This window comes from Tenrec ecaudatus, chromosome 11, assembly GCF_050624435.1.
Source record: "Tenrec ecaudatus isolate mTenEca1 chromosome 11, mTenEca1.hap1, whole genome shotgun sequence".
NCBI lineage: Eukaryota > Metazoa > Chordata > Mammalia > Afrosoricida > Tenrecidae > Tenrec > Tenrec ecaudatus.
The window spans coordinates 119,622,467-119,688,738 of NC_134540.1; positions in this window are offsets into that span (position 1 = coordinate 119,622,467).

The window sequence follows — 66,272 nt, forward strand, 5'->3', positions numbered from 1 at the left end:
GCCTAAAGACAGGGGTGCCCTAGGCCTGGGGCTCCCAAAGTCTAAGGGCTGGGGCTACCAAAAACTAAGGGCTGGGGCACCCTAGGCCTGGGGCTCCCTAAGCCTAAGGGCTGGGGCGACCCATTTGGGGCTCCCTAAGACTAAGGGCTGGGGGGCCCCAGGCCTGGGGCGCCCTAAGCCTAAATGCTGGGGTGCCCCAGGCCTGGGGCGCCCTAAGACTAAATGCTGGGTCGCCCCAGGTCTGGGTCTCCCTAAACCTAAGGGCTGGGGAGCCCCAGGACTGGGGTTCCCTAAGCCTAAGGGTTAGGGCGCCCCAGACCTAAGATCTGAGGCACCCCAGGCATGGGGCTCCCTAAGCCTAAGGGCTGGGGCGCCCCAGGCCTGTGACTCCCAAAGCATAAGGGCTGGGGCGCCGCAGGCCTGGGCCTCCCTAAGCCTAAGGGCTGGGGCGCCCGAGGCCTGGGGCTCCCTAAGCCTAAGGTATGTGGGACCCCAGGCCGGGAGCGCCCTAAGCCTGAGGGCTGGGGTACACCAGGTCTGGGGCTCCCTAAGCCTAAGGGCTGGGGTGCCCCAGACCTGGGGCTCCCAAACCTAAGGGCTGGGGCGACCCAGGGCTGAGGCTACCAAAGCCTAAGGCCTCGAGCGCCCCAGGCCTGGGGCTCGCTATGCCTAAGTGTTCTGGCGCCCCATGTCTGGGGCTCCCTAAGCCTAAGGGCTAGCGGGCCCCAGGCCTGGGGCTCCCAAAGCCTAAAGTCTGTGAGCACCAGGCCTGGGGCTCCCAAAGCCTAAGGGCTGCGGCACCCCAGACCTGGGTCTCCCAAAGCCTAAGGGCTGGGGCGCCCCAAGCCTGGGGCTCCCAAAGCCTAAGGGCTGGGCGCCCCGGGCCTGGGGCTCCCAAAGCCTAAGGGGTGGGGCTCCCAAAGACTGTGGGTCCCAAAGCCTAACGGCTGGGGTGCCCCAGGCCTGGGGCTCCCTAAGCCCAACGTATGTGGGACCCCAGGCCGGGAGCGCCCTAAGCATAAGGGCTGGGGCGCCCCAGGCCTGGGGCACCCTATGCCTAAGTGTTGGGGCGCCATAGGCCTGGGGCTCCCTAAGCCTAAGGGCTGGGGCGACCTAGTTGGGGCTCCCTAAGACTAAGGGTTGGGGGGCCCCAGGCTGTGGCGCCCTAAGACTAAACGCTGGGGTGCCCTAGGCCTGGGGCTCCCAAAGCCTAAGGGCTGGGCCTCCCAAAGCCTAAGAGCTGGGGCACCCCAGGACTGGGGCTTCCTAAGCCTAAAGCCTGGGGCGCCCCAGGTCTGGGTCTGCCTAAACCTAAGGGCTGGGGCGCCACAGGCCTGGGGCTCCCTAAGCCTAAGGGCTGGGGCGCCCCAGACCTGGTTCTCCCAAAGTCTAAGGGCTGTGGTGCCCCTGGCCTGTGGCACCCTATGCCTAAGGGCTCTGGCACCCCTGGTCTGGGGCTCCCTAAGCCTAAAGGCTGGGGCAACCCAGGCCTGGGGCTACCTAAAACTAAGGGTGTGGTGCCACAGACCTGGTTCTCCCTAAACATAAGGGCTGGGGCGACCCAGTACTGGGGCTCCCTAAGCTTAATGGCTAGGGGGTCCCAGGCCTGGGGATCCCAAAACCTAAGGACTGTGGCGCCCCAGGCCTAGGGCTCCCAAAGCCTAAGGGCTGGGGCACCCCAGGATTGGAACTTCCTAAGCCTATGTGCTGGGGCGCCCCAGACCAGGGGAACCCAAAGCCTAAGGGCTCGGGCGCCCCAGGCCAGGGGCTCCCAATGCCTAAGGGCTGGGGCGGCTCAGGTCTGGTGCTCCCTAAGACTAAGGTCTGGGGCGCCCCAGGCCTGGGGCTCCCAAAGCCTAAGGGCTGGGGCGCCCTAGGCCTGGGGCTCCCTAAGCCTAAGGACTGGGGCGACTCATTTGGGGCTCCCTAAAACTAAGGGCTGGGGCGCCCCAGGCCTGGGGCGCCCTAAGCTTAAATGCTGGGGTTCCCCAGGCCTGGGGCGCCCTAATTCTAAATGCTGGGTCGCCCCAGGTCTGGGTCTCCCTAAACCTAAGGGCTGGGGCGCCGCAGGCCTGGGGTTCCCTGAGCCTAAGGTTTAGGGCGCCCCAGACCTAAGATCTGAGGCACCCCAGGCATGGGGCTCCCTAAGCCTAAGGGCTGGGGCGCCCCAAGTTTGGGGCTCCCAAAGCGTAAGGGCTAGGGCGTCCCAGGCCTGTGACTCCCAAAGCATAAGGGCTGGGGCGCCGCAGGCCTGGTCCTCCCTAAGCCTAAGGGCTGGGGCGCCCCAAGACTGTGGGTCCCAAAGCCTAACGGCTGGGGTGCCCCAGGCCTGGGGCTCCCTAAGCCTAAGGTATGTGGGACCCCAGGCCAGGAGCTCCCTAAGGCTAAGGGCTGGGGCGCCCCAGGCCTGGGGCCCCCTATGCCTAAGGGCTGGGGCACCCTAGGCCTGGGGCTCCCTAAGCCTAAGGGCTAGGGCGACCCAGGTGGGGCTCCCTAAGACTAAGGGTTGGGGGTCCCCAGGCCTGGGGCGCCCTAAGCCTAAACGCTGGGGTGCCCTAGGCCTGGGGCTCCCAAAGCATATGGGCTGGGGCTCCCAAAGCCTAAGGGCTGGGGCGCCCCAGGCCTGGGGCTCCCTAAGCCTAAAGCCTGGGGCGCCCCAGGTCTGGGTCTCCCTAAACTTAAGGGCTGGGGCGACCCAGGCCTGGGGCTCCCTAAGCCTAAGGTCTGGGGCGCCCCAAGTCTGGGTCTCCCTAAACCTAAGGGCTGGGGCGCACCAGGCCTGGGGCTATCTAAGCCTAAGGGTTAGGGCTCCCAAGACCTAAGATCAGAGGCGCCCCAGGCCTGGGGCTCCCTAAGCCTAAGGGCTGGGGCGCCCCAGGTTTGGGGCTCCCAAAGCCTAAGGGCTAGGGCGTCCCAGGCCTGTGACTCCCAAAGCATAAGGGCTGGGGGGCCGCACGCCTGGGCCTCCCTAAGCCTAAGGGCTGGGGCGCCCCAGGCCTGAGGCTACCAATGCCTAAGGCCTCGAGCGCCCCAGGCCTGGGGCTCCCTATGCCTAAGAGTCCTGGCGCCCCAGGTCTGGGGCTCCCTAAGCCTAAAGGCTAGCGGGCCCCAGGCCTGGGGCTCCCAAAGCCTAAGGGCTGTGCGCACCAGGCCTGGGGCTCCTAAAGCCTAAGGGCTGCGGTACCCCAGACCTGGGTCTCCCAAAACCTAAGGGCTGGGCGCCCCAGGCCTGGGGCTCCCAAAGCCTAAGGGGTGGGGCTCCCAAAGCCTAAGGACTGGGGCGCCCCAAGACTGTGGGTCCCAAAGACTAACGGCTGGGGTGCCCCAGGCCTGGGGCTCCCTATGACTAAGGACTGGGTGCCCCAGGCCTCGGGCTCCAAAAGCCTAAGGGCTGGGGAGCCCCAAAAATGTGGGTCCCAGCCTAACGCCTGGGGTGCCCCAGGCCTGGGGCACCTTAAGTCTAAGGTATGTGGACCCCAGGCCGGAAGCGCCCTTAGCCTAAGGGTTGGGGTACCCCAGGTATGGGGCTCCCTAAGCCTAAGGGCTGGGTTGCCCCAGGCATGGGGCTCCCAAAGCCTAAGGGCTGTGGGCACCAGGCCTGGGGCTCCCAAAGCCTAAGGGCTGCGGCACCCCAGACCTGGGTCTCCCAAAGCCTAAGGGCTGGGGCGGCCCAAGCCTGGGGCTCCCAAAGCCTAAGGGCTGGGTAGCCCAGGCCTGTGGCTCCCAAAGCCTAATGGGTGGGGCTCCCAAAGCGTAAGGGCTGGGGCGCCCCAAGACTGTGGGTCCCAAAGCCTAACGGCTGGGGTGCCCCTGGCCTGGGGCTCCCTATGACTAAGGGCTGGGTGCCCAAGGCCTGGGGCTCCCAAAGCTTAAGGGCTGGGGCGCTCCAAGACTGTGGGTTCCAAAGCCTAACGGCTGGGGTGTCCCAGTACTGGGGCTCCGTAAGCATAAGGGCTGGGTGCCCCAGGCCTTGGGCTCCAAAAGCCTAAGGGCTCGGGCGCCCCAGGTCTGTGGCTCCCTAAGAATAAGGGCTAGGGGGCCACAGGCCTGGCGCTCCCAAAGGCTAACGACTGGGCGTCCCTGGCCTGGGGCTCCCAAAGCCTAAGGGCTGGGGTTCCCAAAGCTTAAAGGCTGGGGAGCCCTAGGCCTGGGGCTCCCAAAGCCTAAGGGCTGGGGCGCCCCAGGACTGGGGCTTCCTAAGCCTAAGGGCTGGGGCGCCCCAGGCCAGGGGCTCCCAAAGCCTAAGGTCTGTGGCGCCCCAGGCCAGGGGCTCCCAAAGCCTAAGGGCTGGAGTTCCCAAAGCTTAACGGCTGTGATGCCCCAGGCTATTGGATCCCAAAGCCTAAGGGCTGGGGCGCCCCAGTCCTGGGGCTCCCAAAGCCTAAGGGCTGGGGCGCCCCAAGTCTGCGGTTCCCTAAGCCTAAGGGCTGTGGCGCCCCAGACCTAAGATCTGGCGTGCCCCCGTCCTGGGGCTCCTTAAGGCTAAGGGTTGGGGCGCACCAGGTCTGGGGCTCCCAAAGCCTAATGGCTAGGGCGCCCAAGGCGTGTGTCTCCCAAAACCTAAGGGCTGGGGTGCCCCAGGCCTGGGGCTTCAAAAGCCTAAGGGCTGGGGCGCACCAAGCCTGGTTCTCCCTAAGCCTAACGGCTGAGGGCACCGCAGGCCTGGGGCTCCCTATGCCTAAGGGGTCTGGCGCCCCAGGTCTGGGGCTCCCTAAGCCTAAGGGCTGGGCGCCCCAGGCTTTGGGCTCCCAATGCCTAAGGGCTGGGGTTCCCAAAGCTTAAGGGCTGTGATGCCCCAGGCTAGGGCCTCCCAAAGCGTAAGGGCTGGGGCGCCCCAGACCTGGGGCTCCGTATGCCTAAGGGCCCTGGCGCCCCATGTCTGGGGCTCCCTAAGCCTAAAGGCTGGGGCAACCCAGGCTTGGGGCTCCCTAAAACTAAGGGCTGGGGCGCCCCAGGTCTGGGTCTCCCTAAACCTAAGGGCTGGGGCGCCCTGATCATGGGCTCCCTAAGCCTAAGGGTTAGGGGGCCCGAGATCTGGGGCTCCCAAAGCCTAAGGGCTGGGGCGACCTAGTTGGGGCTCCCTAAGACTAAGGGTTGGGGGGCCCCAGGCTGGGGCGCCCTAAGCCTAAACGCTGGGGTGCCCTAGGCCTGGGGCTCCCAAAGCCTAAGGGCTGGGGCTACCAAAGCCTAAGAGCTGGGGCGCCCCAGGACTGGGGCTCCCTAAGCCTAAAGCCTGGGGCGCCCCAGGTCTGGGTCTGCCTAAACCTAAGGGCTGGGGCGCCACAGGCCTGGGGCTCCCTAAGCCTAAGGGCTGGGGCGCCCCAGGCCTGGTTCTCCCAAAGCCTAAGGGCTGGGGTGCCCCAGGCCTGTGGTTCCCTATGCCTAAGAGCTCTGGCGCCCCTGGTCTGGGGCTCCCTAAGCCTAAAGGCTGGGGCAACCCAAGCCTGGGGCTACCTAAAACTAAGGGTTTGGTGCCACAGGCCTGGTTCTCCGTAAACATAAGGGCTGGGGCGCCCCAGGACTGGGGCTCCCTAAGCTTAATGGCTAGGGGGGCCCAGGCCTGGGGATCCCAAAGCCTAAGGGCTGTGGCGCCCCAGGCCTAGGGCTCCCAAAGCCTAAGGGCTGGGGCACCCCAGGATTGGAACTTCCTAAGCCTATGTGCTGGGGCGCCCCAGACCAGGGGATCCCAAAGCCTAAGTGCTGGGGTTCCCAAAGTTTAAGGGCTGTGATGCCCCAGGCTAGGGATTCCCAAAGCCGAAGGGCTGGGACGCCCCAGGCCTGGGGCTCCCAAAGCCTAAGGGCTACGGGACCCCAGGCCTGGGGCTCCCAAAGCCTAAGGGTTGGGCGCCCCAGGCCTGGGGCTCCCAAAGCCTAAGGGCTGGGGTTCCCAAAGCTTAAGGGCTGGGGAGCCCCAGGCCAGGGGCTCCCAAAGCCTAAGGGATGGGCGCCCCAGGCCTGGAGCTCCCAAAGCCTAAGGGCTGGGGTTCCCAAAGCTTAAGGGCTGGGGAGCCCCAAGCCTGGGCCTCCCAAAGCCTAAGGGCTGGGGCGCCCCAAGTCTGGGGCGCCCTAAGCCTAAGGGCTCGGGCGCCCCAGGCCAGGGGCTCACAATGCCTAAGGGCTGGGGTGACCTTGTTCTTGTGCTCCCAAGTCTAAGGACTGGGGCGCCCCAGGCCTGCTGCGCCCTAAGCCTAATGGCTGGGGTGCCCCAGGCCTGGGGCTCCCAAAGCCTAAGAGCAGGGGCGCCCCAGGCCGGTGGCTCCCAAAGTCTAAGGGCTGGGGCGCCCCAGGCCAGGGGCTCTCAAACACTAATGTCTGGGGCGCCCCAGGCCTGGGGCTCCTTAAACCTAAATGTGGGACGCCCCAGGTCTGGGTCTCCCTAAACCTAAGGGCTGTGGCGCCCCAGGCCTGGGGCTCCCTTTGCCTAAGTGCTGGGGCGAACCAGGCTTGGGGCTCCCTAATTCCAAGGGCTGGGGCACACCAGGCCTGGGGCTCCAATAACCTAAGGGCTGGGGCGCACCACTTGGGGCTCCTTAAGCCTAAGGGCGGGGGAGCCCCAGGCCGGGGCAACCTAAGCCTAAAGACAGGGGTGCCCTAGGTCTGGGGCTCCCAAAGTCTAAGGGCTAGGGCTACCAAAAACAAAGGGCTGGGGCGCCCCAGGTCTGGGTCTCGCTAAACCTATGGGCTGTGGCGCCCCAGGCCTGGGGCTCCCTATGCCTAAGGGTTGGGACGCCCTAGGCCTGGGGCTCCCTAAGCCTAAGGGCTGGGGCGACCCATTTGGGGCTCCCTAAGGCTAAGGCCTGGGGGGCCCCTGGCCTGGGGCGCCCTAAGCCTAAATGCTGGGGTGCCCCAGGCCTGGGGCGCCCAAAGCCTAAATGCTGGGTCGCCCCAGGTCTGGGTCTCCCTAAACCTAAGGGCTGGGGAGCCCCAGGCCTGGGGTTCCCTAAGCCTAAGGGTTAGGGCGCCCCAGACCTAAGATCTGAGGCAACCCAGGCCTGGGGCTCCCTAAGCCTAAGGGCTAGGGCGCCCCAGGTTTGGGGCTCCCAAAGCCTAAGGGCTAGGGCTTCCCAGGCCTGTGACTCCCAAAGCATAAGGGCTGGGGCGCCGCACGCCTGGGCCTCCCTAAGCCTAAGGGCTGGGGCGCCCGAGGCCTGGGGCTCCCTAAGCCTAAGGTATGTGGGACCCCAGGCCGGGAGCGCCCTAAGCCTGAGGGCTGGGGCACACCAGGTCTGGGGCTCCCTAAGCCTAAGGGCTGGGGTGCCCCAGGCCTGGGGCTCCCAAAGCCTAAGGGCTGGGGCGCCCCAGGCCTGAGGCTACCAAAGCCTAAGGGCTCGAGCGCCCCAGGCCTGGGGCTCCCTATGCCTAAGTGTTCTGGCGCCCCAGGTCTGGGGCTCCCTAAACCTAAGGGCTAGCGGGCCCCAGGCCTGGGGCTCCCAAAGCCTAAAGTCTGTGCGCACCAGGCCTGGGGCTCCCAAAGCCTAAGGGCTGCGGCACCCCAGACATGGGTCTCCCAAAGCCTAAGGGCTGGGGCGCCCCAAGCCTGGGGCTCCCAAAGCCTAAGGGCTGGGCGCCCCGGGCCTGGGGCTCCCAAAGCCTAAGGGGTGGGGCTCCCAAAGACTGTGGGTCCCAAAGCCTAACGGCTGGGGTGCCCCAGGCCTGGGGCTCCCTAAGCCTAAGGTATGTGGGACCCCAGGCCGGGAGCGCCCAAAGCATAAGGGCTGGGGCGCCCCAGGCCTGGGCCCCCCTATGCCTAAGGGCTGGGGCGCCCTAGGCCTGGGGCTCCCTAAGCCTAACGGCTGGGGCGACCTAGTTGGGGCTCCCTAAGACTAAGGGTTGGGGGGGCCCAGGCTGGGGCGCCCTAAGCCTAAACGCTGGGGTGCCCTAGGCCTGGGGCTCCCAAAGCCTAAGGGCTGGGGCTACCAAAGCCTAAGAGCTGGGGCGCCCCAGGACTGGGGCTCCCTAAGCCTAAAGCCTGGGGCGCCCCAGGTCTGGGTCTTCCTAAACCTAAGGGCTGGGGCGCCACAGGCCTGGGGCTCCCTAAGCCAAGGGCTGGGGCGCCCCAGGCCTGGTTCTCCCAAAGCCTAAGGGCTGGGGTGCCCCAGGCCTGTGGCTCCCTATGCCTAAGAGCTCTGGCGCCCCTGGCCTGGGGCTCCCTAAGCCTAAAGGCTGGGGCAACCCAGGCCTGGGGCCACCAAAAACTAAGGGTGTGGTGCCACAGGCCTGGTTCTCCCTAAACATAAGGGCTGGGGCGCCCCAGGACTGGGGCTCCCTAAGCTTAATTGCTCGGGGGCCCCAGGCCTGGGGATCCCAAAGCCTAAGGGCTGTGGCGCCCCAGGCCTAGGGCTCCCAAAGCCTAAGGGCTGGGGCACCCCATGATTGGAAATTCCTAAGCCTATGTGCTGGGGCGCCCCAGACCAGGGGATCCCAAATTCTAAGGGCTCGGGCGCCCCAGGACAGGGGCTCCCAATGCCTAAGGGCTGGGGCGCCCTAGGCCTGGGCTCTCAAATCCTAATGTCTGTGGCGCCCCAGGCCTGGGGCTCCCAAAGCCTAAGGGCTGGGGCGCCCTAGGCCTGGGGCTCCCTAAGCCTAAGGCCTAGGGCGACTCATTTGGGGCTCCATAAGAGTAAGGGCTGGGGGGCCCCAGGCCTGGGGCGCCCTAAGCCTAAATGCTGGGGTGCCCCAGGCCTGGGGCGCCCTAAGCCGAAATGCTGGGTCGCCCCAGGTCTGGGTCTCCCTAAACCTAAGGGCTGGGGCGCCCCAGGCCTGGGGTCCCTAAGCCTAAGGGTTAGGGCGCCCCAGACCTAAGATCTGAGGCACCCCAGGCATGGGGCTCCCTAAGCCTAAGGGCTGGGGCGCCCCATGTTTGGGGCTCCCAAAGCCTAAGGGCTAGGGCGTCCCAGGCCTGTGACTCCCAAAGCATAAGGGCTGGGGCGACGCAGGCCTGGTCCTCCCTAAGCCTAAGGGCTGGGGCGCCCCAGGCCTGGGGCTCCCTAAGCCTAAGGTATGTGGGACACCAGGCCGGGAGCGGCCTAAGCCTGAGGGCTGGGGTGCACCAGGTCTGGGGCTCCCTAAGCCTAAGGCCTGGGGTGCCCCAGGCCTGGGGCTCCCAAAGCCTAAGGGCTGGGGCGCCCCAGGCCTGAGGCTACCAAAGCTTAAGGGCTCGAGCGCCCCAGGCCTGGGGCTCCCTATGCCTAAGTGTTCTGGCGCCCCAGGTCTGGGGCTTCCTAAGCCTAAGGGCTAGCGGGCCCCCGGCCTGGGGCTCCCAAAGCCTAAAGTCTGTGCGCACCAGGCCTTGGGCTCCCAAAGCCTAAGGGCTGCGGCACCCCAGACCTGGGTCTCCCAAAGCCTAAGGGTTGGGGCGCCCCAAGCCTGGGGCTCCCAAAGCCTAAGGGTTGGGCTCCCCGGGCCTGGGGCTCCCAAAGCCTAAGTGGTGGGGCTCCCCAAGCCTAAGGGCTGGGGCGCCCCAAGACTGTGGGTCCCAAAGCCTAACGGCTTGGGTGCCCTGGCATGGGGCTCCCTATGAATAAGGGCTGGGTGCCCCAGGCCTGGGGCTCCCAGAGCCTAAGGGCTGGGGGGCCCCACGACGGTGGGTCCCAAAGCCTAACGGCTGGGGTGCCCCATGCCTGGGGCTCCCTAAGCCTAAGGTATGTGGGACCCCAGTTCGGGAGCGCCCTAAGCCTAAGGGCTGGGCGCCACAAGCCTGGGGCCCCCTATGCCTAAGGGCTGGGGCGCCCTAGGCCTGGGGCTCCCTAAGCCTAAGGGCTGGGGCGACCCAGTTGGGGCTCCCTAAGACTAAGGGTTGGGGGGCCCCAGGCCTGGGACGCCCTAAGCCTAAACGCTGGGGTGCCCTAGGCCTGGGGCTCCCAAAGCCTAAGGTCTGGGGCTCCCAAAGCCTAAGAGCTGGGGCGCCCCAGGCCTGGGTGGCTCCCTAAGCCTAAAGCCTGGGGCGCTCCAGGTCTGGGTCTCCCTAAACCTAAGGCCTGGGGCTCCCTAACCTAAGGGTTAGGGCGCCCAAGACCTCAGATCTGAGGCGCCCCAGGCCTGGGGCTCCCTAAGCCTAAGGGCTGGGGGCCCCCAGGCCTGGGTCTCCCTAAACCTAAGGGCTGGCGCGCCCCAGCTCTGGGTCTCCCTAAACCTAAGGGCTGGGGTGCCCCAGGACTGGGCCTCCAAAAGCCTAAGGGCTGGGCGCCCCGAGCTTGGGGATCCCAAAGCATAAGGGGTGGGGCTCCCAAAGCCTAAGGGCTGGGGCACCCCAAGACTGTGGGTCCCAAAGCCTAACGGCTTGGGTGCCCCAGACCAGGGGATTCCAAAGCCTAAGGGCTCGGGCGCCCCAGGCCAGGGGCTCCCAATGCCTAAGGGCTGGGGCACCGCAGGCCTGGGCCTCCCTAAGCCTAAAGGCTGGGGCACCGCAGGCCTGGGCCTCCCTAAGTCTAAGGGCTGGGGCGCCCCAGGCCTGAGGCTACCAAAGCCTAAGGGCTCGAGCGCCCCAGGCCTGGGGCTCCCTATGCCTAAGGGTTCTGGCGACCCAGGTCTGGGGCTCCCTAAGCCAAAGGGCTAGCAGGCCCCAGGCCTGGGGCTCCCAGAGCCTAAAGTCTGTGCGCACCAGGCCTGAGGCTCCCAAAGCCTAAGGGCTGCGGCACCCCAGACCTGGGTCTCCCAAAACCTCAGGGCTGGGGCGCCTCAAGCCTGGGGCTCCCAAAGCCTAACGGTTTGGGTGCCCCAGTCATGGGGCTCCCTATGACTAAGGGCTGGGTGCCCCAGGCCTGGGGCTCCCAAAGCCTAAGGGCTGGGCGACCCGGGCCTGGGCTCCCAAAGCCTAAGGGGTGGGGCTCCCAAAGCCTAAGGGCTGGGGAGCCCCAAGACTGTGGGTCCCAAAGCCTAACGGCTTGGGTGCCCCAGGCATGGGGCTCCCTATGACTAAGGGCTGGGTGTCCCCGGCCTGAGGCTCCCAAAGCCTAAGGGCTGGGGCGCTCCAAGACTGTGGGTCCCAAAGCCTAACGGCTGGGGTGCCCCAGGCCTGGGGCTCCCTAAGCCTAAGGTATGTGGGACCCCAGGCCGGGAGCGCCCTAAGGCTAAAGGCTGGGGCGCCCCAGGCCTGGGGCCACCAATGCCTAAGGGCTGGGTCGCCCTAGGCCTGGGGCTCCCTAAGCCTAAGGGCTGGGGCGACCCAGTTGGGGCTCCCTAAGACTAAGGGTTGGGGGGCCCCAGGCCTGGGGCGCCCTAAGCCTAAACGCAGGGGTGCCCTAGGCCTGGGGCTCCCAAAGCCTAAGGGCTGGGGCTACCAAAGCCTAAGAGCTGGGGCGCCCCAGGCCTGGGGATCCCTAAACCTGAAGCCTGTTGCGCCCCAGGTCTGGGTCTCCCTAAACCTAAGGAATGGGGCGCCCCAGGCCTGGGGCTCCCTAAGCCAAAGGGCTGGGGTGCCCCAGGCCTGGTTCTCCCAAAGCCTAAGGGCTGGGGTGCCCCAGGCCTGTGGCTCCCTATGCCTAAGGGCTCTGGCGCCCCTGATCTGGGACTCCCTAAGCCTAAAGGCTGGGGCAACCCAGGCCTGGGGCTACCTAAAACTAAGGGTGTGGTGCCACAGGCCTGGGTCTCCCTAAACATAAGGGCTGGGGTGTCCCAGGACTGGGGCTCCCTAAGCTTAAGGGCTAGGGGGCCCCAGCCTGGGGATCCCAAAGCCTAAGGGCTGTGGCGCCCCAGGCCTAGGGCTCCCAAAGCCTAAGGGCTGGGGCACCCCAGGATTGGAACTTCCTAAGCCTATGTGCTGGGGCGCCCCAGACTAGGGGATCCCAAAGCCTAAGGGCTCGGGCGCCCCAGGACAGGGGATCCTAATGCCTAACGGCTGGGGCGGCTCAGTTCTGGTTCTCCCTAAGACTAAGAATTGGGGCGCCCAAGGCCTGGGGCTCCCAAAGCCTAAGGGCTGGGGCGCCCCAGGCCTGGGGCTCTCAAAGCCTAATGTCTGGGGCGCCCCAGGCCTGGGGCTCCCAAAGCCTAAGGGCTGGGTCGCCCTAGGCCTGGGGCTCCCTAAGCCTAAGGGCTGGGGCGACCCATTAGGGGCTCCCTAAGCCTAAGGGCTGGGGGGCCCATGGCCTGGGCGCCCTAAGCCTAAATGCTGGGGTGCCCCAGGTCTGGGTCTCCCTAAACCTAAGGGCTGGGGCACCCCAGGCCTGGGGCTCCCTAAGCCTAAGGGTTAGGCGCCCCATACCTAAGATCTGAGGCACCCCAGACCTGGGGCTCCCTAAGCCTAAGGGCTGGGGCGCCCCAAGTTTGGGGCTCCCAAAGACTAAGGGCTATGGCGTCCCAAGCCTGGGGCTCCCAAAGCCTAAGGGCTGGGGTTCCCAAACCTTAAGGCCTGGGGAGCCCCAGGCCATGGGCTTCCAAAGCCTAAGGGCTGGGAGCCCCAGGCCTGGGACTCCCAAAGCCTAAGGGCTGGGGTTCCCAAAGCTTAAGGCCTGGGGACCCCCAAGCCTGGGCCTCCCAAAGCCTAAGGGCTGGGGCGCACCAAGTCTGGGCGACCTAAGCCTAAGGGCTCGGGTGCCCCAGGCCAGGGGCTCCCAATGCCTAAGGGCTGGGGTGCCCCAGTTCTTGTGCTCCCTAAGCCTAAGGACTGGGGCGCCCCAGGCCTGGGGCTCCCAAAGCCTAAGGGCTGGGGCGCCCCAAACCTGGGGCTCCCAAAGCCTAAGGGGTGGGGCTTCCAAAGTCTAAGGGCTGGGGCGCCCCAAGACTGTGAGTCCCTAAGCCTAACGGCTGGGGTGCCCCAGGCCTGTGGCTCCCTATGACTAAGGGCTGGGTGCCCCAGGCCTGGGGCTCCAAAAGCCTAAGGGCTAGGGCGTCCAAGACCTGTGACTCCCAAAGCATAAGGGCTGGGGCGACGCAGGCCTGGGCCTCCCTAAGCCTAAGGGCTGGGGCGCCCCAGGCCTGGGGCTCCCTAAGCCTAAGGTATGTGGGACCACAGGCCGGGAGCGCCCTAAGCCTAAGGGCTGGGGCGCACCAGGTCTGGGGCTTCAAAAGCCTAAGAGCTGGGGCGCACCAAGCCTGGTTCTCCCTAAGCCTAACGGCTGAGGGCGCCCCAGGCCTGGGGCTCCCTATGCCTAAGGGCCCTGGCGCCCCAGGTCTGGGTCTCCCTAAGCCTAAAGACTGGGGCAACCCAGGCTTGGGGCTCCCTAAAACTAAGGGCTGGGGCGCCCCAGGTCTGGGTCTCCCTAAACCTAAGGGCTGGGGCGCCCTGATCAGGGGCTCCCTAAGCCTAAGGGTTAGGGGGCCCCAGATGGGGCTCCCAAAGCCTAAGGGCTGGGCGCCCCAGGCCTGTGGCTCCCAAAGCCTAAGGGCTGGGGTTCCCAAAGTTTAAGGGCTGTGATGCCCCAGGCTAGGGATTCCCAAAGCCTAAGGGCTGGGACGCCCCAGGCCTGGGGCTCCCAAAGCCTAAGGGCTACGGGGCCCCAGGCCTGGGGCTACCAAAGCCTAAGGGTTGGGCGCCCCAGGCCTGGGGCTCCCAAAGCCTAAGGGCTGGGGTTCCCAAACCTTAAGGTCTGGGGAGCCCCAGGCCAGGGGCTCCCAAAGCCTAAGGGATGGGCGCCCCAGGCCTGGAGCTCCCAAAGCCTAAGGGCTGGTGTTCCCAAAGCTTAAGGGCTGGGGAGCCCCAAGCCTGGGCCTCCCAAGCCTAAGGGCTGGGGCGCCCCAAGTCTGTGGGTCCCAAAGCCTAACGGCTGGGGCGCCCCAGGCCTGTGGCTCCCTATGCCTAAGGGCTCTGGCGCCCCTGGTCTGGGGCTCCCTAAGCCTAAAGGCTGGGGCAACCCAGGCCTGGGGCTACCTAAAATTAAGGGTGTGGTGCCACAGGCCTGGTTCTCCCTAAACATAAGGGCTGGGGCGCGCCAGGACTGGGGCTCCCTAAGCTTAATGGCTAGGTGGCCCCAGGCCTGGGGATCCCAAAGCCTAAAGGCTGTGGCGCCCCAGGCCTAGGGCTCCCAAAGCCTAAGGTCTGGGGCACCCCAGGATTGGAACTTCCTAAGCCTATGTGCTTGGGCGCCCCAGACCAGGGGATCCCAAAGCCTAACGGCTCGGGCGCCCCAGGCCAGGGGCTCCCAATGCCTAAGGGCTGGGGCGGCTCAGGTCTGGTGCTCCCTAAGACTAAGGACTGGGGCGCCCCAGGCCTGGGGCTCCCAAAGCCTAAGGGCTGGGGCGACCCAGGCCTGGGGCTCTCAAAGCCTAATGTCTGTGGCGCCCCAGGCCTGGGGCTCCCAAAGCCAAAGGGCTGGGGCGCCCTAGGCCTGGGGCTCCCTAAGCCTAAGGCCTGGGGCGACTCATTTGGGGCTCCCTAAGACTAAGGGCTGGGGGGCCCCAGGCCTGGGGCGCCCTAAGCCTAAATGCTGCGGTTCCCCAGGCCTGGGGCACCCTAAGCCTAAATGCTGGGTCGCCCCAGGTCTGGGTCTCCCTAAACCTAAGGGCTGGGGCGCCCCAGGCCTGGGGCTCCCTAAGCCTAAGGGTTAGGGCGCCCCAGACCTACGATCTGAGGCACCCCAAGCATGGGGCTCCCTAAGCCTAAGGGTTAGGGCGCCCCAGACCTACGATCTGAGGCACCCCAAGCATGGGGCTCCCTAAGCCTAAGGGCTGGGGCGCCCCAGGTTTGGGGCTCCCAAAGCCTAAGGGCTAGGGCGTCCCAGGCCTGTGACTCCCAAAGCATAAGGGCTGGGGCGCCGCAGGCCTGGTCCTCCCTAAGCCTAAGGGCTGGGGCGCCCCAGGCCTGGGGCTCCCTAAGCCTAAGGTATGTGGGACACCAGGCCGGGAGCGGCCTAAGCCTGAGGGCTGGGGCGCACCAAGTCTGGGGCTCCCTAAGCCTAAGGCCTGGGGTACCCCAGGCCTGGGGCTCCCAAAGCCTAAGGGCTGGGGCGCCCCAGGCCTGAGGCTACCAAAGCTTAAGGGCTCGAGCGCCTCAGACCTAGGGCTCCCTATGCGTAAGTGTTCTGGCGCCCCAGGTCTGGGGCTCCCTAAGCCTAAGGGCTAGAGGGCCCCCGGACTGGGGCTCCCAAAGCCTAAAGTCTGTGCGCACCAAGCCTGGTGCTCCTAAAGCCTAAGGGCTGCGGCACCCCAGACCTGGGTCTCCCAAAGCCTAAGGGCTGGGGCGCCCCAAGCCTGGGGCTCCCAAAGCCTAAGGGCTGGGCTCCCCGGGCCTGGGGCTCCCAAAGCCTAAGTGGTGGGGCTCCCAAAGCCTAAGGGCTGGGGCGCCCCAAGACTGTGGGTCCCAAAGCCTAACGGCTTGGGTGCCCAGGCATGGGGCTCCCTATGACTAAGGGCTGGGTGCCCGAGGCCTGGGGCTCCCAAAGCCTAAGGGCTGAGGCGCCCCAAGACTGTGGGTCCCAAAGCCTAACGGCTGGGGTGCCCCAGGCCTGGGGCTCCCTAAGCCTAAGGTATGTGGGACCCCAGGCCGGGAGCGCCCTAAGCCTAAGGGCTGGGGCGCCCCAGGCCTGTGGCCCCCTATGCCTAAGGGCTGGGGCGCCCTAGGCCTGGGGCTCCATAAGCCTAAGGGCTGGGGCGACCCAGTTGGGGCTCCCTAAGACTAAGGGTTGGGGGGCCCCAGGCCTGGGGCGCCCTAAGCCTAAACGCTGGGGTTCCCTAGGCCTGGGGCTCCCAAACCTAAGGGCTGGGGCTCCCAAAGCCTAAGAGCTGGGGCACCCCAGGCCTGGGTGGCTCCCTAAGCCTAAAGCCTGGGGCGCCCCAGGTCTGGCTCTCCCTAAACCTAAGGCCTGGGACTCCCTAACCTAAGGGTTAGGGTGCCCCAGAACAAAGATCTGAGGCGCCCCAGGCCTGGGGCTCCCTAAGCCTAAGGGCTGGGGCGCCCCAGACCTACGATCTGAGGCACCCCAAGCATGGGGCTCCCTAAGCCTAAGGGCTGGGGCGCCCCAGGTTTGGGGCTCCCAAAGCCTAAGGGCTAGGGCGTCCCAGGCCTGTGACTCCCAAAGCATAAGGGCTGGGGCGCCGCAGGCCTGGTCCTCCCTAAGCCTAAGGGCTGGGGCGCCCCAGGCCTGGGGCTCCCTAAGCCTAAGGTATGTGGGACACCAGGCCGGGAGCGGCCTAAGCCTGAGGGCTGGGGCGCACCAAGTCTGGGGCTTCCAAAGCCTAAGGGCTGGAGCGCCCCAGGCCTGAGGCTACCAAAGCCTAAGGGCTCGAGCGCCTCAGACCTGGGGCTCCCTATGCCTAAGTGTTCTGGCGCCCCAGGTCTGGGGCTCCCTAAGCCTAAGGGCTAGAGGGCCCCCAGCCTGGGGCTCCCAAAGCCTAAAGTCTGTGCGCATCAAGCCTGGGGCTCCCTAAGCCTAAGGGCTGGGGCGCCCCAGACCTACGATCTGAGGCACCCCAAGCATGGGGCTCCCTAAGCCTAAGGGCTGGGGCGCCCCAGGTTTGGGGCTCCCAAAGCCTAAGGGCTAGGGCGTCCCAGGCCTGTGACTCCCAAAGCATAAGGGCTGGGGCGCCGCAGGCCTGGTCCTCCCTAAGCCTAAGGGCTGGGGCGCCCCAGGCCTGGGGCTCCCTAAGCCTAAGGTATGTGGGACACCAGGCCGGGAGCGGCCTAAGCCTGAGGGCTGGGGCGCACCAAGTCTGGGGCTTCCAAAGCCTAAGGGCTGGAGCGCCCCAGGCCTGAGGCTACCAAAGCCTAAGGGCTCGAGCGCCTCAGACCTGGGGCTCCCTATGCCTAAGTGTTCTGGCGCCCCAGGTCTGGGGCTCCCTAAGCCTAAGGGCTAGAGGGCCCCCAGCCTGGGGCTCCCAAAGCCTAAAGTCTGTGCGCATCAAGCCTGGGGCTCCCAAAGCCTAAGGGCTGCGGCACCCCAGACCTGGGTCTCCCAAAGCCTAAGGGCTGGGGCGCCCCAAGCCTGGGGCTCCCAAAGCCTAAGTGGTGGGGCTCCCAAAGCCTAAGGGCTGGGGCGCCCCAAGACTGTGGGTCCCAAAGCCTAACGGCTTGGGTGCCCAGGCATGGGGCTCCCTATGACTAAGGGCTGGGTGCCCCAGGCCTGGGGCTCCCAAAGCCTAAGGGCTGAGGCTCCCCAAGACTGTGGGTCCCAAAGCCTAACGGCTGGGGTGCCCCAGGCCTGGGGCTCCCTAAGCCTAAGGTATGTGGGACCCCAGGCCGGGAGCGCCCTAAGCCTAAGGGCTGGGGCGCCCCAGGCCTGGGTCCCCTATGCCTAAGGGCTGGGGCGCCCTAGGCCTGGGGCTCCATAAGCCTAAGGGCTGGGGCGACCCAGTTGGGGCTCCCTAAGACTAAGGGTTGGGGGGCCCCAGGCCTGGGGCGCCCTAAGCCTAAACGCTGGGGTGCCCTAGGCCTGGGGCTCCCAAAGCCTAAGGGCTGGGGCTCCCAAAGCCTAAGAGCTGGGGCACCCCAGGCCTGGGTGGCTCCCTAAGCCTAAAGCCTGGGGCGCCCCAGGTCTGTGTCTCCCTAAACCTAAGGCCTGGAACTCCCTAACCTAAGGGTTAGGGCGCCCCAGACCACAGATCTGAGGCGCCCCAGGCCTGGGGCTCCCTAAGCCTAAGGGTTGGGGCGCCCCAGGTTTGGGGCTCCCAAAGCCTAAGGGCTAGGGCGTCCCAGGCCTGTGACTCCCAAAGCATAAGGGCTAGGGCGCCGCAGGCCTGGTCCACCCTAAGCCTAAGGGCTGGGGGGCCCGAGGTCTGGGGCTCCCTAAGCCTAAGGTATGTGGGACCCCAGGCCGGGAGCGCCCTAAGCCTAAGGGCTGGGGCGCACCAGGTCTGGGGCTCCCAAGCCAAAGGGCTGGGGTTCCCCAATCCTGGGGTTCCCTAAGCCTAAGGCTGGGGCGCCCCAGGCCTGAGGCTACCAAAGCGTAAGTGCTCGAGCGCCCCAGGCCTGGGGCTCCCTATGCCTAAGTGTTCTGGCGCCCCACGTCTGGGGCTCCCTAAGCCTAAGGGCAAGCGGGCCCCAGGCATGGGGCTCCAAATCCTAAGGGCTGTGCGCACCAGGCCTGGGGCTCCCAAACCTAAGGGCTGGGGCTCCCAAAGCCTAAGAGCTGGGGCACCCCAGGCCTGGGTGGCTCCCTAAGCCTAAAGCCTGGGGCGCCCCAGGTCTGGCTCTCCCTAAACCTAAGGCCTGGGACTCCCTAACCTAAGGGTTAGGGTGCCCCAGAACAAAGATCTGAGGCGCCCCAGGCCTGGGGCTCCCTAAGCCTAAGGGCTGGGGCGCCCCAGACCTACGATCTGAGGCACCCCAAGCATGGGGCTCCCTAAGCCTAAGGGCTGGGGCGCCCCAGGTTTGGGGCTCCCAAAGCCTAAGGGCTAGGGCGTCCCAGGCCTGTGACTCCCAAAGCATAAGGGCTGGGGCGCCGCAGGCCTGGTCCTCCCTAAGCCTAAGGGCTGGGGCGCCCCAGGCCTGGGGCTCCCTAAGCCTAAGGTATGTGGGACACCAGGCCGGGAGCGGCCTAAGCCTGAGGGCTGGGGCGCACCAAGTCTGGGGCTTCCAAAGCCTAAGGGCTGGAGCGCCCCAGGCCTGAGGCTACCAAAGCCTAAGGGCTCGAGCGCCTCAGACCTGGGGCTCCCTATGCCTAAGTGTTCTGGCGCCCCAGGTCTGGGGCTCCCTAAGCCTAAGGGCTAGAGGGCCCCCAGCCTGGGGCTCCCAAAGCCTAAAGTCTGTGCGCATCAAGCCTGGGGCTCCCTAAGCCTAAGGGCTGGGGCGCCCCAGACCTACGATCTGAGGCACCCCAAGCATGGGGCTCCCTAAGCCTAAGGGCTGGGGCGCCCCAGGTTTGGGGCTCCCAAAGCCTAAGGGCTAGGGCGTCCCAGGCCTGTGACTCCCAAAGCATAAGGGCTGGGGCGCCGCAGGCCTGGTCCTCCCTAAGCCTAAGGGCTGGGGCGCCCCAGGCCTGGGGCTCCCTAAGCCTAAGGTATGTGGGACACCAGGCCGGGAGCGGCCTAAGCCTGAGGGCTGGGGCGCACCAAGTCTGGGGCTTCCAAAGCCTAAGGGCTGGAGCGCCCCAGGCCTGAGGCTACCAAAGCCTAAGGGCTCGAGCGCCTCAGACCTGGGGCTCCCTATGCCTAAGTGTTCTGGCGCCCCAGGTCTGGGGCTCCCTAAGCCTAAGGGCTAGAGGGCCCCCAGCCTGGGGCTCCCAAAGCCTAAAGTCTGTGCGCATCAAGCCTGGGGCTCCCAAAGCCTAAGGGCTGCGGCACCCCAGACCTGGGTCTCCCAAAGCCTAAGGGCTGGGGCGCCCCAAGCCTGGGGCTCCCAAAGCCTAAGGGCTGGGCTCCCCGGGCCTGGGGCTCCCAAAGCCTAAGTGGTGGGGCTCCCAAAGCCTAAGGGCTGGGGCGCCCCAAGACTGTGGGTCCCAAAGCCTAACGGCTTGGGTGCCCAGGCATGGGGCTCCCTATGACTAAGGGCTGGGTGCCCGAGGCCTGGGGCTCCCAAAGCCTAAGGGCTGAGGCGCCCCAAGACTGTGGGTCCCAAAGCCTAACGGCTGGGGTGCCCCAGGCCTGGGGCTCCCTAAGCCTAAGGTATGTGGGACCCCAGGCCGGGAGCGCCCTAAGCCTAAGGGCTGGGGCGCCCCAGGCCTGTGGCCCCCTATGCCTAAGGGCTGGGGCGCCCTAGGCCTGGGGCTCCATAAGCCTAAGGGCTGGGGCGACCCAGTTGGGGCTCCCTAAGACTAAGGGTTGGGGGGCCCCAGGCCTGGGGCGCCCTAAGCCTAAACGCTGGGGTTCCCTAGGCCTGGGGCTCCCAAACCTAAGGGCTGGGGCTCCCAAAGCCTAAGAGCTGGGGCACCCCAGGCCTGGGTGGCTCCCTAAGCCTAAAGCCTGGGGCGCCCCAGGTCTGGCTCTCCCTAAACCTAAGGCCTGGGACTCCCTAACCTAAGGGTTAGGGTGCCCCAGAACAAAGATCTGAGGCGCCCCAGGCCTGGGGCTCCCTAAGCCTAAGGGCTGGGGCGCCCCAGACCTACGATCTGAGGCACCCCAAGCATGGGGCTCCCTAAGCCTAAGGGCTGGGGCGCCCCAGGTTTGGGGCTCCCAAAGCCTAAGGGCTAGGGCGTCCCAGGCCTGTGACTCCCAAAGCATAAGGGCTGGGGCGCCGCAGGCCTGGTCCTCCCTAAGCCTAAGGGCTGGGGCGCCCCAGGCCTGGGGCTCCCTAAGCCTAAGGTATGTGGGACACCAGGCCGGGAGCGGCCTAAGCCTGAGGGCTGGGGCGCACCAAGTCTGGGGCTTCCAAAGCCTAAGGGCTGGAGCGCCCCAGGCCTGAGGCTACCAAAGCCTAAGGGCTCGAGCGCCTCAGACCTGGGGCTCCCTATGCCTAAGTGTTCTGGCGCCCCAGGTCTGGGGCTCCCTAAGCCTAAGGGCTAGAGGGCCCCCAGCCTGGGGCTCCCAAAGCCTAAAGTCTGTGCGCATCAAGCCTGGGGCTCCCTAAGCCTAAGGGCTGGGGCGCCCCAGACCTACGATCTGAGGCACCCCAAGCATGGGGCTCCCTAAGCCTAAGGGCTGGGGCGCCCCAGGTTTGGGGCTCCCAAAGCCTAAGGGCTAGGGCGTCCCAGGCCTGTGACTCCCAAAGCATAAGGGCTGGGGCGCCGCAGGCCTGGTCCTCCCTAAGCCTAAGGGCTGGGGCGCCCCAGGCCTGGGGCTCCCTAAGCCTAAGGTATGTGGGACACCAGGCCGGGAGCGGCCTAAGCCTGAGGGCTGGGGCGCACCAAGTCTGGGGCTTCCAAAGCCTAAGGGCTGGAGCGCCCCAGGCCTGAGGCTACCAAAGCCTAAGGGCTCGAGCGCCTCAGACCTGGGGCTCCCTATGCCTAAGTGTTCTGGCGCCCCAGGTCTGGGGCTCCCTAAGCCTAAGGGCTAGAGGGCCCCCAGCCTGGGGCTCCCAAAGCCTAAAGTCTGTGCGCATCAAGCCTGGGGCTCCCAAAGCCTAAGGGCTGCGGCACCCCAGACCTGGGTCTCCCAAAGCCTAAGGGCTGGGGCGCCCCAAGCCTGGGGCTCCCAAAGCCTAAGGGCTGGGCTCCCCGGGCCTGGGGCTCCCAAAGCCTAAGTGGTGGGGCTCCCAAAGCCTAAGGGCTGGGGCGCCCCAAGACTGTGGGTCCCAAAGCCTAACGGCTTGGGTGCCCAGGCATGGGGCTCCCTATGACTAAGGGCTGGGTGCCCCAGGCCTGGGGCTCCCAAAGCCTAAGGGCTGAGGCTCCCCAAGACTGTGGGTCCCAAAGCCTAACGGCTGGGGTGCCCCAGGCCTGGGGCTCCCTAAGCCTAAGGTATGTGGGACCCCAGGCCGGGAGCGCCCTAAGCCTAAGGGCTGGGGCGCCCCAGGCCTGGGTCCCCTATGCCTAAGGGCTGGGGCGCCCTAGGCCTGGGGCTCCATAAGCCTAAGGGCTGGGGCGACCCAGTTGGGGCTCCCTAAGACTAAGGGTTGGGGGGCCCCAGGCCTGGGGCGCCCTAAGCCTAAACGCTGGGGTGCCCTAGGCCTGGGGCTCCCAAAGCCTAAGGGCTGGGGCTCCCAAAGCCTAAGAGCTGGGGCACCCCAGGCCTGGGTGGCTCCCTAAGCCTAAAGCCTGGGGCGCCCCAGGTCTGTGTCTCCCTAAACCTAAGGCCTGGAACTCCCTAACCTAAGGGTTAGGGCGCCCCAGACCACAGATCTGAGGCGCCCCAGGCCTGGGGCTCCCTAAGCCTAAGGGTTGGGGCGCCCCAGGTTTGGGGCTCCCAAAGCCTAAGGGCTAGGGCGTCCCAGGCCTGTGACTCCCAAAGCATAAGGGCTAGGGCGCCGCAGGCCTGGTCCACCCTAAGCCTAAGGGCTGGGGGGCCCGAGGTCTGGGGCTCCCTAAGCCTAAGGTATGTGGGACCCCAGGCCGGGAGCGCCCTAAGCCTAAGGGCTGGGGCGCACCAGGTCTGGGGCTCCCAAGCCAAAGGGCTGGGGTTCCCCAATCCTGGGGTTCCCTAAGCCTAAGGCTGGGGCGCCCCAGGCCTGAGGCTACCAAAGCGTAAGTGCTCGAGCGCCCCAGGCCTGGGGCTCCCTATGCCTAAGTGTTCTGGCGCCCCACGTCTGGGGCTCCCTAAGCCTAAGGGCAAGCGGGCCCCAGGCATGGGGCTCCAAATCCTAAGGGCTGTGCGCACCAGGCCTGGGGCTCCCAAACCTAAGGGCTGGGGCTCCCAAAGCCTAAGAGCTGGGGCACCCCAGGCCTGGGTGGCTCCCTAAGCCTAAAGCCTGGGGCGCCCCAGGTCTGGCTCTCCCTAAACCTAAGGCCTGGGACTCCCTAACCTAAGGGTTAGGGTGCCCCAGAACAAAGATCTGAGGCGCCCCAGGCCTGGGGCTCCCTAAGCCTAAGGGCTGGGGCGCCCCAGACCTACGATCTGAGGCACCCCAAGCATGGGGCTCCCTAAGCCTAAGGGCTGGGGCGCCCCAGGTTTGGGGCTCCCAAAGCCTAAGGGCTAGGGCGTCCCAGGCCTGTGACTCCCAAAGCATAAGGGCTGGGGCGCCGCAGGCCTGGTCCTCCCTAAGCCTAAGGGCTGGGGCGCCCCAGGCCTGGGGCTCCCTAAGCCTAAGGTATGTGGGACACCAGGCCGGGAGCGGCCTAAGCCTGAGGGCTGGGGCGCACCAAGTCTGGGGCTTCCAAAGCCTAAGGGCTGGAGCGCCCCAGGCCTGAGGCTACCAAAGCCTAAGGGCTCGAGCGCCTCAGACCTGGGGCTCCCTATGCCTAAGTGTTCTGGCGCCCCAGGTCTGGGGCTCCCTAAGCCTAAGGGCTAGAGGGCCCCCAGCCTGGGGCTCCCAAAGCCTAAAGTCTGTGCGCATCAAGCCTGGGGCTCCCTAAGCCTAAGGGCTGGGGCGCCCCAGACCTACGATCTGAGGCACCCCAAGCATGGGGCTCCCTAAGCCTAAGGGCTGGGGCGCCCCAGGTTTGGGGCTCCCAAAGCCTAAGGGCTAGGGCGTCCCAGGCCTGTGACTCCCAAAGCATAAGGGCTGGGGCGCCGCAGGCCTGGTCCTCCCTAAGCCTAAGGGCTGGGGCGCCCCAGGCCTGGGGCTCCCTAAGCCTAAGGTATGTGGGACACCAGGCCGGGAGCGGCCTAAGCCTGAGGGCTGGGGCGCACCAAGTCTGGGGCTTCCAAAGCCTAAGGGCTGGAGCGCCCCAGGCCTGAGGCTACCAAAGCCTAAGGGCTCGAGCGCCTCAGACCTGGGGCTCCCTATGCCTAAGTGTTCTGGCGCCCCAGGTCTGGGGCTCCCTAAGCCTAAGGGCTAGAGGGCCCCCAGCCTGGGGCTCCCAAAGCCTAAAGTCTGTGCGCATCAAGCCTGGGGCTCCCAAAGCCTAAGGGCTGCGGCACCCCAGACCTGGGTCTCCCAAAGCCTAAGGGCTGGGGCGCCCCAAGCCTGGGGCTCCCAAAGCCTAAGGGCTGGGCTCCCCGGGCCTGGGGCTCCCAAAGCCTAAGTGGTGGGGCTCCCAAAGCCTAAGGGCTGGGGCGCCCCAAGACTGTGGGTCCCAAAGCCTAACGGCTTGGGTGCCCAGGCATGGGGCTCCCTATGACTAAGGGCTGGGTGCCCCAGGCCTGGGGCTCCCAAAGCCTAAGGGCTGAGGCTCCCCAAGACTGTGGGTCCCAAAGCCTAACGGCTGGGGTGCCCCAGGCCTGGGGCTCCCTAAGCCTAAGGTATGTGGGACCCCAGGCCGGGAGCGCCCTAAGCCTAAGGGCTGGGGCGCCCCAGGCCTGGGTCCCCTATGCCTAAGGGCTGGGGCGCCCTAGGCCTGGGGCTCCATAAGCCTAAGGGCTGGGGCGACCCAGTTGGGGCTCCCTAAGACTAAGGGTTGGGGGGCCCCAGGCCTGGGGCGCCCTAAGCCTAAACGCTGGGGTGCCCTAGGCCTGGGGCTCCCAAAGCCTAAGGGCTGGGGCTCCCAAAGCCTAAGAGCTGGGGCACCCCAGGCCTGGGTGGCTCCCTAAGCCTAAAGCCTGGGGCGCCCCAGGTCTGTGTCTCCCTAAACCTAAGGCCTGGAACTCCCTAACCTAAGGGTTAGGGCGCCCCAGACCACAGATCTGAGGCGCCCCAGGCCTGGGGCTCCCTAAGCCTAAGGGTTGGGGCGCCCCAGGTTTGGGGCTCCCAAAGCCTAAGGGCTAGGGCGTCCCAGGCCTGTGACTCCCAAAGCATAAGGGCTAGGGCGCCGCAGGCCTGGTCCACCCTAAGCCTAAGGGCTGGGGGGCCCGAGGTCTGGGGCTCCCTAAGCCTAAGGTATGTGGGACCCCAGGCCGGGAGCGCCCTAAGCCTAAGGGCTGGGGCGCACCAGGTCTGGGGCTCCCAAGCCAAAGGGCTGGGGTTCCCCAATCCTGGGGTTCCCTAAGCCTAAGGCTGGGGCGCCCCAGGCCTGAGGCTACCAAAGCGTAAGTGCTCGAGCGCCCCAGGCCTGGGGCTCCCTATGCCTAAGTGTTCTGGCGCCCCACGTCTGGGGCTCCCTAAGCCTAAGGGCAAGCGGGCCCCAGGCATGGGGCTCCAAATCCTAAGGGCTGTGCGCACCAGGCCTGGGGCTCCCAAAACCTAAGGGTTGTGGCACCCGAGACCTGGGTCTGCTAAAGCCTAAGGGCTTGGGCGCCCCAAGCCTGGGGCTCCTAAAGCCTAAGGGCAGGGCGCCCCAGGTCTGGGGCTCCCAAAGCCTAAGGGGTGGGGCTCCCACAGCCTAAGGGCTGGGGCGCCCCAAGACTGTGGGTCCCAAAGCCTAACGGCTGGAGTGCCCCAGGCCTGGGGCTCCCTATGACTAAGGGCTGGGTGCCCCAGGCCTGGGGCTCCAAAAGCCTAAGGGCTAGGGCGTCCCAGGCCTGTGACTCCCACAGCATAAGGGCTGGGGCGACGCAGGCCTGGGCCTCCCTAAGCCTAAGGGCTGGGGCGCCCCAGGCCTGGGGCTCCCTAAGCCTAAGGTATGTGGGACCCCAGGCCGGGAGCGCCCTAAGCCTAAGGGCTGGGGCGCACCAGGTCTGGGGCAACCTAAGCCTAAGGGCTGGGGTGGCCCAGTCCTGGGGCTCCCAAAGCCTAAGGGCTGGGGCGCCCCAGGCCTGAGGCTACCAATGCCTAAGGGCTACAGCGCCCCAGGCCTTGGGCTCCCTATGGCTAAGTGTTCTGGCGCCCCAGGTCTGGGGCTCCATATGACTAAGGGCTAGGTTCCCCAGGCCTGGGGCTCCCAAAGCCTAAGGCCTGGGGCGCCCCAGGTCTGGGTCTCCCTAAACCTAAGGGCTGGGGCGCCCCAGGTCTAGGGCTACCTAAGCCTAAGGGTTAGGGCACCCAAGATCTAAGATCAGAGGCGCCCCAGGCCTGGGGCTCCATAAGCCTAAGGGCTAGGGCGTCCCAGGCCTATGACTCCCAAAGCATAAGGGCAGGGGCGCCGCAGGCCTGGGCCTCCCTAAGCCTAAGGGCTGGGGCGCCCCAGGCCTGAGGCTACCAAAGCCTAAGGGCTCGAGCGCCCCAGGCCTGGGGCTCCCTATGCCTAAGTGTTCTGGCGCCTCAGGTCTGGGCTCCCTAAGCCTAAGCGCTAGGGGGCCCCAGGCATGGGGCTCCCAAAGCCTAAGGGCTGGGCGCACCAGGCCTGGGGCTCCCAAAGCCTAAGGGCTGCGGTACCTCAGACCTGGGTCTCCCAAAGCCTAAGGGCTGGGGCGCCCCAAGCCTGGGGCTCCCAAAACCTAAGGGCTGGGCGCCCCAGGCCTAGGGCTCCCAAAGCCTAAGGGGTGGGGCTCCCAAAGTCTAAGGACTGGGGCGCCCCAAGACTGTGGGTCCCAAAGCCTAACGGCTGGGGTGCCCAAGGCCTGGGGCTCCCTATGACTAAGGGCTGGGTGCGTCAGGCCTGGGGCTCCCAAAGCCTAAGGGCTGGGGCGCCCCAAAAATGTGGGTCCCAGCCTAACGGCTGGGGTGACCCAGGCCTGGGGCACCTTAAGCCTAAGGTATGTGGACCCCAGGCCGGGAGCGCCCTAAGCCTAAGGGTTGGGGCGCCCCAGGTATGGGGCTCCCTAAGCCTAAGGGCTGGGGTGCCCCAGGCATGGGGCTCCCAAAGCCTAAGGGCTGGGTCGTCCCAGGCCTGAGGCTACAAAAGCCTAAGCACTCGAGCGCCCCAGGCCTGGGGCTCCCTATGCCTAAGTGTTCTGGTGCCCCAGGTCTGGGGCTCCTAAAGCCTAAGGGTAGCGGGCCCCAGGCCTGGGGCTCCCAAATCCTAAGGGTTGTGCGCACCAGGCCTGTGGCTCGCAAAGCCGAAGGGCTGCGGCACCCCAGACCTGGGTCTCCCAAAGCCTAAGGGCTGGGGCGCCCCAAGCCTGGGGCTCCCAAAGCCTAAGGGCTGGGTGCCCCAGGCCTGGGGCTCCCAAAGCCTAAGGGCTGGGGCGCCCCAAGACTGTGGGTCCCAAAGCCTAACGGCTGGGGTGCCCCTGGCCTGGGGCTAACTATGACTAAGGGCTGGGTGCCCCAGGTCTGGGACTCCCAAAGCCTAAGGGCTGAGGTGCTCCAAGACTGTGGGTCCCAAAGCCTAACGGCTGGGGTGCCCCAGTTCTGGGGCTACCTAAGCCTAAGGGTTAGGGCACCCAAGACCTAAGATCAGAGGCGCCCCAGGCCTGGGGCTCCATAAGCCTAAGGGCTGGGGCGCCCCAGGTTCGGGGCTCCCAAAGCCTAAGGGCTAGGGCGTCCCAGGCCTGTGACTCCCAAAGCATAAGGGCTGGGGCGCCGCAGGCCTGGGCCTCCCTAAGCCTAAGGGCTGGGGCGCCCCAGGCCTGAGGCTACCAAAGCCTAAGGGCTCGAGCGCCCCAGGCCTGGGGCTCCCTATGCCTAAGTGTTCTGGCGCCTCAGGTCTGGGGCTCCCTAAGCCTAAGGGCTAGGGGGCCCCAGGCATGGGGCTCCCAAAGCCTAAGGGCTGGGCGCACCAGGCCTGGGGCTCCCAAAGCCTAAGAGCTGCGGTACCTCAGACCTGGGTCTACCAAAGCCTAAGGGCTGGGGCGCCCCAAGCCTGGGGCTCCCAAAGCCGAAGGGCTGGGCACCCCAGGCCTGGGGCTCCCAAAGCCTAAGGGGTGGGGCTCCCAAAGCCTAAGGGCTGGGGCGCCCCAAGACTGTGGGTCCCAAAGCCTAACGGCTGGGGTGCCCCAGGCCTGGGGCTCCCAATGACTAAGGGCTGGGTGCCTCAGGCCTGGGGCTCCCAAAGCCTAAGGGCTGGGGCGCCCCAAAAATGTGGGTCCCAGCCTAACGGCTGGGGTGACCCAGGCCTGGGGCTCCCTAAGCCTAAGGTATGTGGACCCCAGGCCGGGAGCGCCCTAAGCCTAAGGGTTGGGGCGCCCCAGGTATGGGGCTCCCTAAGCCTAAGGGCTGGGGTGCCCCAGGCATGGGGCTCCAAAAGCCTAAGTGCTGGGTCGCCCCAGGCCTGAGGCTACAAAAGCCTAAGCGCTCGAGTGCCCCAGGCCTGGGGCTCCCTATGCCTAAGTGTTCTGGCGCCCCAGGTCTGGGGCTCCTAAAGCCTAAGGGTAGCGGGCCCCAGGCCTGGGGCTCCCAAATGCTAAGGGCTGTGCGCACCAGGCCTGGGGCTCCCAAAGCCTATGGGCTGTGGCACCCCAGACCTGGGTCTCCCAAAGCCTAAGGCCTGGGGCCCCCCAAGCGTGGGGCTCCCAAAGCCTATGGGCTGTGGCACCCCAGACCTGGGTCTCCCAAAGCCTAAGGCCTGGGGCCCCCCAAGCGTGGGGCTCCCAAAGCCTAAGGGCTGGGTGCCCCAGACCTGGGGCTCCCAGAGCCTAAGGGCTGGGGCGCCCCAAGACTGTGGGTCCCAAAGCCTAACGGCTGGTGTGCCCCTGGCCTGGGGCTCCCTATGACTAAGGGCTGGGTGCCCCAGGCCTGGGGCTCCCAAAGCCTAAGGGCTGGGGTGCTCCAAGAGTGTGGGTCCCAAAGCCTAACGGCTGGGGTGCCCCATTTCTGGGGCTCCCTAAGCATAAGGGCTGGGTGCCCCAGGCCTGGGGCTCCGAAAGCCTAAGGGCTCGCGCGCCCCAGGTCTGTGGCTCCCTAAGACTAAGGGCTAGGGGGCCACAGGCCTGGGGCTCCCAAAGGCTAAAGACTGGGCGTCCCAGGCCTGGGGCTCCCAAAGCCTAAGGGCTGGGGTTCCCAAAGCTTAAAGGCTGGGGAGCCCTAGGCCTGGGGCTCCATAAGCCTAAGGGCTGGGCGCCCCAGGACTGGGGCTTCCTAAGCCTAAGGGCTGGGGCGCCCCAGGCCAGGGGCTCCCAAAGCCTAAGGTCTGTGGCGTCCCAGTCCAGGGGCTCCCAAAGCCTAAGGGCTGGGGTTCCCAAAGCTTAACGGCTGTGATGCCCTAGGCTATTGGATCCCAAAGCCTAAGGGCTGGGGCGCCCCAGGCCTGGGGTTCCCAAAGCCTAAGGGCTACGGGACCCCAGGGTGGGGCTCCCAAAGCCTAAGGGTTGGGCGCCCCAGGCCAGGGGCTCCCAAAGCCTAAGGGATGGGCGCCCCAGGCCTGGAGCTCCCAAAGCCTAAGGGCTGGTGTTCCCAAAGTTTAAGGACTGGGGAGCCCCAAGCCTGGGCCTCCCAAAGCCTAAGGGTTGGGGCGCCCCAAGTCTGGGGCGCCCTAAGCCTAAGGGCTCGGGCGCCCCAGGCCAGGGGCTCCCAATGCCTAAGGGCTGGGGTGCCCTTGTTCTTGTGCTCCCAAGTCTAAGGACTGGGGCGCCCCAGGCCTGGGGCGCCCTAAGCCTAATGGCTGGGGTGCCCCAGGCCTGGGGCTCCCAAAACCTAAGAGCAGGGGCGCCCCAGGCCGGTGGCTCCCAAAGTCTAAGGGCTGGGGCGCCCCAGGCCAGGGGCTCTCAAACACTAATGTCTGGGGCGCCCCAGGCCTGGGGCTCTCAAAGACTAATGTCTGGGGCGCCCCAGGCCTGGGGCTCCTTAAACCTAAATGTGGGACGCCCCAGGTCTGGGTCTCCCTAAACCTAAGGGCTGTGGCGCCCCAGGCCTGGGGCTCCCTTTGCCTAAGTGCTGGGGCGAACCAGGCTTGGGGCTCCCTAATTCCAAGGGCTGGGGCACACCAGGCCTGGGGCTATCTAAACCTAAGGGCTGGGGCGCCCCACTTGGGGCTCCTTAAGCTTAAGGGCGGGGGAGCCCCAGGCCTGGGGCAACCTAAGCCTAAAGACAGGGGTGCCCTAGGCTTGGGGCTCCCAAAGTCTAAGGGCTGGGGCTACCAAAAACAAAGGGCTGGGGCGCCCCAGATCTGGGTCTCGCTAAACCTATGGGCTGTGGCGCCCCAGGCCTGGGGCTCCCTATGCCTAAGGGCTGGGACGCCCTAGGCCTGGGGCTCCCTAAGCCTAAGGGCTGGGGCGACCCATTTGGGGCTCCCTAAGTCTAAGGGCTGGGGGGCCCCTGACCTGGGGCGCCCTAAGCCTAAATGCTGGGGTGCCCCAGGCCTGGGGCGCCCAAAGCCTAAATGCTGGGTCGCCCCAGGTCTGGGTCTCCCTAAACCTAAGGGCTGGGGAGCCCCAGGCCTGGGGTTCCCTAAGCCTAAGGGTTAGGGCGCCCCAGACCTAAGATCTGAGGCACCCCAGGCCTGGGGCTCCCTAAGCCTAAGGGCTGGGGCGCCCCAGGTTTGGGGCTCCCAAAGCCTAAGGGCTAGGGCGTCCCAGGCCTGTGACTCCCAAAGCATAAGGGCTGGGGCGCCGCACGCCTGGGCCTCCCTAAGCCTAAGGGCTGGGGCGCCCGAGGCCTGGGGCTCCCTAAGCCTAATGTATGTGGGACCCCAGGCCGGGAGCGCCCTAAGCCTGAGGGCTGGGGCACACCAGGTCTGGGGCTCCCTAAGCCTAAGGGCTGGGGTGCCCCAGGCCTGGGGCTCCCAAAGCCTAAGGGCTGGGGCGCCCCAGGCCTGAGGCTACCAAAGCCTAAGGGCTCGAGCGCCCCAGGCCTGGGGCTCCCTATGCCTAAGTGTTCTGGCGCCCCAGGTCTGGGGCTCCCTAAACCTAAGGGCTAGCGGGCCCAAGGCCAGGGGCTCCCAAAGCCTAAAGTCTGTGCGCACCAGGCCTGGGGCTCCCAAAGCCTAAGGACTGCGGCACCCCAGACATGGGTCTCCCAAAGCCTAAGGGCTGGGGCGCCCCAAGCCTGGGGCTCCCAAAGCCTAAGGGCTGGGTGCCCCGGGCTTGGGGCTCCCAAAGCCTAAGGGGTGGGGCTCCCAAAGACTGTGGGTCCCAAAGCCTAACGGCTGGGGTGCCCCAGGCCTGGGGCTCCCTAAGCCTAAGGTATGTGGGACCCCAGGCCGGGAGCGCCCTAAGCATAAGGGCTGGGGCGCCCCAGGCCTGGGGCCCCCTATGCCTAAGGGCTGGGGCACCCTAGGCCTGGGGCTCCCTAAGCCTAAGGGCTGGGGCGACCTAGTTGGGGCTCCCTAAAACTAAGGGTTGGGAGGGCCCAGGCTGGGGCACCCTAAGCCTAAACGCTGGGGTGCCCTAGGCCTGGGGCTCCCAAAGCCTAAGGGCTGGGGCTCCCAAAGCCTAAGAGCTGGGGCGCCCCAGGACTGGGGCTCCCTAAGACTAAAGCCTGGGGCGCCCCAGGTCTGGGTCTGCCTAAACCTAAGGGCTGGGACGCCACAGGCCTGGGGCTCCCTAAGCCTAAGGGCTGGGGCGCCCCAGGCCTGGTTCTCCCAAAGCCTAAAGGCTGGGGCAACCCAGGCCTGGGGCTACCTATGCCTAAGAGCTCTGGCGCCCCTGGTCTGGGGCTCCCTAAGCCTAAAGGCTGGGGCAACCCAGGCTTGGGGCTACCTAAAACTAAGGGAGTGGTGCCACAGGCCTGGTTCTCCCTAAACATAAGGGCTGAGGCACCCCAGGACTGGGGCTCCCTAAGCTTAATGGCTAGGGGGCCCCTGGCCTGGGGATCCCAAAGCCTAAGGGCTGTGGCGCCCCAGGCCTAGGGCTCCCAAAGCCTAAGGGCTGGGGCACCACAGGATTGGAACTTCCTAAGCCTATGTGCTGGGGCGCCCCAGACCAGGGGATCCCAAAGCCTAAGGGCTCGGGCGCCCCAGGACAGGGGCTCCCAATGCCTAAGGGCTGGGGGTCCCAGGCCTGGGGCTCTCAAAGCCTAATGTCTGTGGCGCCCCAGGCCTGGGGCTCCCAAAGCCTAAGGGCTGGGGCGCCCTAGGCCTGGGGCTCCCTAAGCCTAAGGACTGGGGCGACTCATTTGGGGCTCCCTAAGACTAAGGGCTGGGGGGCCCCAGGCCTGGAGCGCCCTAAGCCTAAATGCTGGGGTGCCCCAGGCCTGGGTCGCCCTAAGCCTAAATTGCTGGGTCGCCCCAGGTCTGGGTCTCCCTAAACCTAAGGGCTGGGGCGCCCCAGGCCTGGGGCTCCCTAAGTCTAAGGGTTAGGGCCCCGCAGACCTAAGATCTGAGGCACCCCAGGCATGGGGCTCCCTAAGCCTAAGGTCTGGGGCACCCCAGGTTTGGGGCTCCCAAAGCCTAAGGGCTAGGGCGTCCCAGGCCTGTGACTCCCAAAGCATAAGGGCTGGGGCGCCGCAGGCCTGGTCCTCCCTAAGCCTAAGGGCTGGGGCAGCCCAGGCCTGGGGCTCCCTAAGCCTAAGGTATGTGGGACACCAGGCCGGGAGCGGCCTAAGCCTGAGGGCTGGGGCGCACCAGGTCTGGGGCTCCCTAAGCCTAAGGCCTGGGGTGCCCCAGGCCTGGGGCTACCAAAGCCTAAGGGCTCGAGCGCCCCAGGCCTGGGGCTCCCTATGCCTAAGGGCTCGAGCGCCCCAGGCCTGGGGCTCCCTATGCCTAAGTGTTCTAGCGCCCCAGGTCTGGGGCTCCCTAAGCCTAAGGGCTAGCGGGCCCCCGGCCTGGGGCTCCCAAAGCCTAAAGTCTGTGCGCACCAGGCCTTGGGCTCCCAAAGCCTAAGGGCTGCGGCACCCCAGACCTGGGTCTCCCAAAGCCTAAGGGTTGGGGCGCCCCAAGCCTGGGGCTCCCAAAGCCTAAGGGCTGGGCTCCCCGGAACTGGGGCTCCCAAAGCCTAAGTGGTGGGGCTCGCAAAGCCTAAGGGCTGGGGCACCCCAAGACTGTGGGTCCCAAAGCCTAACGGCTTGGGTGCCCCAGGCATGGGGCTCCCTATGAATAAGGGCTGGGTGCCCCAGGCCTGGGGCTCCCAGAGCCTAAGGGCTGGGGGGCCCCACGACGGTGGGTCCCAAAGCCTAACGGCTGGGGTGCCCCATGCCTGGGGCAGCCTAAGCCTAAGGTATGTGGGACCCCAGGGCGGGAGCGCCCTAAGCCTAAGGGCTGGGGCGCCACAAGCCTGGGGCCCCCTATGCCTAAGGGCTGGGGCGCCCTAGGCCTGGGGCTCCCTAAGCCTAAGGGCTGGGGCGACCCAGTTGGGGCTCCCTAAGACTAAGGGTTGGGGGGCCCCAGGCCTGGGGCGCCCTAAGCCTAAACGCTGGGGTGCCCTAGGCCTGGGGCTCCCAAAGCCTAAGGGCTGGGGCTCCCAAAGCCTAAGAGCTGGGGCGCCCCAGGCCTGGGTGGCTCCCTAAGCCTAAAGCCTGGGGCGCTCCAGGTCTGGGTCTCCCTAAACCTAAGGCCTGGGGCTCCCTAACCTAAGGGTTAGGGCGCCCCAGACCTAAGATCTGAGGCGCCCCAGGCCTGGGTCTCCCTAAGCCTAAGGGCTAGGGAGCCCCAGGCCTGGGTCTCCCTAAACCTAAGGGCTGGCGCGCCCCAGCTCTGGGTCTCCCTAAACCTAAGTCTGGGGCGCCCCAGGCCTGGGGCCCCCTATGCCTAAGGGCTGGGACGCCCTAGGCCTGGGTCTCCCTAAGCCTAAATGCTGGGGTGCCCCAGGCCTGGGTCTCCCTAAACCTAAGGGCTGGGGTGCCCAAGGCCTGGGGCTCCCAAAGCCTAAGGGCTGGGGCGCCCCAGGCCTGAGGCTACCAAAGCCTAAGGGTTCGAGCACCCCAGGCCTGGGGCTCCCTATGCCTAAGTGTTCTGGCGCCCCAGGATGGGGCTGCCTAAGCATAAGGGCTAGCGGGCCCCAGGCCTGGGGCTCCCAAAGCCTAAAGTCTGTGCGCACCAGGCCTGGGTCTCCAAAAGCTAAGGGCTGCGGCACCCCAGACCTGGGTCTCCCAAAGCCTAAGGGCTGGGGAGCCCCAAGCCTGGGGCTCCCAAAGCCTAAGGGCTGGGCGCCCCGGGCTTGGGGATCCCAAAGCCTAAGGGGTGGGGCTCCCAAAGCCTAAGGGCTGGGGCACCCCAAGACTCTGGGTCCCAAAGCCTAACGGCTTGGGTGCCCCAGGCATGGGGCTCCCTATGACTAAGGACTGGGTGCCCCAGGCCTGGGGCTCCCAAAGCCTAAGGGCTGGGGCGCCCCAAGACTGTGGGTCCCAAAGCCTAAGGGCTGTGGTGCCCCAGGCCTGGGGCTCCCTAAGCCTAAGGTATGTGGGACCCCAGGCCGGGAGTGCACTAAGCCTAAGTCCTAGGGCGCCCCAGGCCAGGGGCCCCCTATGCCTAAGGGCTGGGGCGCCCTAGGCCTGGGGCTCCCTAAGCCTAGGGGCTGGGGCGACCCAGTTGGGGCTCCCTAAGACCAAGGGTTGGGGGGCCCCAGGCCTGGGGCGCCCTAAGCCTAAACGCTGGGGTGCCCTAGGCCTGGGGCTCCCAAAGCCTAAGGGCTGGGGCTCCCAAAGCCTAAGAGCTGGGGCGCCCCAGGCCTGGGGCTCCCTAAGCCTAAAGCCTGGGGCGCCCCAGGTCAGGGTATCCCTAAACCTAAGGGCTGGGTCGTCCCAAGCCTGGGGCTCCCTAAGCCTAAGGGCTGGGGCGCCCCAGGCCTGGTGCTCCCAAAGCCTAAGGGCTGGGGTGCCCCAGGCCTGTGACTCCCTATGCCTAAGGGCTCTGGCGCCCCTGGTCTGGGGCTCCCTAAGCATAAAGGCTGGGGCAACCCAGGCCTGGGTCTACCTAAACTAAGGGTGTGGTGCCACAGTACTGGGTCTCCCTAAACATAAGGGCTGGGGCAACCCCAGGACTGGGGCTCCCTAAGCTTAAGGGCTAGGGGGCCCCAGGCCTGGGGATCCCAAAGCCTAAGGGCTGTGGCGCCCCAGGCCTAGGGCTCCCAAAGCCTAAGGGCTGGGGCACCCCAGGATTGGAACTTCCTAAGCCTATCTGCTTGGGCGCCCCAGGCCAGGGGATTCCAAAGCCTAAGGGCTCGGGCGCCCCAGGCCAGGGGCTCCCAATGCCTAAGGGCTGGGGCACCGCAGGCCTGGGCCTCCCTAAGCCTAAGGGCTGGGGCACCGCAGGCCTGGGCCTCCCTAAGTCTAAGGGCTGGGGCGCCTCAGGCCTGAGGCTACCAAAGCCTAAGGGCTCGAGCGCCCCAGGCCTGGGGCTCCCTATGCCTAAGTGTTCTGGCGACCCAGGTCTGGGGCTCCCTAAGCCTAAGGGCTAGCAGGCCCCAGGCCTGGGGCTCCCAAAGCCTAAAGTCTGTGCGCACCAGGCCAGAGGCTCCCAAAGCCTAAGGGTTGTGGCACCCCAGACCTGGGTCTCCCAAAACCTAAGGGCTGGGGCGCCCCAAGCCTGGGGCTCCCAAAGCCTAACGGCTTGGGTGCCCCAGTCATGGGGCTCCCTATGACTAAGGGCTGGGTGCCCCAGGCCTGGGGCTCCCAAAGCCTAAGGGCTGGGCGACCCGGGCCTGGGCTCCCAAAGCCTAAGGGGTGGGGCTCCCAAAGCCTAAGGGCTGGGGAGCCCCAAGACTGTGGGTCCCAAAGCCTAACGGCTTGGGTGCCCCAGGCATGGGGCTCCCTATGACTAAGGGCTGGGTGCCCCCGGCCTGAGGCTCCCACAGCCTAAGGGCTGGGGTGCCCCAAGACTGTGGGTCCCAAAGCCTAACGGCTGTTGTGCCCCAGGCCTGGGGCTCCCTAAGCCTAAGGTATGTGGGACCCCAGGCCGGGAGCGCCCTAAGCCTAAAGGCTGGGGCGCCCCAGGCCTGGGGCCACCAATGCCTAAGGGCTAGGGCGCCCTAGGCCTGGGGCTCCCTAAGCCTAAGGGCTGGGGCGACCCAGTTGGGGCTCCCTAAGACTAAGGGTTCGGGGGCCCCAGGCCTGGGGCGCCCTAAGCCTAAACGCAGGGGTGCCCTAGGCCTGGGGCTCCCAAAGCCTAAGGGCTGGGGCTACCAAAGCCTAAGGGCTGGGGCGCCCCAGGCCTGGGGCTCCCTAAGCCTTAAGCCTGGGGCGCCCCAGGTCTGGGTCTCCCTAAACCTAAGGAATGGGGCGCCCCAGGCCTGGGGCTCCCTAAGCCTAAGGGCTGGAGCGCCCCAGGCCTGGTTCTCCCAAAGCCTAAGGGCTGGTGTGCCCCAGGCCTGTGGCTCCCTATGCCTAAGGGCTCTGGCGCCCCTGGTCTGGGGCTCCCTAAGCCTAAAGGCTGGGGCAACCCAGGCCTGGGGCTACCTAAAACTAAGGGTGTGGTGCCACAGGCCTGGGTCTCCCTAAACATAAGGGCTGGGGTGCCCCAGGACTGGGGCTCCCTAAGCTTAAGGGCTAGGGGGCCCCAGGCCTGGGCATCCCAAAGCCTAAGGGCTGTGGCGCCCCAGGCCTAGGGCTCCAAAAGCCTAAGGGCTGGGGCACCCCAGGATTGGAACTTCCTAAGCCTATGTGCTGGGGCGCCCCAGACCAGGGGATCCCAAAACCTAACGGCTCGGGCGCCCCAGGCCAGGGGATCCTAATGCCTAAGGGCTGGGGCGGCTCAGTTCTGGTTCTCCCTAAGACTAAGAACTGGGGCGCCCAAGGCCTGGGGCTCCCAAAGCCTAAGGGCTGGGGCGCCCCAGGCCTGGGGCTCTCAAAGCCTAATGTCTGGGTCGCCCCAGGCCTGGGGCTCCCAAACCCTAAGGGCTGGGTCGCCCTACGCCTGGGGCTCCCTAAGCCTAAGGGCTGGTGCGACCCATTTGGGGCTCCCTAAGCCTAAGGGCTGGGGGGCCCATGGCCTGGGCGCCCTAAGCCTAAATGCTGGGGTGCCCCAGGCCTGGGGCGCCCTAAGCCTAAATGCTGGGTCGCCCCAGGTCTGGGTCTCCCTAAACCTAAGGGCTGGGGTGCCCCAGGCCTGGGGCTTCCTAAGCCTAAGGGTTAGGGCACCCCAGACCTAAGATCTGAGGCACCCCAGGCCTGGGGCTCCCTAAGCCTAAGGGCTGGGGCGCCCCAGGTTTGGGGCTCCCAAAGACTAAGGGCTACGGCGTCCCACGCCTGGGGCTCCCAAAGCCTAAGGGCTGGGGTTCCCAAACCTTAAGGGCTGGGGAGCCCCAGGCCATGGGCTTCCAAAGCCTAAGGGCTGGGAGCCCCAGGCCTGGGACTCCCAAAGCCTAAGGGCTGGGGTTCCCAAAGCTTAAGGCCTGGGGGGCCCCAAGCCTGGGCCTCCCAAAGCCTAAGGGCTGGGGCGCACCAAGTCTGGGAGACCTAAGCCTAAGGGCTCAGGTGCCCCAGGCCAGGGGCTCCCAATGCCTAAGGGCTGGGGTGCCCAAGTGATTGTGCTCCCTAAGCCTAAGGACTGGGGCGCCCCAGGCCTGGGGCGCCCTAAGCCTAATGGCTGGGGCACCCCAGGCCTGGGGCTCCCAAAGCCTAAGGGCTGGGGCGCCCCAAACCTGGGGCTCCCAAAGCCTAAGGGGTGGGGCTTCCAAAGTCTAAGGGCTGGGTCGCCCCAAGACTGTGAGTCCCTAAGCCTAACGGCTGGGGTGCCCCAGGCCTGGGGCTCCCTATGACTAAGGGCTGGGTGCCCCAGGCCTGGGGCTCCAAAAGCCTAAGGGCTAGGGCGTCCAAGACCTGTGACTCCCAAAGCATAAGGGCTGGGACGACGCAGGCCTGGGCCTCCCTAAGCCTAAGGGCTGGGGCGCCCCAGGCCTTGGGCTCCCTAAGCCTAATGTATGTGGGACCACAGGCCGGGAGCGCCCTAAGCCTAAGGGCTGGGGTGCCCCAGGTCTGGAGCTCCCCAAGCCTAATGGCTAGGGGGCCCCAGGCCTGGGGCTCCAAAGCCTAAGGGCTGGGCGACCCAGGCCTGGGGCTTCAAAAGCCTAAGGGCTGGGGCGCACCAAACCTGGTTCTCCCTAAGACTAACGGCTGAAGGCGCCCCAGGCCTGGGGCTCCCTATGCCTAAGGGCCCTGGCGCCCCAGGTCTGGGGCTCCCTAAGCCTAAAGACTGGGGCAACCCAGGCTTGGGGCTCCCTAAAACTAAGGGCTGGGGCGCCCCAGGTCTGGGTCTCCCTAAACCAAAGGGCTGGGGCGCCCTGATCAGGGGCTCCCTAAGCCTAAGGGTTAGGGGGGCCCATATCTGGGGCTCCCAAAGCCTAAGGGCTGGGCGCCCCAGGCCTGTGGCTCCCAAAGCCTAAGGGCTGGGGTTCCCAAAGTTTAAGGGCTGTGATGCCCCAGGCTAGGGATTCCCAAAGCCTAAGGACTGGGACGCCCCAGGCCTGGGGCTCCCAAGGCCTAAGGGCTACGGGGCCCCAGGCCTGGGGCTCCCAAAGCCTAAGGGTTGGGCGCCCCAGGCCTGGGGCTCCCAAAGCCTAAGGGCTGGGGTTCCCAAACCTTAAGGGCTGGGGAGCCCCAGGCCAGGGGCTCCTAAAGCCTAAGGGATGGGCGCCCCAGGCCTGGAGCTCCCAAAGCCTAAGGGCTGGTGTTCCCAAAGCTTAAGGGCTGGGGAGCCCCAAGCCTGGGCCTCCCAAGCCTAAGGGCTGGGGCGCCCCAAGTCTGTGGGTCCCAAAGCCTAACGGCTGGGGTGCCACATTCCTGGGGCTCCCTAAGCCTAAGGTATGTGGGACCCCAGGCCAGGAGCTCCCTAAGCCTAAAGGCTGGGGCGCCCCAGGCCTGTGGCTCCCTATGCCTAAGGGTTCTGGCGGCCCTGGTCTGGGGTTCCCTAAGCCTAAAGGCTGGGGCAACCCAGGCCTGGGGCTACCTAAAATTAAGGGTGTGGTGCCACAGGCCTGGTTCTCCCTAAACATAAGGGCTGGGGAGCGCCAGGACTGGGGCTCCCTAAGCTTAATGGCTAGGGGGCCCCAGGCCTGGGGATCCCAAAGCCTAAGGGCTGTGGCGCCCCAGGCCTAGGGCTCCCAAAGCCTAAGGGCTGGGGCACCCCAGTATTGGAACTTCCTAAGCCTATGTGCTGGGGCGCCCCAGACCAGGGGATCCCAAAGCCTAACGGCTCGGGCGCCCCAGGCCAGGGGCTCCCAATGCCTAAGGGCTGGGGCGGCTCAGGTCTGGTGCTCCCTAAGACTAAGGACTGGGGCGCCCCAGGCCTGGGGCTCCCAAAGCCTAAGGGCTGGGGCGACCCAGGCCTGGGGCTCTCAAAGCCTAATGTCTGTGGCGCCCCAGGCCTGGGGCTCCCAAAGCCTAAGGGCTGGGGCGCCCTAGGCCTGGGGCTCCCTAAGCCTAAGGCCTGGGGCGACTCATTTGGGGCTCCCTAAGACTAAGGGCTGGGGGGCCCCAGGCCTGGGGCGCCCTAAGCCTAAATGCTGGGGTTCCCCAGGCCTGGGGCGCCCTAAGCCTAAATGCTGGGTCGCCCCAGGTCTGGGTCTCCCTAAACCTAAGGGCTGGGGCGCCCCAGGCCTGGGGCTCCCTAAGCCTAAAGGTTAGGGCGCCCCAGACCTATGATCTGAGGCACCCCAGGCATGGGGCTCCCTAAGCCTAAGGGCTGGGGCGCCCCAGGTTTGGGGCTCCCAAAGCCTAAGGGCTATGGCGTCCCAGGCCTGTGACTCCCAAAGCATAAGGGCTGGGGCGCCGCAGGCCTGGTCCTCCCTAAGCCTAAGGGCTGGGGCGCCCCAGGCCTGGGGCTCCCTAAGCCTAAGGTATGTGGGACACCAGGCCGGGAGCGGCCTAAGCCTGAGGGCTGGGGCGCACCAGGTCTGGGGCTCCCTAAGCCTAAGGGCTGGGGTGCCCCAGGCCTGGGGCTCCCAAAGCCTAAGGGCTGGGGCGCCCCAGGCCTGAGGCTACCAAACCCTAAGGGCTCGAGCACCTCAGACCTGGGGTTCCCTATGCCTAAGTGTTCTGGCGCCCCAGGTCTGGGGCTCCCTAAGCCTAAGGGCTAGAGGGCCCCCGGCCTGGGGCTCCCAAAGCCTAAAGTCTGTGCGCACCAGGCCTGGGGCTCCCAAAGCCTAAGGGCTGCGACACCCCAGACCTGGGTCTCCCAAAGCCTAAGGGCTGGGGCGCACCAAGCCTGGGGCTCCCAAAGCCTAAGTGGTGGGGCTCCCAAAGCCTAAGGGCTGGGGCGCCCCAAGACTGTGGGTCCCAAAGCCTAACGGCTTGGGTGCCCAGGCATGGGGCTCCCTATGACTAAGGGCTGGGTGCCCCAGGCCTGGGGCTCCCAAAGCCTAAGGGCTGAGGCGCCCCAAGACTGTGGGTCCCAAAGCCTAACGGCTGGGGTGCCCCAGGCCTGGGGCTCCCTAAGCCTAAAGTATGTGGGACCCCAGGCCGGGAGCGCCCTAAGCCTAAGGGCTGGGGCGCCCCAGGCCTGGGGCCCCCTATGCCTAAGGGCTGGGGCGCCCTAGGCCTGGGGCTCCATAAGCCTAAGGGCTGGGGCGACCCCGTTGGGGCTCCCTAAGACTAAGGGTTGGGGGGCCCCAGGCCTGGGGCGCCCTAAGCCTAAACGCTGGGGTGCCATAGGCCTGGGGCTCCCTAAACCTAAGGGCTGGGGCGCCCCAGGCCTGGGGCTCCCTAAGCCTAAAGGTTAGGGCGCCCCAGACCTATGATCTGAGGCACCCCAGGCATGGGGCTCCCTAAGCCTAAGGGCTGGGGCGCCCCAGGTTTGGGGCTCCCAAAGCCTAAGGGCTATGGCGTCCCAGGCCTGTGACTCCCAAAGCATAAGGGCTGGGGCGCCGCAGGCCTGGTCCTCCCTAAGCCTAAGGGCTGGGGCGCCCCAGGCCTGGGGCTCCCTAAGCCTAAGGTATGTGGGACACCAGGCCGGGACCGGCCTAAGCCTGAGGGCTGGGGCGCACCAGGTCTGGGGCTCCCTAAGCCTAAGGGCTGGGGTGCCCCAGGCCTGGCGCTCCCAAAGCCTAAGGGCTGGGGCGCCCCAGGCCTGAGGCTACCAAACCCTAAGGGCTCGAGCGCCTCAGACCTGGGGTTCCCTATGCCTAAGTGTTCTGGCGCCCCAGGTCTGGGGCTCCCTAAGCCTAAAGACTGGGGCAACCCAGGCTTGGGGCTCCCTAAAACTAAGGGCTGGGGCGCCCCAGGTCTGGGTCTCCCTAAACCAAAGGGCTGGGGCGCCCTGATCAGGGGCTCCCTAAGCCTAAGGGTTAGGGGGGCCCATATCTGGGGCTCCCAAAGCCTAAGGGCTGGGCGCCCCAGGCCTGTGGCTCCCAAAGCCTAAGGGCTGGGGTTCCCAAAGTTTAAGGGCTGTGATGCCCCAGGCTAGGGATTCCCAAAGCCTAAGGGCTGGGACGCCCCAGGCCTGGGGCTCCCAAGGCCTAAGGGCTACGGGGCCCCAGGCCTGGGGCTCCCAAAGCCTAAGTGTTGGGCGCCCCAGGCCTGGGGCTCCCAAAGCCTAAGGGCTGGGGTTCCCAAACCTTAAGGGCTGGGGAGCCCCAGGCCAGGGGCTCCCAAAGCCTAAGGGATGGGCGCCCCAGGCCTGGAGCTCCCAAAGCCTAAGGGCTGGTGTTCCCAAAGCTTAAGGGCTGGGGAGCCCCAAGCCTGGGCCTCCCAAGCCTAAGGGCTGGGTCGCCCCAAGTCTGTGGGTCCCAAAGCCTAACGGCTGGGGTGCCACATTCCTGGGGCTCCCTAAGCCTAAGGTATGTGGGACCCCAGGCCAGGAGCTCCCTAAGCCTAAAGGCTGGGGCGCCCCAGGCCTGTGGCTCTCTATGCCTAAGGGCTCTGGCGGCCCTGGTCTGGGGCTCCCTAAGCCTAAAGGCTGGGGCAACCCAGGCCTGGGGCTACCTAAAATTAAGGGTGTGGTGCCACAGGCCTGGTTCTCCCTAAACATAAGGGCTGGGGAGCGCCAGGACTGGGGCTCCCTAAGCTTAATGGCTAGGGGGCCCCAGGCCTGGGGATCCCAAAGCCTAAGGGCTGTGGCGCCCCAGGCCTAGGGCTCCCAAAGCCTAAGGGCTGGGGCACCCCAGGATTGGAACTTCCTAAGCCTATGTGCTGGGGCGCCCCAGACCAGGGGATCCCAAAGCCTAACGGCTCGGGCGCCCCAGGCCAGGGGCTCCCAATGCCTAAGGGCTGGGGCGGCTCAGGTCTGGTGCTCCCTAAGACTAAGGACTGGGGCGCCCCAGGCCTGGGGCTCCCAAAGCCTAAGGGCTGGGGCGACCCAGGCCTGGGGATCTCAAAGCCTAATGTCTGTGGCGCCCCAGGCCTGGGGCTCCCAAAGCCTAAGGGCTGGGGTGCCCTAGGCCTGGGGCTCCCTAAGCCTAAGGCCTGGGGCGACTCATTTGGGGCTCCCTAAGACTAAGGGCTGGGGGGCCCCAGGCCTGGGGCGCCCTAAGCCTAAATGCTGGGGTTCCCCAGGCCTGGGGCGCCCTAAGCCTAAATGCTGGGTCGCCCCAGGTCTGGGTCTCCCTAAACCTAAGGGCTGGGGCGCCCCAGGCCTGGGGCTCCCTAAGCCTAAGGGTTAGGGCGCCCCAGACCTACGATCTGAGGCACCCCAGGCATGGGGCTCCCTAAGCCTAAGGGCTGGGGCGCCCCAGGTTTGGGGCTCCCAAAGCCTAAGGGCTATGGCGTCCCAGGCCTGTGACTCCCAAAGCATAAGGGCTGGGGCGCCGCAGGCCTGGTCCTCCCTAAGCCTAAGGGCTGGGGCGCCCCAGGCCTGGGGCTCCCTAAGCCTAAGGTATGTGGGACACCAGGCCGGGAGCGGCCTAAGCCTGAGGGCTGGGGCGCACCAGGTCTGGGGCTCCCTAAGCCTAAGGGCTGGGGTGCCCCAGGCCTGGGGCTCCCAAAGCCTAAGGGCTGGGGCGCCCCAGGCCTGAGGCTACCAAACCCTAAGGGCTCGAGCACCTCAGACCTGGGGTTCCCTATGCGTAAGTGTTCTGGCGCCCCAGGTCTGGGGCTCCCTAAGCCTAAGGGCTAGAGGGCCCCCGGCCTGGGGCTCCCAAAGCCTAAAGTCTGTGCGCACCAGGCCTGGGGCTCCCAAAGACTAAGGGCTGCGACACCCCAGACCTGGGTCTCCCAAAGCCTAAGGGCTGGGGCGCACCAAGCCTGGGGCTCCCAAAGCCTAAGTGGTGGGGCTCCCAAAGCCTAAGGGCTGGGGCGCCCCAAGACTGTGGGTCCCAAAGCCTAACGGCTTGGGTGCCCAGGCATGGGGCTCCCTATGACTAAGGGCTGGGTGCCCCAGGCCTGGGGCTCCCAAAGCCTAAGGGCTGAGGCGCCCCAAGACTGTGGGTCCCAAAGCCTAACGGCTGGGGTGCCCCAGGCCTGGGGCTCCCTAAGCCTAAAGTATGTGGGACCCCAGGCCGGGAGCGCCCTAAGCCTAAGGGCTGGGGCGCCCCAGGCCTGGGGCCCCCTATGCCTAAGGGCTGGGGCGCCCTAGGCCTGGGGCTCCATAAGCCTAAGGGCTGGGGCGACCCCGTTGGGGCTCCCTAAGACTAAGGGTTGGGGGGCCCCAGGCCTGGGGCGCCCTAAGCCTAAACGCTGGGGTGCCCTAGGCCTGGGGCTCCCAAAGCCTAAGGGCTGGGGCTCCCAAAGCCTAAGAGCTGGGGCACCCCAGGCCTGGGTGGCTCCCTAAGCCTAAGGGCTGGGGCGCCCCAGGTTTGGGGCTCCCAAAGCCTAAGGGCTAGGGCGTCCCAGGCCTGTGACTCCCAAAGCATAAGGGCTAGGGCGCCGCAGGCCTGGTCCTCCCTAAGCCTAAGGGCTGGGGGCCCCCAGGCCTGGGGCTCCCTAAGCCTAAGGTATGTGGGACCCCAGGCCGGGAGCGCCCTAAGCCTAAGGGCTGGGGCGCACCAGGTCTGGGGCTCCCAAGCCAAAGGGCTGGGGTTCCCCAAGCCTGAGGTTCCCTAAACCTAAGGGCTGGGGCGCCCCAAGACTGTGGGTCCCAAAGCCTAACGGCTGGGGTGCCCCAGGCCTGGGGCTCCCTATGACTAAGGGCTGGGTGCCCCAGGCCTGGGGCTCCAAAAGCCTAAGGGCTAGGGCGTCCCAGGCCTGTGACTCCCACAGCATAAGGACTGGGGCGACGCAGGCCTGGGCCTCCCTGAGCCTAAGGGCTGTGGCGCCCCAGGCCTGGGGCTCCCTAAGCCTAAGGTATGTGGGACCCCAGACCGGGAGCGCCCTAAGCCTAAGGGCTGGGGCGCACCAGGTCTGGGGCTCCCTAAGCCTAAGGGCTTGGGCGCCCCAGGCCTGAGGCTACCAAAGCCTAAGGGCTTGGGCGCCCCAGGCCTGAGGCTACCAAAGCCTAAGGGCTCGAGCGCCCCAGGCCTGGGGATCCCTATGCCTAAGTGTTCTGGCGCCTCAGGTCTGGGGCTCCCTAAGCCTAAGCGCTAGGGGGCCCCAGGCATGGGGCTCCCAAAGCCTAAGGGCTGGGCGCACCAGGCCTGGGGCTCCCAAAGCCTAAGGGCTGCGGTACCTCAGACCTGGGTCTCCCAAAGCCTAAGGGCTGGGGCGCCCCAAGCCTGGGGCTCCCAAAGCCGAAGGGCTGGGCGCCCCAGGCCTGGGGCTCCCAAAGCCTAAGGGGTGGGGCTCCCAAAGCCTAAGGGCTGGGGCGCCCCAAGACTGTGGGTCCCAAAGCCTAACGGCTGGGGTGCCCCAGGCCTGGGGCTCCCTATGACTAAGGGCTGGGTGCCTCAGGCCTGGGGCTCCCAAAGCCTAAGGACTGGGGCGCCCCAAAAATGTGGGTCCCAGCCTAACGGCTGGGGTGACCCAGGCCTGGAGCACCTTAAGCCTAAGGTATGTGGACCCCAGGCCGGGAGCGCCCTACGCCTAAGGGTTGGGGTCCCCAGGTATGGGGCTCCCTAAGCCTAAGGGCTGGGGTGCCCCAGGCATGGGGATCCCAAAGCCTAAGGGCTGGGTCGCCCCAGGCCTGAGGCTACAAAAGCCTAAGCGCTCGAGCGCCCCAGGCCTGGGGCTCCCTATGCCAAAGTGTTCTGGCGGCCCAGGTCTGGGGCTCCTAAAGCCTAAGGGTAGCGGGCCCCAGGCCTGGGGCTCCCAAATCCTAAGGGCTGTGCGCACCAGGCCTGGGGCTCGCAAAGCCGAAGGGCTGCGGCACCCCAGACCTGGGTCTCCCAAAGCCTAAGGGCTGGGGCCCCCAAGCCTGGGGCCCCCAAAGCCTAAGTGCTGGGTGCCCCAGGCCTGGGGCTCCCAAAGCCTAAGGGCTGGGGCGCCCCAAGACTGTGGGTCCCAAAGCCTAACGGCTGGGGTGCCTCTGGCCTGGGGCTAACTATGACTAAGGGCTGGGTGCCCCAGGCCTGGGACTCCCAAAGCCTAAGGGCTGAGGTGCTCCAAGACTGTGGGTCCCAAAGCCTAACGGCTGGGGTGCCCCAGTTCTGGGGCTACCTAAGCCTAAGGGTTAGGGCACCCAAGACCTAAGATCAGAGGCGCCCCAGGCCTGGGGCTCCATAAGCCTAAGGGCTGGGGCGCCCCAGGTTCGGGGCTCCCAAAGCCTAAGGGCTAGGGCGTCCCAGGCCTGTGACTCCCAAAGCATAAGGGCTGGGGCGCCGCAGGCCTGGGCCTCCCTAAGCCTAAGGGCTGGGGCGGCCCAGGCCTGAGGCTACCAAAGCCTAAGGGCTCGAGCGCCCCAGGCCTGGGGCTCCCTATGCCTAAGTGTTCTGGCGACTCAGGTCTGGGGCTCCCTAAGCCTAAGGGCTAGGGGGCCCCAGGCATGGGGCTCCCAAAGCCTAAGGGCTGGGCGCACCAGGCCTGGGGCTCCCAAAGCCTAAGGGCTGCGGTACCTCAGACCTGGGTCTCCCAAAGCCTAAGGGCTGGGGCGCCCCAAGCCTGGGGCTCCCAAAGCCTAAGGGCTGGGCGCCCCAGGCCTGGGGCTCCCAAAGCCTAAGGGGTGGGGCTCCCAAAGCCTAAGGGCTGGGGCGCCCCAAGACTGTGGGTCCCAAAGCCTAACGGCAGGGGTGCCCCAGGCCTGGGGCTCCCAATGACTAAGGGCTGGGTGCCTCAGGCCTGGGGCTCCCAAAGCCTAAGGGCTGGCCCGCCCCAAAAATGTGGGTCCCAGCCTAACGGCTGGGGTGACCCAGGCCTGGGGCACCTTAAGCCTAAGGTATGTGGACCCCAGGCCGGGAGCGCCCTAAGCCTAAGGGTTGGGGCGCCCCAGGTATGGGGCTCCCTAAGCCTAAGGGCTGGGGTGCCCCAGGCATGGGGCTCCCAAAGCCTAAGGGCTGGGTCGCCCCAGGCCTGAGGCTACAAAAGCCTAAGCGCTCGAGCGCCCCAGACCTGGGGCTCCCTATGCCTAAGTGTTCTGGCGCCCCAGGTCTGGGGCTCCTAAAGCCTAAGGGTAGCGGGCCCCAGGTCTGGGGCTCCCAAATCCCAAGGGCTGTGCGCACAGGCCTGGGGCTCCCAAAGCCTAAGGGCTGCGGCACCCCAGACCAGGGTCTCCCAAAGCCTAAGGCCTGGGGCCCCCCAAACCTGGGGCTCCCAAAGCCTAAGGGCTGGGTGCCCCAGATCTGGGGCTCCCAGAGCCTAAGGGCTGGGGCGCCCCAAGACTGTGGGTCCCAAAGCCTAACGGCTGGTGTGCCCCTGGCCTGGGGCTCCCTATGACTAAGGGCTGGGTGCCCCAGGCCTGGGGCTCCCAAAGCCTAAGGGCTGGGGTGCTCCAAGAGTGTGGGTCCCAAAGCCTAACGGCTGGGGTGCCCCATTTCTGGGGCTCCCAAAGCATAGGGCTGGGTGCCCCAGGCCTGGGGCTCCGAAAGCCTAAAGGCTCGGGCGCCCCAGGTCTGTGGCTCCCTAAGACTAAGGGCTAGGGGGCCACAGGCCTGGGGCTCCCAAAGGCTAAAGACTGGGCGTCCCAGGCCTGGGGCTCCCAAAGCCTAAGGGCTGGGGTTCCCAAATCTTAACCGCTGTGATGCCCTAGGCTATTGGATCCCAAAGCCTAAGGGCTGGGTGCCCCAGGCTTTGGGCTCCCAATGCCTAAGGGCTGGGTTTTCCAAAGCTTAAGGGCTGTGATGCCCCAGGCTAGGGCCTCCCAAAGCATAAGGGCTGGGGCGCCCCAGACCTGGGGCTCCTTATGCCTAAGGGCCCTGGTGCCCCAGGTCTGGGGCTCCCTAAGCCTAATGGCTGGGGCAAACCAGGCTTGGGGCTCCCTAAAACTAAGGGCTGGGGCGCCCCAGGTCTGGGTCTCCCTAAACCTAAGGGCTGGGGCGCCCCAGATCAGGGGCTCCCTAAGCCTAAAGGTTAGGGGGCCCCAGATCTGGGGCTCCCAAAGCCTAAGGGTGGGGGCCCCAGTCCTGGGGCTCCCTATGCCAAGAGTTCTAGCGCCACAGGTCTGGGGCTCCCTAAATCTAAGGGCTGGTCACCCCAGGCCTGTGGCTCCCAAAGCCTAAGGGCTGGGGTTCCCAAAGTTTAAGGGCTGTGATGCCCCAGGCTAGGGATTCCCAAAGCCTAAGGGCTGGGACGCCCCAGGCCTGGGGCTCCCAAAGCCTAAGGGCTACGGGGCCCCAGGCCTGGGGCTCCCAAAGCCTAAGGGTTCGGGGCCCCAAGCCTGGGGCTCCCAAAGCCTAAGGGCTGGGGTTCCCAAACCTTAAGGGCTGGGGAGCCCCAGGCCAGGGGGTTCCAAAGCCTAAGGTCTGTGGCGCCCCCGGCCAGGGGCTCCCAAAGCCTAAGTGCTGGGGTTCCCAAAGCTTAACGGCTGTGATCCCCCAGGCTATTGGATCCCAAAGCTTAAGGGCTGGGGCGCCCCAGGCCTGGGGCTCCCTAAGCCTAAGGGCTGGGGCGCCCCAGACCTAAGATCTGGCGTACCCCCTCCTGGGGCTCCTTAAGGCTAAGGGCTGGGGTGCACCAGGTCTGGGGCTCCCAAAGCCTAAGGGCTAGGGCGCCCCAGGCGTGTGTCTCCCAAAACCTAAGGGCTGGGGTGCCCCAGGTCTGGAGCTCCCCAAGCCTAATGGCTAGGGGGCCCCAGGCCTGGAGCTCCCCAAGCCTAATGGCTAGGGGGCCCCAGGCCTGGAGCTCCCCAAGCCTAATGGCTATGGGGCCCCAGGCCTGGGGCTCCCAAAGCCTAAGGGCTGGGCGCCCCAGGCCTGGGGCTTCAAAAGCCTAAGGGCTGGGGCGCACCAAGCCTGGTTCTCCCTAAGCCTAACGGCTGAGGGCGCCCCAGGCCTGGGGCTCCCTATGCCTAAGGGGTCTGGCGCCCCAGGTCTGGGGCTCCCTAAGCCTAAGGGCTGAGTGCCCCAGGCTTTGGGCTCCAAATGCCTAAGAGCTGGGGTTCCCAAAGCTTAAGGGCTGTGATGCCCCAGGCTAGGGCCTCCCAAAGCATAAGGGCTGGGGCTCCCCAGACCTGGGGCTCCATATGCCTAAGGGCCCTGGCGCCCAGGTCTGGGGCTCCCTAAGCCTAAAGGCTGGGGCAACCCAGGCTTGGGGCTCCCTAAAACTAAGGGCTGGGGCGCCCCAGCTCTGGGTCTCCCTAAACCTAAGGGCTGAGGCGCCCCAGATCAGGGGCTCCCTAAGCCTAAGGGTTAGGGGGCCCCAGATCTGGGACTCCCAAAGCCTAAGGGCTGGGCGCCCCAGTCCTGGGGCTCCCTATACCTAAGAGTTCTAGCGCCACAGGTCTGGGGCTCCCTAAGTCAAAGGGCTGGGCGCCCCAGGCCTGTGGCTCCCAAAGCCTAAGGGCTGGGGTTCCCAAAGTTTAAGGGCTGTGATGCCCCAGGCTAGGGATTCCCAAATCATAAGGGCTGGGACGCCCCAGGCCTGGGGCTCCCAAAGCCTAAGGGCTACGGGGCCCCAGGCCTGGGGCTACCAAAGCCTAAGGGTTGGGCGCCCCAGGCCTGGGGCTCCCAAAGCCTAAGGGTTGGGGTTCCCAAACCTTAAGGGCTGGGGAGCCCCAGGCCAGGGGCTCCCAAAGCCTAAGGGCTGGGCGCCCCAGGCCTGGGGCTCCCAAAGCCTAGGGCCCTAAACCTAAGGACTGGGGCCCTCCAGGTCTGGGGCTCCCTAAGCCTAAGGGCTGGGGGATCCCATGCCTGGGGCTCCCAAAGCCTAAGGGTTGGGGCGCCCCAGGCCTGGGGCTCCCAAAGTGTAAGGGCTTTGGGGCTCCAAGCCTGGGGCTCTCAAATCCTAATGTCTGGGGCGCCCCAGGCCTGGGGCTCCCTAAACTTAAGGGTGGGGCGCCCCAGGTCTGGGTCTCCCTAAACCTAAGGGCTGGGGTGCCCCAGGCCTGGGGCTCCCTATGCCTAAGGGCTGGGGTGCCCCAGGCCTGGGGCTCCCTAAGCTTAAGGGCTGGTCCGCCCCAGGCCTGGGGCACCCTTAGCCTAAATGCTGGGTCACCCTAGTTCTGGGGCTCCCAAAGCCTAAGGGTTTGGGCGCCCCAGGCTTGTGGCTCCCAAAGACTAAGGGCTGGGACTCCCAAAACCTAAGGGCTGGGGCTCCCAAAGCCGAAGGGCTGGGGCACCCCATGTCTGGGTCTCCGTAAACCTAAGGCCTGGGGCGCCCTATGCCTAAGTGCTGGGGCGCCCCATTCTTGGGGCTCCTTATGCCTAAGGGCTGGGGCACGCCAGGCTCGGGCTCTCTAAACCTAGGGGCTGGGGCACCGCAGGCCTAAGATCTCGGGCACTCCAGGCCTGAGGCTCCCTAAGCCTATGGGCTGGGGCGCTCCAGTTCTGGGGCTCCCAAAGCCTAAGGGCTAGGGCGCCCCAGACCTGTGGCTCCCAAAGACTAAGGGCTGGGGCTCCCAAAACCTAAGGGCTGGGGCTCCCAAAGCCGAAGTGCTGGGGCACCCCATATCTGGGTCTCCGTAAACCTAAGGGCTGGGGCGCCCCAGGCCTGGGGCTCCCTATGCCTAAGTGCTGGGGCGCCCCAGACTTGGGGCTCCTTATGCCTAAGGGCTCGGGCGGCCCAGGTCTGGGTCTCCCTAAATCTAAGGGCTGGGGCGGCGCAGGCCTGGGCCTCCCTAAGCCTAAGGGCTGGGGCGCCCAAGACCTGGGGCTCCCTACGCTTACGGTATGTGGAATCCCAGGCCTGGAGCACCCTAAGCCTAAGGGCTGGGGCACCCCAGGCCAAGGTGTTCCTAAGCCTAAGGGCTGGGGCGCCCCAGGCCATGGACTCCCAAAGCCTAAGGGCTGTGGCGCCCCAGGCCTGGGGCCCCCTAAGCCAAAGGGCTGGGTCGCCCTAGGCCTGAGGCTCCCAAAACCTAAGGGCTGGGGCTCCCAAAGACTAAGGGCTGGGGGGCCCAAACCTGGGGCCCCCTAAGCCTAAGAGCTTGGGCGCCCCAGGTCTGGGTCTCCCTAAACCTAAGGGCTGGGCGCCCCAGGTCTGGGGCTCCCTAAGCCTAAGGGCTGGTGCGCCCCAGGCCTGGGGCTCCCTATGCCTAAGGGCTGGGGTGCCCCAGGCCTGGGTCTCCCTAAACCTAAGGAATGGGGCGCTCCAGGCCTGGGGCTCCCTAAGCCTAAGGGCTGGGGCGCCCCAGGCCTGGGGCTCCCTATGCCTAAGGGCTGGGGTGCCCCAGGCCTGGGTCTCCCTAAACCTAAGGAATGGGGCGCTCCAGGCCTGGGGCTCCCTAAGCCAAAGGGCTGGGTCGCCCTAGGCCTGAGGCTCCCAAAACCTAAGGGCTGGGGCTCCCAAAGACTAAGGGCTGGGGCGCCCAAACCTGGGGCTCCCTAAGCCTAAGGGCTTGGGCGCCCCAGGTCTGGGTCTCCCTAAACCTAAGGGCTGGGCGCCCCAGGTCTGGGGCTCCCTAAGCCTAAGGGCTGGGGCGCCCCAGGCCTGGGGCTCCCTAAGCCTAAGGGCTGGGGCGCTCCAGTTCTGGGGCTCCCAAAGCCTAAGGTCTAGGGCGCCCCAGACCTGTGGCTCCCAAAGACTAAGGGCTGGGGCCCCCAAAACCTAAGGGCTGGGGCTTCCAAAGCCGAAGGGCTGGGGCACCCCATGTCTGGGTCTCCGTAAACCTAAGGGCTGGGGCGCCCCAGGCCTGGGGCTCCCTATGCCTAAGTGCTGGGGCGCCCCAGACTTGGGGCTCCTTATGCCTAAGGGCTGGGGCGCCCCAGGTCTGGGTCTCCCTAAATCTAAGGGCTGGGGCGCACCAGGCCTGGGGCTTCCAAAGCCTAAGGGCTGGGGCGCCACAGGTCTGGGTCTCCCAAAGCCTAAGGGCAAGGGCGCCACAGGCCTGTGGCTCCCAAAGCCTAAGGGCTGGGGCGGCGTAGGCTGGGCGTCCCTAAGCCTAAGGGCTGGGGCGCCCCAGGCCTGGGGCTCCCTACGCTTAAGGTATGTGGAATCCCAGGCCTGGTGCACCCTAAGCCTAAGGGCTGGGGCACCCCAGGCCAAGATGTTTCTAAGCCAAAGGGCTGGGGCACCCCAGGCCATGGGCTCCCAAAGCCTAAGGGCTGTGGCGCCCCAGGCCTGGGGCGCCCTAAGCCAAAGGGCTGGGTCGCCCTAGGCCTGAGGCTCCCAAAGCCTAAGGGCTGGGGTTCCCAAAGACTAAGGGCTGGGGCGCCCAACCCTGGGGCTCCCTAAGCCTAAGGGCTTGGGCGCCCCAGGTCTGGGTCTCCCTAAACCTAAGGGCTGGGCACCCCAGGTCTGGGGCTCCCTAAACCTAAGGACTGGGGCGCTCCAGGCCTGGGGTTCCCTAAGCCAATGGCTGGGGTGCCCCAGCCCTAGGGCTCCCTAATCCTAAGGGCTTGGGCGCCCCAGGTCTGGGTCTCCCTAAACCTAAGGACTGGGGCGCTCCCGGCCTGGGGCTCCCTAAGCCTATGGGCTGGGGGGCCCCAGGCCTGGGGCTCCCAAAGCCTAAGGGTTGGGGCGCCCCAGACCTGGGGCTCCCAAAGTGTAAGGGCTTTGGGGCCCCAAGCCTGGGGCTCTCAAATCCTAATGTCTGGGGCGCCCCAGGCCTGGGGCCCCCTAACCTAAGGGTGGGGCGCCCCAGGTCTGGGTCTCCCTAAACCTAAGGGCTGGGGTGTCCCAGGCCTGGGTCTCTCTAAACCTAAGGACTGGGGCGCTCCATGCCTGGGGCTCCCTAAGCCTAAGGGCTGGGGCGCCCAAGTGGGGGCTCCCTAAGCCTGTGGCCTGGGGCGCCGCAGGCCTGGGGCTCCCTATGCCTAAGGGCTGGGGCGCCCCATACTTGGGGCTCCTTATGCCTAAGGGCTGGGGCACCCCAGGCCAGGGGCTCCCAAAGCCTAAGGGCTGTGGCGCCCCAGGCCTGGGGCACCCTAAGCCAAAGGGCTGGGTCGCCCTAGGCCTCAGGCTCCCAAAGCCTAAGGGATGGTGCTCCCTAAACCTAACGGCTGGGGCGCCCCAGTTGGGGCTCCCTAAGCCAATGGCCTGGGGCGCCGCAGGCCTGGGGCTCCCTATACCTAAGGGCTGGGGCGCCCCATACTTGGGGCTCCTTATGCCTAAGGGCTGGGGCACCCCAAGCCTCGGGCTCCCTAAGCCTAAGGGCTGGGGCACCCCGGGCCTAAGATCTGGGGCGCCCCAAGCCTGGGGCTCCCTAAGCCTAAGGGCTGGGGCACCCCAGGCCTAAGATCTGGGGCTCCCCAGGGCTGTGGCTCCCAAAGACTAAGGGCTGGGGCTCCCAAAACCTAAGGGATGGGGCTCCCAAAGCCGAAGGGCTGGGGCACCCTATGTCTTTGTCTCCGTAAACCTAAGGGTTGGGGAACCCCAGGCCGGAGCTCCCTATGCCTAAGTGCTGGGGCGCCCTAGACTTGGGGCTCCTTATGCGTAAGGGCTGGGACGCCCCAGGTCTGGGTCTCCCTAAATGTAAGGGCTGGGGCGCCCCAGGCCTGGGGCTCCCAAACCTAAGGGCTGGGGCGCCACAGGTCTGGGGCTCCCAAAGCCTAAGGGCTAGGCCGCCCCAGGACTGTGGCTCCCAAAGCCTAAGGGCTGGGGCGGCGCAGGCCTGGGCCTCCCTAAGCCTAAGGGCTGGGGCGCCCCAGGCCTGGGGCTCCCTATGCTTAAGGTATGTGGGACCCCAGGCCTGGAGCACCCTAAGCCTAAGGGTTGGGGCGCCCCAGGCCTGGGGCTCCCAAAGCCTAAGGGATGGGGCGCCCCAGGCCAAGATGTTCCTAAGCCTAAGGGCTGGGGCGCCCCAGGCCAGGGGCTCCCAAAGACTAAGGGCTGTGGCGCCCCAGGCCTGGGGCAGCCTAAGCCAAAGGGCTGGGTCGCCCTAGGCCTGAGGCTCCCAAAGCCTAAGGGCTGGGGCTCCCTAAACCTAAGGGCTGGGGCGCCCCAGGCCTGGGACTCCCTATGCCTAAGGGCTGGGGCGCCCCATACCTGGGTCTCCCTATGCCTAAGGGCTGTGGCGCCCCAGGCCTAGGGCACCCTAGCCAAAGAGCTGGGTCGCCCTAGGCCTGAGGCTCCGAAAGCCTAAGGGCTGGGGCTCCCAAAGACTAAGGGCTAGGGCGCCCCAGGCGTGTGTCTCCCAAAACCTAAGGGCTGGGGTGCCCCAGGTCTGGAGCTCCCCAAGCCTAATGGCTAGGGGGCCCCAGGCCTGGAGCTCCCAAAGCCTAAGGGCTAGGGCTCCCCAAGTCTGGGGCTCCCTAAGCCTAAGGGCTGGGGCGCCCCAGACATAATATCTGGCGTGCCCCCGTCCTGGGGATCCTTAAGGCTAAGGGCTGGGGTGCCCCAGGTCTGGAGCTCCCCAAGCCTAATGGCTAGGGGGCCCCAGGCCTGGGGCTCCCAAAGCCTAAGGGCTGGGCGCCCCAGGCCTGGGGCTTCAAAAGCCTAAGGGCTGGGGCGCACCAAGCCTGGTTCTCCCTAAGCATAACGGCTGAGGGCGCCCCAGGCCTGGGGCTCCCTATGCCTAAGGGGTCTGGCGCCCCAGGTCTGGGGCTCCCTAAGCCTAAGGGCTGGGTGCCCCAGGCCAAGGTGTTCCTAAGCCTAAGGGCTGGGGCGCCCCAGGCCTGGGGCTCCCAAAGCCTAAGGGCTGGGGCGCCCCAGGCCTGAGGCTACCAAACCCTAAGGGCTCGAGCGCCTCAGACCTGGGGTTCCCTATGCCTAAGTGTTCTGGCGCCCCAGGTCTGGGGCTCCCTAAGCCTAAAGACTGGGGCAACCCAGCCTTGGGGCTCCCTAAAACTAAGGGCTGGGGCGCCCCAGGTCTGGGTCTCCCTAAACCAAAGGGCTGGGGCGCCCTGATCAGGGGCTCCTTAAGCCTAAGGGTTAGGGGGGCCCATATCTGGGGCTCCCAAAGCCTAAGGGCTGGGCGCCCCAGGCCTGTGGCTCCCAAAGCCTAAGGGCTGGGGTTCCCAAAGTTTAAGGGCTGTGATGCCCCAGGCTAGGGATTCCCAAAGCCTAAGGGCTGGGACGCCCCAGGCCTGGGGCTCCCAAGGCCTAAGGGCTACGGGGCCCCAGGCCTGGGGCTCCCAAAGCCTAAGGGTTGGGCGCCCCAGGCCTGGGGCTCCCAAAGCCTAAGGGCTGGGGTTCCCAAACCTTAAGGGCTGGGGAGCCCCAGGCCAGGGGCTCCCAAAGCCTAAGGGATGGGCGCCCCAGGCCTGGAGCTCCCAAAGCCTAAGGGCTGGTGTTCCCAAAGCTTAAGGGCTGGGGAGCCCCAAGCCTGGGCCTCCCAAGCCTAAGGGCTGGGGCGCCCCAAGTCTGTGGGTCCCAAAGCCTAACGGCTGGGGTGCCACTTGCCTGGGGCTCCCTAAGCCTAAGGTATGTGGGACCCCAGGCCAGGAGCTCCCTAAGCCTAAAGGCTGGGGCGCCCCAGGCCTGTGGCTCCCTATGCCTAAGGGCTCTGGCGGCCCTGGTCTGGGGCTCCCTAAGCCTAAAGGCTGGGGCAACCCAGGCCTGGGGCTACCTAAAATTAAGGGTGTGGTGCCACAGGCCTGGTTCTCCCTAAACATAAGGGCTGGGGAGCGCCAGGACTGGGGTTCCCTAAGCTTAATGGCTAGGGGGCCCCAGGCCTGGGGATCCCAAAGCCTAAGGGCTGTGGCACCCCAGGCCTAGGGCTCCCAAAGCCTAAGGGCTGGGGCACCCCAGGATTGGAACTTCCTAAGCCTATGTGCTGGGGCGCCCCAGACCAGGGGATCCCAAAGCCTAAGGGCTCGGGCGCCCCAGGCCAGGGGCTCCCAATGCCTAAGGGCTGGGGCGGCTCAGGTCTGGTGCTCCCTAAGACTAAGGACTGGGGCGTCCCAGGCCTGGGGCTCCCAAAGCCTAAGGGCTGGGGCGACCCAGGCCTGGGGCTCTCAAAGCCTAATGTCTGTGGCGCCCCAGGCCTGGGGCTCCCAAAGCCTAAGGGCTGGGGCGCCCTAGGCCTGGGGCTCCCTAAGCCTAAGGCCTGGGGCGACTCATTTGGGGCTCCCTAAGACTAAGGGCTGGGGGGCCCCAGGCCTAGGGCGCCCTAAGCCTAAATGCTGGGGTTCCCCAGGCCTGGGGCACCCTAAGCCTAAATGCTGGGTCGCCCCAGGTCTGGGTCTCCCTAAACCTAAGGGCTGGGGCGCCCCAGGCCTGGGGCTCCCTAAGCCTAAGGGTTAGGGCGCCCCAGACCTACGATCTGAGGCACCCCAGGCATGGGGCTCCCTAAGCCTAAGGGCTGGGGCGCCCCAGGTTTGGGGCTCCCAAAGCCTAAGGGCTAGGGCGTCCCAGGCCTGTGACTCCCAAAGCATAAGGGCTGGGGCGCCGCAGGCCTTGTCCTCCCTAAGCCTAAGGGCTGGGGCGCCCCAGGCCTGGGGCTCCCTAAGCCTAAGGTATGTGGGACACCAGGCCGGGAGCGGCCTAAGCCTGAGGGCTGGGGCGCACCAGGTCTGGGGCTCCCTAAGCCTAAGGGCTGGGGTGCCCCAGGCCTGGGGCTCCCAAAGCCTAAGGGCTGGGGCGCCCCAGGCCTGAGGCTACCAAACCCTAAGGGCTCGGGCGCCTCAGACCTGGGGTTCCCTATGCCTAAGTGTTCTGGCGCCCCAGGTCTGGGGCTCCCTAAGCCTAAGGGCTAGAGGGCCCCCGGCCTGGGGCTCCCAAAGCCTAAAGTCTGTGCGCACCAGGCCTGGGGCTCCCAAAGCCTAAGGGCTGCGACACCCCAGACCTGGGTCTCCCAAAGCCTAAGGGCTGGGGCGCCCCAAGCCTGGGGCTCCCAAAGCCTAAGGGCTGGGCTCCCCGGGCCTGGGGCTCCCAAAGCCTAAGTGGTGGGGCTCCCAAAGCCTAAGGGCTGGGGCGCCCCAAGACTGTGGGTCCCAAAGCCTAACGGCTTGGGTGCCCAGGCATGGGGCTCCCTATGACTAAGGACTGGGTGCCCCAGGCCTGGGGCTCCCAAAGCCTAAGGGCTGAGGCGCCCCAAGACTGTGGGTCCCAAAGCCTAACGGCTGGGGTGCCCCAGGCCTGGGGCTCCCTAAGCCTAAAGTATGTGGGACCCCAGGCCGGGAGCGCCCTAAGCCTAAGGGCTGGAGTGCCCCAGGCCTGGGGCCCCCTATGCCTAAGGGCTGGGGCGCCCTAGGCCTGGGGCTCCATAAGCCTAAGGGCTGGGGCGACCCCGTTGGGGCTCCCTAAGACTAAGGGTTGGGGGGCCCCAGGCCTGGGGCGCCCTAAGCCTAAACGCTGGGGTGCCCTAGGCCTGGGGCTCCCAAAGCCTAAGGGCTGGGGCTCCCAAAGCCTAAGAGCTGGGGCACCCCAGGCCTGGGTGGCTCCCTAAGCCTAAAGCCTGGGGCACCCCAGGTCTGGGTCTCCCTAAACCTAAGGCCTGGGACTCCCTAACCTAAGGGTTAGGGCGCCCCAGACCAAAGATCTGAGGCGCCCCAGGCCTGGGGCTCCCTAAGACTAAGGGCTGGGGCGCCCCAGGTTTGGGGCTCCCAAAGCCTAAGGGCTAGGGCGTCCAAGGCCTGTGACTCCCAAAGCATAAGGGCTAGGGTGCCGCAGGCCTGGTCCTCCCTAAGCCTAAGGGCTGGGGGGCCCCAGGCCTGGGGCTCCCTAAGCCTAAGGTATGTGGGACCCCAGGCCGGGAGAGCCCTAAGCCTAAGGGCTGGGACGCACCAGGTCTGGGGCTCCCAAGCCAAAGGGCTGGGGTTCCCCAAGCCTGGGGTTCCCTAAACCTAAGGGCTGGGGCGCCCCAGGCCTGAGGCTACCAAACCCTAAGGGCTCGAATGCCTCAGACCTGGGGTTCCCTATGCCTAAGTGTTCTGGCGCCCCAGGTCTGGGGCTCCCTAAGCCTAAGGGCTAGAGGGCCCCCGGCCTGGGGCTCCCAAAGCCTAAAGTCTGTGCGCACCAGGCCTGGGGCTCCCAAAGCCTAAGGGCTGCGACACCCCAGACCTGGGTCTCCCAAAGCCTAAGGGCTGGGGCGCCCCAAGCCTGGGGCTCCCAAAGCCTAAGGGCTGGGCTCCCCGGGCCTGGGGCTCCCAAAGCCTAAGTGGTGGGGCTCCCAAAGCCTAAGGGCTGGGGCGCCCCAAGACTGTGGGTCCCAAAGCCTAACGGCTTGGGTGCCCAGGCATGGGGCTCCCTATGACTAAGGGCTGGGTGCCCCAGGCCTGGGGCTCCCAAAGCCTAAGGGCTGAGGCGCCCCAAGACTGTGGGTCCCAAAGCCTAACGGCTGGGGTGCCCCAGGCCTGGGGCTCCCTAAGCCTAAAGTATGTGGGACCCCAGGCCGGGAGCGCCCTAAGCCTAAGGGCTGGAGCGCCCCAGGCCTGGGGCCCCCTATGCCTAAGGGCTGGGGCGCCCTAGGCCTGGGGCTCCATAAGCCTAAGGGCTGGGGCGACCCCGTTGGGGCTCCCTAAGACTAAGGGTTGGGGGGCCCCAGGCCTGGGGCGCCCTAAGCCTAAACGCTGGGGTGCCCTAGGCCTGGGGCCCCCAAAGCCTAAGGGCTGGGGCTCCCAAAGCCTAAGAGCTGGGGCACCCCAGGCCTGGGTGGCTCCCTAAGCCTAAAGCCTGGGGCACCCCAGGTCTGGGTCTCCCTAAACCTAAGGCCTGGGACTCCTTAACCTAAGGGTTAGGGCGCCCCAGACCAAAGATCTGAGGCGCCCCAGGCCTGGGGCTCCCTAAGACTAAGGGCTGGGGCGCCCCAGGTTTGGGGCTCCCAAAGCCTAAGGGCTAGGGCGTCCAAGGCCTGTGACTCCCAAAGCATAAGGGCTAGGGCGCCGCAGGCCTGGTCCTCCCTAAGCCTAAGGGCTGGGGGGCCCCAGGCCTGGGGCTCCCTAAGCCTAAGGTATGTGGGACCCCAGGCCGGGAGAGCCCTAAGCCTAAGGGCTGGGACGCACCAGGTCTGGGGCTCCCAAGCCAAAGGGCTGGGGTTCCCCAAGCCTGGGGTTCCCTAAACCTAAGGGCTGGGGCGCCCCAGGCCTGAGGCTACCAAAGCCTAAGTGCTCGAGCGCCCCAGGCCTGGGGCTCCCTATGCCTAAGTGTTCTGGCGCCCCACGTCTGGGGCTCCCTAAGCCTAAGGGCAAGCGGGCCCCCGGCATGGGGCTCCCAAATCCTAAGGGCTGTGCGCACCAGGCCTGGGGCTCAAAAAACCTAAGGGTTGTGGCACCCGAGACCTGGGTCTCCTAAAGCCTAAGGGATGGGCGCCCCAGGCCTGGAGCTCCCAAAGCCTAAGTGCTGGTGTTCCCAAAGCTTAAGGGCTGGGGAGCCCCAAGCCTGGGCCTCCCAAGCCTAAGGGCTGGGGCGCCCCAAGTCTGTGGGTCCCAAAGCCTAACGGCTGGGGTGCCACTTGCCTGGGGCTCCCTAAGCCTAAGGTATGTGGGACCTCAGGCCAGGAGCTCCCTAAGCCTAAGGGCTGGGGCGCCCCAGGCCTGTGGCTCCCTATGCCTCAGGGCTCTGGCGCCCCTGGTCTGGGGCTCCCTAAGCCTAAAGGCTGGGGCAACCCAGGCCTGGGGCTACCTAAAATTAAGGGTGTGGTGCCACAGGCCTGGTTCTCCCTAAACATAAGGGCTGGGGCGCGCCAGGACTGGGGCTCCCTAAGCTTAATGGCTAGGGGGCCCCAGGCCTGGGGATCCCAAAGCCTAAGGGCTGTGGCGCCCCAGGCCTAGGGCTCCCAAAGCCTAAGGGCTGGGGCACCCCAGGATTGGAACTTCCTAAGCCTATGTGCTGGGGCGCCCCAGACCAGGGGATCCCAAAGCCTAACGGCTCGGGCGCCCCAGGCCAGGGGCTCCCAATGCCTAAGGGCTGGGGCGGCTCAGGTCTGGTGCTCCCTAAGACTAAGGACTGGGGCGTCCCAGGCCTGGGGCTCCCAAAGCCTAAGGCCTGGGGCGACCCAGGCCTGGGGCTCTCAAAGCCTAATGTCTGTGGCGCCCCAGGCCTGGGGCTCCCAAAGCCTAAGGGCTGGGGCGCCCTAGGCCTGGGGCTCCCTAAGCCTAAGGCCTGGGGCGACTCATTTGGGGCTCCCTAAGACTAAGGGCTGTGGGGACCCAGGCCTGGGGCGCCCTAAGCCTAAATGCTGGGGTTCCCCAGGCCTGGGGCGCCCTAAGCCTAAATGCTGGGTCGCCCCAGGTCTGGGTCTCCCTAAACCTAAGGGCTGGGGCGCCCCAGGCCTAGGGCTCACTAAGCCTAAGGGTTAGGGCGCCCCAGATCTACGATCTGAGGCACCCCAGGCATGGGGCTCCCTAAGCCTAAGGGCTAGGGCGTCCCAGGCCTGTGAATCCCAAAGCATAAGGGCTGGGGCGCCGCAGGCCTGGTCCTCCCTAAGCCTAAGAGCTGGGGCGCCCCAGGCCTGGGGCTCCCTAAGCCTAAGGTATGTGGGACACCAGGCCGGGAGCGGCCTAAGCCTGAGGGCTGGGGCGCACCAGGTCTGGGGCTCCCTAAGCCTAAGGGCTGGGGTGCCCCAGGCCTGGCGCTCCCAAAGCCTAAGGGCTGGGGCGCCCCAGGCCTGAGGCTACCAAACCCTAAGGGCTCGAGCGCCTCAGACCTGGGGTTCCCTATGCCTAAGTGTTCTGGCGCCCCAGGTCTGGGGCTCCCTAAGCATAAGGGCTAGAGGGCCCCCGGCCTGGGGCTCCCAAAGCCTAAAGTCTGTGCGCACCAGGCCTGGGGCTCCCAAAGCCTAAGGGCTGCGGCACCCCAGACCTGGGTCTCCCAAAGCCTAAGGGCTGGGGCGCCCCAAGCCTGGGGCTCCCAAAGCCTAAGGGCTGGGCTCCCCGGGCCTGGGGCTCCCAAAGCCTCAGTGGTGGGGCTCTCTAAGCCTAAGGGCTGGGGCGCCCCAGGTTTGGGGCTCCCAAAGCCTAAGGGCTAGGGCGTCCCAGGCCTGTGACTCCCAAAGCATAAGGGCTAGGGCGCCGCAGGCCTGGTCCTCCCTAAGCCTAAGGGCTGGGGGGCCCCAGGCCTGGGGCTCCCTAAGCCTAAGGTATGTGGGACCCCAGGCCGGGAGCGCCCTAAGCCTAAGGGCTGGGGCGCACCAGGTCTGGGGCTCCCAAGCCAAAGGGCTGGGGATCCCCAAGCCTGAGGTTCCCTAAACCTAAGGGCTGGGGCGCCCCAAGACTGTGGGTCCCAAAGCCTAACGGCTGGGGTGCCCCAGGCCTGGGGCTCCCTATGACTAAGGGCTGGGTGCCCCAGGCCTGGGGCTCCAAAAGCCTAAGGGCTAGGGCGTCCCAGGCCTGTGACTCCCACAGCATAAGGGCTGGGGCGACGCAGGCCTGGGCCTCCCTGAGCCTAAGGGCTGGGGCGCCCCAGGCCTGGGGCTCCCTAAGCCTAAGGTATGTGGGACCCCAGGCCGGGAGCGCCCTAAGCCTAAGGGCTGGGGCGCACCAGGTCTGGGGCTCCCTAAGCCTAAGGGCTGGGGCGCCCCAGGCCTGAGGCTACCAAAGCCTAAGGGCTAGAGGGCCCCAGGCCTTGGGCTCCCTATGGCTAAGTGTTCTGGCGCCCCAGGTCTGGGGCTCCCTATGACTAAGGGCTGGGTTCCCCAGGCCTGGGGCTCCCAAAGCCTAAAGACTGGGGCGCCCCAGGTCTGGGTCTCCCTAAACCTAAGGGCTTGGGCGACCCAGGCCTGGGGCTCCCTAAGCCTAAGGCCTGGGGCGCCCCAGGTCTGGGTCTCCCTAAACCTAAGGGCCGGGGCGCCCCAGGTCTGGGGCTACCTAAGCATAAGGGTTAGGGCACCCAAGATCTAAGATCAGAGGCGCCCCAGGCCTGGGGCTCCATAAGCCTAAGGGCTGGGGCGCCCCAGGTTTAGGGCTCCCAAAGCCTAAGGGCTAGGGCGTCCCAGGCCTATGACTCCCAAAGCATAAGGGCTGGGGCGCCACAGGCCTGGGCCTCCCTAAGCCTAAGGGCTTGGGCGCCCCAGGCCTGAGGCTACCAAAGCCTAAGGGCTCGAGCGCCCCAGGCCTGGGGATCCCTATGCCTAAGTGTTCTGGCGCCTCAGGTCTGGGGCTCCCTAAGCCTAAGGGCTAGGGGGCCCCAGGCATGGGGCTCCCAAAGCCTAAGGGCTGGGCGCACCAGGCCTGGGGCTCCCAAAGCCTAAGGGCTGCGGTACCTCAGACCTGGGTCTCCCAAAGCCTAAGGGCTGGGGCGCCCAAAGCCTGGGGCTCCCAAAGCCGAAGGGCTGGGCGCCCCAGGCCTGGGGCTCCCAAAGCCTAAGGGGTGGGGCTCCCAAAGCCTAAGGGCTGGGGAGCCCCAAGACTGTGGGTCCCAAAGCCTAACGGCTGGGGTGCCCCAGGCCTGGGGCTCCCAATGACTAAGGGCTGGGTGCCTCAGGCCTGGGGCTCCCAAAGCCTAAGGGCTGGGGCGCCCCAAAAATGTGGGTCCCAGCCTAACGGCTGGGGTGACCCAGGCCTGGAGCACCTTAAGCCTAAGGTATGTGGACCCCAGGCCGGGAGCGCCCTACGCCTAAGGGTTGGGGTCCCCAGGTATGGGGCTCCCTAAGCCTAAGGGCTGGGGTGCCCCAGGCATGGGGCTCCCAAAGCCTAAGGGCTGGGTCGCCCCAGGCCTGAGGCTACAAAAGCCTAAGCGCTCGAGCGCCCCAGGCCTGGGGCTCCCTATGCCTAAGTGTTCTGGCGGCCCAGGTCTGGGGCTCCTAAAGCCTAAGGGTAGCGGGCCCCAGGCCTGGGGCTCCCAAATCCTAAGGGCTGTGCGCACCAGGCCTGGGGCTCGCAAAGCCGAAGGGCTGCGGCACCCCAGACCTGGGTCTCCCAAAGCCTAAGGGCTGGGGCCCCCAAGCCTGGGGCCCCCAAAGCCTAAGGGCTGGGTGCCCCAGGCCTGGGGCTCCCAAAGCCTAAGGGCTGGGGCGCCCCAAGACTGTGGGTCCCAAAGCCTAACGGCTGGGGTGCCCCAGTTCTGGGGCTACCTAAGCCTAAGGGTTAGGGCACCCAAGACCTAAGATCAGAGGCGCCCCAGGCCTGGGCTCCATAAGCCTAAGGGCTGGGGCGCCCCAGGTTCGGGGCTCCCAAAGCCTAAGGGCTAGGGCGTCCCAGGCCTGTGACTCCCAAAGCATAAGGGCTGGGGCGCCGCAGGCCTGGGCCTCCCTAAGCCTAAGGGCTGGGGCGGCCCAGGCCTGAGGCTACCAAAGCCTAAGGGCTCGAGCGCCCCAGGCCTGGGGCTCCCTATGCCTAAGTGTTCTGGCGCCTCAGGTCTGGGGCTCCCTAAGCCTAAGGGCTAGGGGGCCCCAGACATGGGGCTCCCAAAGCCTAAGGGCTGGGCGCACCAGGCCTGGGGCTCCCAAAGCGTAAGGGCTGCGGTACCTCAGACCTGGGTCTCCCAAAGCCTAAGGGCTGGGGCGCCCCAAGCCTGGGGCTCCCAAAGCCTAAGGGCTGGGCGCCCCAGGCCTGGGGCTACCAAAGCCTAAGGGGTGGGGCTCCCAAAGCCTAAGGGCTGGGGCGCCCCAAGACAGTGGGTCCCAAAGCCTAACGGCTGGGGTGCCCCAGGCCTGGGGCTCCCAATGACTAAGGGCTGGGTGCCTCAGGCCTGGGGCTCCCAAAGCCTAAGGGCTGGGGCGCCCCAAAAATGTGGGTCCCAGCCTAACGGCTGGGGTGACCCAGGCCTGGGGCACCTTAAGCCTAAGGTATGTGGACCCCAGGCCGGGAGCGCCCTAAGCCTAAGGGTTGGGGCGCCCCAGGTATGGGGCTCCCTAAGCCTAAGGGCTGGGGTGCCCCAGGCATGGGGCTCCCAAAGCCTAAGGGCTGGGTCGCCCCAGGCCTGAGGCTACAAAAGCCTAAGCGCTCGAGCGCCCCAGGCCTGGGGCTCCCTATGCCTAAGTGTTCTGGCGCCCCAGGTCTGGGGCTCCTAAAGCCTAAGGGTAGCGGGCCCCAGGTCTGGGGCTCCCAAATCCTAAGGGCTGTGCGCACAGGCCTGGGGCTCCCAAAGCCTAAGGGCTGCGGCACCCCAGACCTGGGTCTCCCAAAGCCTAAGGCCTGGGGCCCCCCAAACCTGGGGCTCCCAAAGCCTAAGGGCTGGGTGCCCCAGATCTGGGGCTCCCAGAGCCTAAGGGCTGGGGCGCCCCAAGACTGTGGGTCCCAAAGCCTAACGGCTGGTGTGCCCCTGGCCTGGGGCTCCCTATGACTAAGGGCTGGGTGCCCCAGGCCTGGGGCTCCCAAAGCCTAAGGGCTGGGGTGTTCCAAGAGTGTGGGTCCCAAAGCCTAACGGCTGGGGTGCCCCATTTCTGGGGCTCCCAAAGCATAGGGCTGGGTGCCCTAGGCCTGGGGCTCCGAAAGCCTAAAGGCTCGGGCGCCCCAGGTCTGTGGCTCCCTAAGACTAAGGGCTAGGGGGCCACAGGCCTGGGGCTCCCAAAGGCTAAAGACTGGGCGTCCCAGGCCTGGGGCTCCCAAAGCCTAAGGGCTGGGGTTCCCAAAGCTTAAAGGCTGGGGAGCCCTAGGCCTGGGGCTCCATAAGCCTAAGGGCTGGGCGCCCCAGGACTGAGGCTCCCAAAGCCTAAGGTCTGTGGAGCAACAGTCCAGGGGCTCCCAAAGCCTAAGGGCTGGGGTTCCCAAAGCTTAACCGCTGTGATGCCCTAGGCTATTGGATCCCAAAGCCTAAGGGCTGGGTGCCCCAGGCTTTGGGCTCCCAATGCCTAAGGGCTGGGTTTTCCAAAGCTTAAGGGCTGTGATGCCCCAGGCTAGGGCCTCCCAAAGCATAAGGGCTGGGGCGCCCCAGACCTGGGGCTCCTTATGCCTAAGGGCCCTGGTGCCCCAGGTCTGGGGCTCCCTAAGCCTAATGGCTGGGGCAAACCAGGCTTGGGGCTCCCTAAAACTAAGGGCTGGGGCGCCCCAGGTCTGGGTCTCCCTAAACCTAAGGGCTGGGGCGCCCCAGATCAGGGGCTCCCTAAGCCTAAGGGTTAGGGGGCCCCAGATCTGGGGCTCCCAAAGCCTAAGGGCTGGGGGCCCCAGTCCTGGGGCTCCCTATGCCTAAGAGTTCTAGCGCCACAGGTCTGGGGCTCCCTAAATCTAAGGGCTGGTCACCCCAGGCCTGTGGCTCCCAAAGCCTAAGGGCTGGGGTTCCCAAAGTTTAAGGGCTGTGATGCCCCAGGCTAGGGATTCCCAAAGCCTAAGGGCTGGGACGCCCCAGGCCTGGGGCTCCCAAAGCCTAAGGGCTACGGGGCCCCAGGCCTGGGGCTCCCAAAGCCTAAGGGTTCGGGGCCCCAAGCCTGGGGCTCCCAAAGCCTAAGGGCTGGGGTTCCCAAACCTTAAGGGCTGGGGAGCCCCAGGCCAGGGGGTTCCAAAGCCTAAGGTCTGTGGCGCCCACGGCCAGGGGCTCCCAAAGCCTAAGTGCTGGGGTTCCCAAAGCTTAACGGCTGTGATCCCCCAGGCTATTGGATCCCAAAGCTTAAGGGCTGGGGCGCCCCAGGCCTGGGGCTCCCTAAGCCTAAGGTCTGGGGCGCCCCAGACCTAAGATCTGGCGTACCCCCTCCTGGGGCTCCTTAAGGCTAAGGGCTGGGGTGCACCAGGTCTGGGGCTCCCAAAGCCTAAGGGCTAGGGCGCCCCAGGCGTGTGTCTCCCAAAACCTAAGGGCTGGGGTGCCCCAGGTCTGGAGCTCCCCAAGCCTAATGGCTAGGGGGCCCCAGGCCTGGAGCTCCCAAAGCCTAAGGGCTAGGGCTCCCCAAGTCTGGGGCTCCCTAAGCCTAAGGGCTGGGGCGCCCCAGACATAACATCTGGCGTGTCCCCGTCCTGGGGATCCTTAAGGCTAAGGGCTGGGGTGCCCCAGGTCTGGAGCTCCCCAAGCCTAATGGCTATGGGGCCCCAGGCCTGGGGCTCCCAAAGCCTAAGGGCTGGGCGCCCCAGGCCTGGGGCTTCAAAAGCCTAAGGGCTGGGGCGCACCAAGCCTGGTTCTCCCTAAGCCTAACGGCTGAGGGCGCCCCAGGCCTGGGGCTCCCTATGCCTAAGGGGTCTGGCGCCCCAGGTCTGGGGCTCCCTAAGCCTAAGGGCTGGGTGCCCCAGGCTTTGGGCTCCCAATGCCTAAGAGCTGGGGTTCCCAAAGCTTAAGGGCTGTGATGCCCCAGGCTAGGGCCTCCCAAAGCATAAGGGCTGGGGCGCCCCAGACCTGGGGCTCCATATGCCTAAGGGCCCTGGCGCCCAGGTCTGGGGCTCCCTAAGCCTAAAGGCTGGGGCAACCCAGGCTTGGGGCTCCCTAAATCTAAGGGCTGGGGCGCCCCAGCTCTGGGTCTCCCTAAACCTAAGGGCTGGGGCGCCCCAGATCAGGGGCTCCCTAAGCCTAAGGGTTAGGGGGCCCCAGATCTGGGACTCCCAAAGCCTAAGGGCTGGGCGCCCCAGTCCTGGGGCTCCCTATGCCTAAGAGTTCTAGCGCCACAGGTCTGGGGCTCCCTAAGTCAAAGGGCTGGGCGCCCCAGGCCTGTGGCTCCCAAAGCCTAAGGGCTGGGGTTCCCAAAGTTTAAGGGCTGTGATGCCCCAGGCTAGGGATTCCCAAATCATAAGGGCTGGGACGCCCCAGGCCTGGGGCTCCCAAAGCCTAAGGGCTACGGGGCCCCAGGCCTGGGGCTACCAAAGCCTAAGGGTTGGGCGCCCCAGGCCTGGGGCTCCCAAAGCCTAAGGGTTGGCGTTCCCAAACCTTAAGGGCTGGGGAGCCCCAGGCCAGGGGCTCCCAAAGCCTAAGGGCTGGGCGCCCCAGGCCTGGGGCTCCCAAAGCCTAGGGCCCTAAACCTAAGGACTGGGGCGCTCCAGGTCTGGGGCTCCCTAAGCCTAAGGGCTGGGGGATCCCATTCCTGGGGCTCCCAAAGCCTAAGGGTTGGGGCGCCCCAGGCCTGGGGCTCCCAAAGTGTAAGGGCTTTGGGGCTCCAAGCCTGGGGCTCTCAAATCCTAATGTCTGGGGCGCCCCAGGCCTGGGGCTCCCTAAACTTAAGGGTGGGGCGCCCCAGGTCTGGGTCTCCCTAAACCTAAGGGCTGGGGTGCCCCAGGCCTGGGGCTCCCTATGCCTAAGGGCTGGGGTGCCCCAGGCCTGGGGCTCCCTAAGCTTAAGGGCTGGTCCGCCCCAGGCCTGGGGCACCCTTAGCCTAAATGCTGGGTCACCCTAGTTCTGGGGCTCCCAAAGCCTAAGGGTTTGGGCGCCCCAGGCTTGTGGCTCCCAAAGACTAAGGGCTGGGACTCCCAAAACCTAAGGGCTGGGGCTCCCAAAGCCGAAGGGCTGGGGCACCCCATGTCTGGGTCTCCGTAAACCTAAGGCCTGGGGCGCCCTATGCCTAAGTGCTGGGGCGCCCCATTCTTGGGGCTCCTTATGCCTAAGGGCTGGGGCACGCCAGGCTCGGGCTCTCTAAACCTAGGGGCTGGGGCACCGCAGGCCTAAGATCTCGGGCACTCCAGGCCTGAGGCTCCCTAAGCCTATGGGCTGGGGCGCTGCAGTTCTGGGGCTCCCAAAGCCTAAGGGCTAGGGCGCCCCAGACCTGTGGCTCCCAAAGACTAAGGGCTGGGGCTCCCAAAACCTAAGTGCTGGGGCTCCCAAAGCCGAAGTGCTGGGGCACCCCATATCTGGGTCTCCGTAAACCTAAGGGCTGGGGCGCCCCAGGCCTGGGGCTCCCTATGCCTAAGTGCTGGGGCGCCCCAGACTTGGGGCTCCTTATGCCTAAGGGCTCGGGCGGCCCAGGTCTGGGTCTCCCTAAATCTAAGGGCTGGGGCGGCGCAGGCCTGGGCCTCCCTAAGCCTAAGGGCTGGGGCGCCCAAGACCTGGGGCTCCCTACGCTTACGGTATGTGGAATCCCAGGCCTGGAGCACCCTAAGCCTAAGGGCTGGGGCACCCCAGGCCAAGGTGTTCCTAAGCCTAAGGGCTGGGGCGCCCCAGGCCATGGGCTCCCAAAGCCTAAGGGCTGTGGCGCCCCAGGCCTGGGGCCCCCTAAGCCAAAGGGCTGGGTCGCCCTAGGCCTGAGGCTCCCAAAACCTAAGGGCTGGGGCTCCCAAAGACTAAGGGCTGGGGCGCCCAAACCTGGGGCTCCCTAAGCCTAAGGGCTTGGGCGCCCCAGGTCTGGGTCTCCCTAAACCTAAGGGCTGGGCGCCCCAGGTCTGGGGCTCCCTAAGCCTAAGGGCTGGGGCGCCCCAGGCCTGGGGCTCCCTATGCC